Source organism: Martes martes (assembly GCF_963455335.1).
Source record: "Martes martes genome assembly, chromosome: 14".
Classification (NCBI taxonomy): Eukaryota; Metazoa; Chordata; class Mammalia; order Carnivora; family Mustelidae; genus Martes; species Martes martes.
Window position 1 is genome coordinate 59,703,044 of NC_137902.1, and position 72,089 is coordinate 59,775,132.

Sequence of the window (72,089 nt, forward strand, 5' to 3'; positions counted from 1 at the left end):
AGAAATCTTTAAATTTATGTTGAGCAGTTTTTTTGAGTTATATTGTTTAGTACTGTCTGCTTTTGAACTTTAGGTATTTGTGAACATATCATAAGGTTTCAAACTTAACTTGCTTCCTTTTTTAATATTATACTTTTAAGATTCATCACAGCTGACACATATGGCTGGTTGATTTGTTTTCACTGTGCATATGACTCACTGAATGAATGAATGAATATTCATTTACTCAATCTAATATTGATAACATTCAGGTTCTTTCCACTTTTTTTAGGTATCACAAAAAATGTTGCCATGAACATTCTTGTGCATGTCTTCTGTGCACCTATGCCAGAATGTCTATAGGTATCCGCCTAGAATTGAAATTGCTGGGTTGTACATACACACACATGCCCCTTAAAGGACTGGTACGAAATAACACTAGGTTCTTTACAAAATTCAAAAACAGAGACAGTTTTGCAGAGATGGAACTCTGCAGTGCCAAGAACTTAAAATGAACACATCCTCACTAGAAAATGGTATGTTCTAAGGGTGCTTTTTCTAGAATCCCAAGTATTTGCTCGGGCTGACACATTTCACATCTGAGGTTACTGATGTTACAATATCTCCTCTCATGGGTACTATTTCCCCCACCCATATGCATGTTTTAGACATGAAATGGAAGAAACAGTTGTTTCTCAAATAGCAAATCTTTAAGTCAAGCCCTTTTCTTTGTTTAAGCATAACATCATCAATTCATTATCAGCATTATCGTTGATATATACTCCATTAGTTTATAAAACCTAACCAACTATCAGTAGCTCAAGCACCATCAACATTTCCTTGACTGCTTTATGGTATGGATTGAGTGGGCTGTGTATTAATTCCAGTTGTGTTTTAATGATACTGAGAGACGTGCTCAGGCTTTTAAATTACTGCAGCAATGCAGCTGGAAAAATTGAAGCAATTTTACCTTGAACCAAGGTAAACAAATCATTTTCACACCCTGTTTTCAGCTTTCATTCCTTCAGAAAAATATAGGACAACAGTCTTTCTTTATGGCATATTAGAACATTAATTATTCTCTGGATAAAAAATAAGGAATAAAAAATAAAACAGGCAAGGTATTTTTAACTGGATTTGAACTTAGATAATTAACAGGCAAGAGACAATGTTTCTGCTCATAACAAATTTTTATTATGATTTCTTTTGTTGGGCAATGTGCAATACTTTAGTTTCTCTCATTCTCTGAATGGTTGCCATCTATTCCTAAGCTAAGAGAAAAATCTGTGAAACTTCCCCAAAATTATTTTCTTTGGACATGTGTTCATTGTAAAAAGAAAAAAAAAATCACATAAAAGCAATTCCACCTAAAAATAGCTATGCTATGTTGGCTTAGCTGAATTATAGCCAAGAGAAAATTTTAACAGAAGAACAGATGAGAACAATAGACATCATTCCAGACTCTCCAAAAGAGCTAGAGGACTATTCCTGTTATAAACTGTAAAAATGTTTATATGAATTTACAAATCTTTTCTCAAAAGGATACTACTGAAATAAGTCTAGGTTTTCTTTAAACATACCGTGGGACAAACTCTGAAGTCATTCCCTTGTTTACCAAAAGGACTTGACCCAATGGCTTGAAGTGAATGGAAGCCTCCTAAGGGGCAATGGCAATGAGGAGGCAGAAGGGATCATTGATGACAACTGTGCTAACTAAATAAGATAAATAAAACAAGATTATACGTTCCTTCTATATTAGAAATAAACCTGCCTGAATGTCACAGAAAATCTAAATAGTGATCTTATCTAAATTGATTTATATTTTCTCTCATGTAATGAGAACTGAAAAACATTTAATCTGCCACTGATAGGGTGATTGGAGAATGTGGTCAGTGACACGGTACTGTCAACACTTCTGTTCAGTCATCTTGAGATTGTGATTTCTATTCTCTGCCTTACCCCTTGTGGTTACATAATAGCTGCTTTATCACCACCAGCTCATCTTCATTTTAGGTAGGGATATGTGAAAGGACATGATAGTGAAACCCTTTTCCCTTGTAAAGAACTTTCCCAGGAGACTCTTCTCAATGACTTCCATTTTCATCGTACTTTTCATCATAACATTCATGTTCCCATCTTTTAAAAGAACTACTATGACGATTATTAAACAAGATATACTGAAAGTTGTTTTTAAGTCATATTGTTAAACAGACTTTTTAAATAATAATAATAGTAATATCAAAGAGGTTACTCCCTATGTTCTCCTCGAGGATTCTGATGGATTCCTGTCTCACGTTGAGGTCTTTTATCCATTTCGAATTTATCTTTGTGTACGGTGTAAGAGAATGGTCAAGTTTCATTCTTCTACAGAATCCTCGAGGAGAACATAGGGAGTAACCTCTTTGATATCAGCCATAGCAACTTCTTTCAAGATATGTCTCCAAAGGCGAAGGAAATAAAGGCAAAGATGAACTTCTGGGACTTCATCAAGATCAAAAGCTTCTGCACAGCAAAAGAAACAGTCATCAAAACAAAGAGGCAACCCACGGAATGGGAGAAGATATTTGCAAATGACAGTACAGATAAAAGGTTGATATCCAGGATCTATAAAGAACTCCTCAAACTCAACACACACAAAACAGATAATCATATTAAAAAATGGGCAGAAGATATGAACAGACACTTCTCCAATGAAGACATACAAATGGCTACCAGACACATGAAAAAATGTTCATCATCACTAGCCATCAGGGAGATTCAAATCAAAACCACATTGAGATACCACCTTACACCAGTTAGAATGGCCAAAATTAGCAAGACAGGAAACAACGTGTGTTGGAGAGGATGTGGAGAAAGGGGAACCCTCTTACACTGTTGGTGGGAATGCAAACTGGTGCAGCCACTTTGGAGAACAGTGTGGAGATTCCTCAGGAAATTAAAAATAGAGCTTCCCTATGACCCTGCAATTGCACTGCTGGGTATTTACCCCAAAGATACAGATGTAGTGAAAAGAAGGGCCATCTGTACCCCAATGTTTATAGCAGCAATGGCCACGGTCGCCAAACTGTGGAAAGAACCAAGATGCCCTTCAACAGATGAATTGATAAGGAAGATGTGGTCCATATACACTATGGAGTATTATGCCTCCATCAGAAAGGACGAATACCCAACCTTTGTAGCAACATGGACAGGACTGGAAGAGATTATGCTGAGTGAAGTAAGTCAAACAGAGAAAGTCAAGTATCATATGGTTTCACTTATTGGTGGAGCATAACAAATAATACAGAGGACAAGGGTAGATGGAGAGGAGAAGGGAGTTGAGGGAAATTGGAAGGGGAGGTGAACCATGAGAGACTATGGACTCTGAAAAACAACCTGAGGGTTTTGAAGGGGCGGGGTGGGAGGGTGGGGGAACCAGGTGGTGGGTATTAGGGAGGGCACAGATTGCATGGAGCACTGGGTGTGGTGAAAAAACTATGAATACTGTTACGCTGAAAATAAATAAAAAATTGGAAGAAAAAATAATAATAATAATAATAGTAATAATAATAATAAAACAGAAATAAACTCCTAGAAACAGAGAGTAGAAAGGGCTGAGCGTGGGGGGAAGTGGGGAGATATTGGCCAAAGAGTAAAAGCTTTTAGATATAAGATGGATAAATTTTAGGCATCTAATACACAGTATGGTTACTATAGTTAAAACAATACTGTATTGTATATATTTAAAAGTTGCTACAAGAGTAAATCTTAAATACATCACCATTAAAAAAAAAAACGTTATTGTGTGAGGTGATACAAGGTGTCAGCTAATGTGACAATTGAAATCATTTCACAATATTTAAGTGCATCAATCCAACCCATGGTGCGCCTTAAGTTTACACAGTATTATATGTCAAATATATTCCCAACAATGCAGGAGAAAGGAAAACTACTCAAAAAATAAGAAAACAGTTGTGATGATTAATTTTATTTGTCAACTTAGTAGGTGTTTTTTGGATGACAGTAGTGTTTAAATTGGTGAACTTTGGATTAAGCAGATTGTTTTCCCTAGTGTGGATGGGCCTCATCCAATCAGTTGAAGTCTAGCATGGAACAAAAAGGCCAACCTCCCAAGCATGAGGGAATTCTCTAGAAAACAAATTATTGACTTCGTCTGTTCCACTGGTTCTCCTAGATATCTAGGCTTCATATTTTGTACTCTCAACCTGTATAATCACATGATCCAATTCCTTAAAATAAATATCCTGTTTAGGCACACATCCTGTTTCTCTGGAGAACCTGGAGTAATATAATAATTATATGTCTGACCACACACAAGGGGCTTTATCTCCCTCTGTAAGCTTTTCCGTTTCTATGATTTTTTTCTTGCCCTTTGTTAGTATTTTATAGTCTTCTTCATATAGATTTTCTGATTTTCTTCTTTTTTAAAAAAGATTTTTAAAATTTACTTATTCATGAGAGACAGAGAGAGAGGCATAGGCAGAGGGAGAAGCAGTCTCCCCACTAACCAGGGAGCCTGATGAGGGACTTGATCCCAGGACCCTGGAATCATGACCTGAGCCAAAAGCAGAAACTTAGCTGACTGAACCACCTAAGTGCCTCTCTCCTTTTCTTCTTAAGTTCACTCCTAATACATTAAATTGTCTTGTTTCCAACCATCATAACCCCTAATTATTATTTCTAGTCATGAAGGCTGCTATTTTCAGCATATTAACTTTATACCTAGCCACATCACAAAATCGTCTTATTTTGTACTGTTATTTTTACTATAGTTATTTTTAGAATTTTAGACACACAATCGTATCACTGAAAACTAACGATAATTTTATCTCATTTTAAAAATGTTTATACATTATATTGCCTTCTCTTAATTGATTAGCTAGTACCCTCAGTAAAATATCCTTTTTTGTTCTTGACGCAAAAAGAAATATTTCCCAGGTGTGATATAATATTTTAAAATAACAAATAAAATAGTAAACCTCTGCAGGTTGAAGTCAGATTTATCTTCATATTTCTACCCTGCCAAAATCACCCTGGTGTCTACAAATATAATGGATATATAATAGGTACAAAATATCTAATTGTTAGGGAAATAAATGATAAAACCATGAGATCAATTTAGCAACCCCTTTCTACCATCACTCTTTATAATTGCATCTATATCCTCAAGGTATCTGACGGCCAGCTACATTGTTTCAAAGTGGAAAGAATTTCCTCTCTGTTCATTTCATGTTACAGTTTTATAGAAGAAGTCTCAAAAGAGTACCTCTTGTGCTCTATGATTAGAGAGTATTTCCAGTTAAATAGCTCTTTCTGTGTTCATGTTATTACTTAAACATTTGTCCAATGAACAGTAGAGGTATAGACTTCTCAATATCCTGCCACTATTCTCAGAATTACAAATTCCATCTTGTTCAACAACAAGTCACCCAATTGGCCTTATTGGTATCTCTGATTCTTTCCCTCCAAAGAACATATTCTTTCATCAGAGGGCCCAAACCCTTCATTGCAAGGAAATTACTATCAGATATACTACTATTTCATTTTCCATACTGGAAAGTGTACTGAACTGCTGTGTCCCTCCAATATTCCTATGTTGAAGCCCAATATGAGGGAATAGGATATGAGACCTTTGGAAAATAATTAGGTTTAGAGGAGGTCACTAGGGTGGAGCCCTTTATAAGAAGAGAAAGAAAAAATACCAGAGTTTCCTTTTCCCCCATGTGAAGACAAAGGAGATGGTAGCCATCAGCAATCCACAATCTGGAAAGAGGGCTTTCACCAAGAATTGAATCTACTGGTGTCTGGACGGGGAAATTCCCAGGCTCTGGAAATGTGAGAAAAAATTGTATATTATTTAAATCAACTAGTCTATGGTATTTTTTTTTAAAGATTTTATTTATTTGACAGAGATCACAAGTAGGCAGAGAGGCAGGCAGAGAGAGAGGGGGAAACATGATCCCCACTGAGCGCAGAGCCCGATGCGGGGCTCAATCCCAGGACCCTGAGACCATGACCTGAGCTGAAGGCAGAGGCTTTAACCCACTGAGCCACCCAGGCGCCCCTGGTCTAAGGTATTTTGATAACAGCAGCCAAAACTGACTAAGATGCATATGTTGTCAGCTTTTTCTGAAACCGAAGGTGAACTTAGACTAGGAAATCATGCATACAACATGTCATTTACTATATGACTGTTACACAGATGGCACACAGAGGCTCAGGGATGAAGTAAACTCCGCAAAATCAATCACACAGCAGGAAAGTTAAAGCCATGATTCCATACCCAGATCTGCCTGAATCCAAAGCACTTGCTCTTTCTAGTACACTGCATTCTTGTAAAAACTGGAAAACAGCCAGGAAGATAAATAATGTTGAAATTAAATTGTTTAAAATCAATTATAATGAAGCAAATTCTACGTTATCGTAGAAAACTAGCACATTTGAGCTACATGCCTATCTATAGAGTTTGGTACTAGGGAGGAGATTATTTTATCTTGAAGGAGGGAGAATACTTTAAGAAATATTTTGGGGGGGCACCTGGGTGGCTCAGTGGGTTAAAGCCTCTGCCTTTGGCTCAGGTCATGATCTCAGGGTCTTAGGATCGAGCCCCGCATCCGGCTCTCTGCTCAGCAGGGAGCCTGCTTCCCCCTCTCTCTCTGCCTGCCTCTCTGCCTACTTATGATCTCTGTCTGTCAAATAAATAAATAAATTAAAAAAAAAAAGAAATATTTTGGGAAGGGGCAGTTGGGTGGCTCAGTCGATTGAGCATCCAACTCTTGGTTTTGGCTTAGCTCATGATCTCAGGGTTGTGAGATCAAGCCCCATGTAATGTTCCTCAGTCATTGTGGAGTCTGCCTATCCCTCTTTCTCCCACCACTTGTGCTCTCTCTCTTTCTATTAAATAAATAAATAAATAAATAAATAAAATCTTAAAAAAGGAAATATTTTGGGAAATTTCAAATACATACAAATAGAGAATCCAGTAGGGTCCTTCATCTCAATGGACATGTCATTCAGTTCCAATAATTAGTATCCCATGGACAGTCATGCCTTATCTGTAATTCTTTTTTTTTTTTTTTTTTAATATTTTATTTGCTTACTTGAGAGGAAGAGTGAGAGAGAGAGATCATGAGCAGGGAGGAAGAGTTGAGGGAGTAGCAAACTCCCCGCTAAGCAGGGAGTCTGATCTGGGACTTGATCCCAGGACCCCAAGATCATGACCTTGGCCAAAGGCAGATGTTTAACTAACTGAGCCACTCAGGCATTCCTCATCCATACTTCTTTAACTATTCCTTCTCCTCCCTGACAAAGTATTATGTTTAAGTAGATCCTAGGCTTCCATTTCATTTGAACTATGAATAGTTCAATATTATCTCTAAAATATTAGACTTTAACAAAAACATAAAAATGATACCATGATCATATCTTAAAAAATAAACAAACAAACAAAAACCAAATAGTCATTGCTAACCTCAGCAATCAGTGAAGATTCAAGTTTCCCTGGCTGTCTGAAAAGTGGATTGTTTGAATCAGGATCTAAACAAGATCTTATCATTTTATTTGTCTTCTTTGAAGATTTTATTTATTTATTTGAGATAGAGCAAGAACAAGTGAGGAAAAAGAAAAGAAAGCAAGAGAGCACAAGCAGGGGGAGCAGCAGAGGGAGAGGGAGAAGCAGGCTTCCCTATTGAGCAGGGAGCCAGATTTGGGGCTCTATCCCAGGACCTTGGGATCATGACCTGAGCCTAAAGCAGACATAGCCAACTGAGCCACCCAGGCGATCCTAAATCTTTTTAATCTCATTTTTTACTTCCAACCTTTTTGATTTCCATGTATCTTTTTTGTTGTCCTTAAAGAAATCAGGTGTGTGGGGGGGTATGTGGTAACTGGGTAATGGACATTAAGAAGGGCATGTGAGGGGGACCTGGATGGCTTAGTGGGTTAAGTCTCTGCCTTCGGCTCAGGACATGATCTCAGGGTCCTCGGATCGAGCCCTGCATCAGGCTCTCTGCTCAGCGGGGATCCTGCTTCTCCCTTCTGTCTCTGCCTGCCTCTCTGCCTACTTGTGATCCCTCTTTCTCTGTCCAATAAGTAAATAAAATCTTTTAAAAAGAAAAAAAAAAAAGGAAGGGCATGTGATGTAATGAGCACTGGGTGTTATATAAACTGATAAATCACTGCACACGGCCTCTGAAACTAATACACTATATGTTAATTAATTGAATTTAAATTTAAAAAAATGAATAAAAAAAGAAACCGTGTTGTTGTCATTACATTATTTTGCAAAATTGTGATGTATTAATTCATTTTTATTAATTTATTATATGAAATTTCTCTGTAAGAAAGAAAATTTCTCCCTTAACTATTTGACTATCCTAAGATTACACACAACACAGAGAGGGTAAAATTTTGACTTTTTCTTCAGTAATTACTATTTTTCAGGAAAGTAACAAACGACTTTTTTTTCTGCAAACTATTATAAATAGTTTATATATAATATAGTTGAATGTCAATTTAAGTGTATTTGATATGATTCAGTCTAAGACTATTCTGTTCATTGTTTCCCAAATAGTCCTATTTTGGGCTAGTAGTAGTCTCTTTACTTTTTTTCTGGGTCCTTTTGAAATAACCTCAGTAGATTTTGATCTCTATCTTGCATTCTGATTCACCATATTCTAGGCTTATCTTGCATGCTTCCCCCATTCTTGGAATTATCCATTTTCCCAGAGATCCTTGTATTTTGGGGGTGAAGTAGCATTCAGATACCATATTCTGGCTTATGGTTGTTTTTTGCTACCATTTGTGTTTTTTTAGAGAAAATATGCCCTAAATTCATACTTACATCTCCAGATTAAATTTAGGAGTGTAGGATTTTGTATTTAATGTGTTTGATTTAGTTTACATCTATTTTCTCTAATGATGATAATGGTGCATTGAATTACTAAATTTATGATAAATATTACTGAAATAATTTATGGTTTTTAAATAATTTGAATATTTTAAATTTACTTATGTAAGAAGACATTAATATAATGAAAGATAAAATGTATTTAGTAAGAAGACATTAATACGGTGAAAGATAAAGACAAAATGAAAAACCATCAAAATCCTAGCAATAGTGCATCTTTGTGTGTGTGTGTGCGTGTGTGCATGTGTGCAAGTGTGATAATTAAAAACACTTATTTGGAAGTGCAAAGAATTTAAAAGAGCCAAGTAAATGTTTAAGAAAGAAAAAAAAATACTTCTTTTCAGTTATTTGTTCTTATAATAGCTCCTAGTAAGAAGTGTAAAAATTACTATATTTTAAAATTATTTGAAATATTCTTTTTCTGGGACAATCTGCCATCTTGATACACAGAATATTTAATTTATTTCACTTTGGTTTTATTTTTAAAAGTCAATTAAATTTTTGATATTTAATTTTTATATATGTATTTGACATTGTTTTCTTTTTTTTTAAGACTTTATTTTTTTATTTTACATAGAGAAAGAGAGCAAGAGGGATGCCTGGGTATCTCAGTCAGTTAAGCATCTGCCTTGGGCACAGGTCATGATCCCAGGGCTCTGGGATGGGGTCCCACATCTGGCTCCTTGCTCAGCGAGGATCCTTCTTCTCCCTCTGCCTGCCACTCCCACTGCTTGTGTGCTCTCTCTCTTCCTCTAACAAATACACAAAGAAAATCTTTAAAAACGAAAAAAAAAAAAAAAAAAGAGAGAGAGAGAGCGCGCACACAAAAGATGGAGGGACGAAAGAAGAAGGAGAAGCAGTCTCTGCTGAGCAGGGAGCCTGAAGTGGAATTCAATCTCAGGACCCTGGGATCATTACCTGAGCCAAAGGTAGAGGCTTAACTAATAGAGCCAGCCAGGCTCTTCTGTATTTGACTTTGAAGCTGTAAGTATTCTATATAGTTTTATCTATCCATACATATATATATTTATAAGTTATAAAGTCAAATTCACAAATTAAGGTATATTTAGAGAAATATAAGATCTCTGGCTTCTACTCTATTTTTTTCCTTTCTTATACAAATAAATAGTTAAGAAATTTTATTATTTCTTATATTTTAAAATATAAGCAATAGTAACACATGATAAAGAATTTTTTACATATATATATATTTAAATCTTACAGTATATCTTGGAGAATACTCCGTAAATTTCAAGAGTCCTGTATTTACAATGTTCTTTATCAGTGAACAGTTAGGCGACCTTTGGTCTCTATAATGGAGAGCCTTATGCAAAAGTCATTCCGTATTTTTGTAGGTATAACTATGGGAAAGATCTCCTGTTTGTGGGATCACAGTATCAAAGTTTAAGTGTATAGGAAATTTTACCAGGTATTCCCAAATTCACTTCCATAGGTGTTGTGTGATTTTGCATTTCTCACAGATGTTACAGTGTTTATTCTCCATAGCAACATAAATATGTTTTCAAATTTTGGGATTCCTGCCAATGTGATAGATGAGAAGTTATATCTCTGCATAGTTTAATTTGAAATTAGTTTCTTTTTAAGTAAAGTTGAGAATCTTTTATGTGATCAAGAGCCATTTCACATATTTATTTTTGATCACTCTGATTACATCTATATAAATTTTATACTTACAGTAAGTAGATAATAGGAAGTGATGAATGAATAAATTGATAGACAGGGAATAACCATTAAAAACAATTATTTTTCTCTAGTTATTTACTTTGCTCATGTTGCTCCAGTCTGTAATGCTTTCTTTTATGTCTTTCTTTCTTTTTTTTTTTTTTTTAATTTTAAGGTTTATTTATTTATTTGGGCATGAAGGAAGGGCAGAGGGAGAAGGAGAGAGAAACTCAAGCAAACTCTGCACTAAGCACAGCCAGTCCGAGGTTCATGACCCTCTCAGATCACGACCCTCTCAGAAACCAAAACTTGGAGGCTTAACTGACTGTGTCACCCAGGTACCCCTGTAAGCAGTGCATTTTTTTTTTTTACAGTTTCATAAAGTGCAAATTACCAATTCTTTTTTTTTATTTGAGTTTTAAGTCATAGTTATAAAATTTTCCTTATGTCAAAGTTATGTAATATTTAATCTGCATTTTCTTTAGTATTTGCATAGAGATCATGTATATCTAACAAATGACACACCATTTTTTTAAAAAATTGTTCATTATTTTAAGTATATAATCTGATGAATTTTGACAAATGTAGATGTTTACCCACCACTCCGCTTGGCATTTATAACCATTCCGTCATTCTGGAAAACTGTACTGTACCACTTTACGTTCAATCTCCACCCCGCTCCCCTGCAGGCAACCACCTGATGACATTTTATCTAGAATGATATTTTGGTATGCAACTATGGTGAGAATATCTGGCATTCTTTCAACATATTGCTGATGATGAACATTTCTGCTCCCAGCTAATCGTTGTGTAAGTAAAGCTTCAGTGAAATTCATGTAAAATATTTGTATGGAAAATATTGTCTCTCTCTCGGGAAAATACTAGAAGTGGAATTGGTAGCTCACATGATAAGTGTTCTAACTTTGCACAATCTGCCAAACTTCATTTCCAAAGTGTTTGTACCATTATGCAGCCTGAGCAAGCAATGTGTGAGAGTGTCATTTGTTCCACACCCTCACCAAGAGTTGATCAATCTTAAATTTAGCCAATTTTGTTTGGATCTTCTTCAAATTCTTTCAGTAATATTTTGCATTTCTTAGTGTAGGAATATTGAATACTCTAGTTTAAATTTGTTCCTAAGTATCTAATTATTATTATTAATTATTTTTAAATAATTGTATTTATTTCCGTATTTGTTGCTGGTACACAGAATTATCATTGAATTCTGTATATTAATCTTATATCTTAAGTCTCTCCTTAATTGACTTAATGTCCCATCACCAAAATCCATGAATTTCATCCCTAATGAAAACATCTCCTACATAGTTGTATCTCACAAGAGCAAAAGAGATCCAGAGAGGAATGTTTGGGTTAAAGGAAAATAATATTTAGGGCACTTTATTTATTTTTTCTTATTTTAGTATAGTTGAAACACAATGTTACATTAGTTTCACATATACAACATAATGATTCAACTTCTCTATACATTATGCTATGGCCACCACAAATGTAGCTACCATCTATCACCATATAACACTATTACAATATCACTGACCATATTCCTCATGCTGTGTCCTTTATTCTTGTGTCTTATTCATTTCATAACTAGAAATCCTGGAAAAGAACACAGGTGTTAATGTCTCTGACTGACCATAGCAACATTTTTCTAGATATGTCTCCTAAGGCAATAGAAACAAAAATAAAAAATAAACAATTGGAACTACATCAAAATAAAAAGTTTTTTACAGTGAGAGAAACCATCAACAAAACAAAAGGGCAACCTGCTGAATAGGAGACGATATTTGCAAATTACAGATCTGATGAAGCATTAATATCCCAAATAAGGAGCTTACACAATTCAAAACACACAAACAAAAAAAAATGATTAAAACATGAGCAGAGGACCTGATAGACATTTTTCCAAAGAAGACATACAAATAGCCAGTAGACACATGAAAAACTGCTCAACATCATTAATTATCAGGGAAATATAAATCAAAACCACAATGAGATATCTTATACCTATCAGCAAGGCCCAAACCCGAAGGACAAGAAATAACAGGTGTCGGTGAGGATATGGAGAAAAAAGAACCCTCCTGCCCTGTTGATAGGAATGTAAATTGGTACAGCCACTGTGAAAAACAGTAAGGAATTTTAAATAAGTAATTATTTCCATAAAAAATTCATCAATGAATTTTTTAAAAATTCATTTATTTTTTTTAATTTTTTTTAATTTTTTAAATGAAATTTTAAAAATTCATTTAAAAAATGATCAATAATATATCCATATTTTCAAAGAAGGACATGAATTGAAAACATTTTGTGAAAACATTTTGTGAAAAACAGTAAGGAATTTTAAATAAGTAATTATTTTAAATTAAATTTAAATTTAAATAAGTAAATTATTTTAAATTTATTTTAAATAAGTAATTATTTCCATAAAAAAATCATCAATGATTTTTTTAAAAATTCATTTAATTTTTTTAAATTTTTTATTTTTTTAAATTTTTTAAATGAATTTTTAAAAATTCATTTAAAAAATGATCAATAATATATCCATATTTTCAAAGAAGGACATGAATTGAAAACATTTTGACAAACATGAACTAAAAGAAACATTTGACACTATATAATAGGTGTATATTTTATTTATCAGTGTTAATGTGACACTGCATATTTTGGACCTAGTCTTAAATATCATTCTATTATTAAGAATATCTAAATAGCTCAAAAGTCTTAACAGTTCTAGAGTATACATTTTCATTGTCAAACAGATATATTTATTGGTAACTTCATTTTATTTTGATTTAGCTATTTTTTAAAGATTTTATTTATTTATTTGACAGAGAGAGAGGCAGCGAGAGAGGGAACACAAGCCAGGGGAGTGGGAGAGAGAGAAGCAGGCTACCCGCCTAGCATTGAGCCCTACTCGGACTTGATTCCAGGACCCTAGGATCATGACCTGAACTGAAGGCAGATGCTTAACGACTGAGCTACCCAGATGCCCGGGTAACTTCATTTTAAAAAATTATTTCATTTTGGTTAAGAACACTTAACATGAGTTCTACCCTCTTAACACACTTTTAAGTATGCAATTAAGTGATATTGACTGGAGGTATACTGTTGTACTGATGATCTCTAGAGTTTATCTTGCTATAACTGAAACTTTATAGCTTTTGATTAACCACTCCCCACTTCCCCTTCCCCCAGTCTCTGAGAACCATCATTCCACTCTGATTCTGTGAATTTGCTTATTGTAGATACCTCTTACAAGGGGAATTATGCATTATTTTTCTTTCTGTAAATGCCTTATATCACCTAGCATAATGTTTTCAAGATGCATCCCTGGCGTCACAAATAGTGGCTTCCTTTTTCTTTTCTTTCTTTCTTTCTTTTTTTTTTTTTCTTTTTTTGGCTGAATAATTTTCTATGTATGTGCTGAATTTTCTTTATCCATTCCAACTGTGAATAGTGTTATAGTGAATATGGAGTGCTACTACCTCTTTAAATTGTTTGAATAAATACCCAGAAGTAGGATTGTTGAATCATATGAGAGTTCTATCTTTTTTAAAAAAATTTTTTAGGACTCTCCATACTATTTTCAATAGTAGTTTTGCATTCTTACCAATAGTATACAGGGCTCCAATTTCTCTACATTCTTGTGTATACTTGTCTTTGTTTGTTTGTTTTTGATAATATCCATCCTAACAGGGTGAGGTGATATCTCGTTGTGGTTTTGATTTCCATTTCCTTGATTATTAGTGATGTTGAGAAAATTTTCATGTGCCTGTTGGTTTTCTTTGGAGAAATATCAATTCTAATCCCATGCTCATTTTAAAATCAGGTTATTAGGTTTATTCTGCCATTGAGTTGTTTATTTGGTAACTTAGCTTTTTTTTTCATGTTGTTCTTCTCATGTATGTGTGTGTGTGTATATATATATATATTTTTTTTTATAAAGTAATCATGTACACTGTTTTTATTTGCTGCTGTTGTTTATCAGTAAGATTCTTCCCAGTTTTCTTTCTTGGATTTTTACTCTCTAGAGAGAGATTGATCCATTTTTTAACCTCAGTCTTTTAGCAAATGCTTAAGTTTTATAAACCCTGGGTAAAGCATTGAAAACCTGCCTAAGGGATCACTGGGAATGCAGGTAGGATTTTTGAATTCTCTTAATGCTAAAGATTTTCTGTACTTTATCACCATGTAATGTGATGTTTTCTACAAGAAAATACGGTTTTTTAAATCATGTTTTAAAAAGATTACCAACTCAAGATTTGGAGAACATGCTGTGAATCCTTCAGTAAGTCACCTGGACATCTATAAAATAAAGAATTTGGACTGAATGAAATGAAAATTCATCTGTATAATTTTATGATTGTTTAACTTCTTTCAGAGTAGAAATTTAAAAGCTCCTCTTATCTTATTGTAATTAACAAAACAGTAGATTGCTATCACATCACTTGGGCAAAGTAACCAAGTCTTTCTTCTGCTTTTTAAATTCTTTTTCATTGGATAAATAAACTTGAAATTATAAAATGTGCTTATAATTAAAGGATCTTAGTCAATTCAAACACACACAAGTCCTAGTATATGACTAGGACTCAACTCAATTTATATGTGCTTTTAAATTGTTTGGTTTCATAGATATATTTATGATGCTCTATATTGATCTTTATTTTCCCAGTTCTGGGACTGAAATCTGCATCTATTACTGTTCACCCTTTTCCTGTTATTAACATCACATATGTCCCAGGCAAAACTGAAGATAATTTTATGTATAATGCACATCCAATAAATCATTATGTCTTAAAGATTCCACTACCTAAAAGCAAGTACCACCAATTTTTTATCTTTATTCAGTGAAATTTAAAATAATTATCATAGTGCAATCAGCTTGGATCTGTTAACATATACCTTTACAACTTTCTTCAAAACAGATTCCCATCATTTGCCAAACATATCTAATTTCTTTGCCTTAATGTGTCTTTCTCTCAACTCATAACCTGCCTGCCTGACTTTAGTTACATATTCTCATTTATACTCCATATATGTTTCATTGCTTTCTACCTTAAAACAGTTCACAAGGCAATGCTCACTTCCTAATACCACCTCCCTTTTTTTGGAAATCCATTAGGTAAAGACAATTTTCTCTCTTCAATAGTCTTTGATATTTTTTAAAAAGAATTTTATTTATGTGTTTATTTGACATAAAATAGAAAGAGGACAGGGGGAAAGGCAGAGGTAAGGGGAGAGAATCTCAAGCAGGTTCCCTGCCGAGAGCAGAACATATGCAGGGCTCAATTTCAGGACTCTGAGATCATGACCTGAACTGAAATCAAGAGTCAAAGGCTTGGAGTGCCTGGTGGCACAGTTGTTGGGCCTCTGACTCTTGGTTTTGTCTCAGGTCCTGACATTAAGCTCCATGTTGGGCTCTGTGCTAAGCCAAGAGTTGGCTTCAGATGCTCTCTCCCTCTGCCCCTCCCCTGGTGTCCTTTCTCTCTCTCTCAAATAAATAAACAAATCTTTAGAAAAAAAGAAAAAGAGTTGGAGGCTTAACTGACTGAGATATCGAAGCATTGCTCTTCTATAGTCTTTGGCATTTTGCTATTTATTTACTTGTTAATTTTTTTGTGTGATTTTTGACTTATGCTTGTTTTGTCCATTTGGAACAGAGACATGTGGAATTTTTTCCTCTACCTCTGTACTTTCATTATCTCACTTAATTTTCACAATGATATTGGAAAATCAGTCCCATTTTTATCATTTAAAAGATCGGGAAAATGAGGGAAAGTTAACTAAATTTGGAAAATTTACAAAATTGGGAAAGTTAACTAAATTATTAATGATGATTATTACTAGTAACTACAATGGCAGAAACTTAAAGTCAAGGTCTTGTGCATTCTGCATGTTGTTTCTGTTACTGTTATTTCCAACACTTTAAGTTTAATAGAGATTTTTTTTTCTAAATAAAATTTCTCAGGAAATGTGAACCACAGGAAAACTTCATGAACTGTGCCCTGAGGAGGTTTCATCAGTTCATCATTCTACCAGCATAATACTATGTCCTTTGGAAGATATAAGAACCACATTCTAAAAATTTAAATTTAACTGGGAATATTTGACAGAAACTGATAGAAATGAAACATATCACATCTATCCCTCAATCAAACTATTCTAATCCTTTCTTTTGCCAATGAATAAAGCCCATTAATAGAAAAATATTTTATTAATTTTATGGCAAAATATATACATCTAATCCTAATCAAAATAATTTAAACAATTTTCACAAATAAAAAGTATCAGCCAAACTTAAAGAAAAAGTTTATATTAGTAAAGAACCATTTGAGCATGAACATATAGTTTGTGCATAATATATGATATAATAACATTATGCCATAATCAACAATAAGGGAGAACAAGCTGACAGTGGGTGGTGGATAAGAGATATGAAAGAATCATTCTTAAGAAAGTGCAGTCTTGGGGCGCCTGGGTGGCTCAGTGGTTAAAGCCTCTGCCTTCGGCTCAGGTCGTGATCTCAGGGTCCTGGGATCGAGCCCTGTGTCGGGCTCTCTGCTCAGAAGGGAGCCTGCTTCCTCCCCCCTCTCTCTCTGCCTGCCTCTCTGCCTACTTGCGATCTCTGTCTGTCAAATAAATAAAATCTTAAAAAAAAAAAAAAAGAAAGAAAGTGCAGTCTTGGGGGTGCATAGGTGGCTCAGTCATTAAGCAGCTGCCTTCAGCTCAAGTCATGATCCCGGGGTCCTGGGATTGAGCCTCGCATCCTGCTCCCTGCTCAGTGGGAAGCCTGCTTTTCCCTCTCCTACTCCCCCTGCTTGTGTTCCTTCTCTCATTGTCTTTCTCTGTCAAATAAATAAATAAAATCTTTTTAAAACAGAAAGAAAGTGCAGTCTTGTGCTCTATTTTCATCATTTTTTCAATAATTAAGAACTTTTGTTTATACTTTACTTAAAATGTATTTTAAAAATACGTTTAGGGGTGTCTTAGTGGCTCACTCGGGTAAGCATCTACCTTTGGCTCAGGTCATGATTCCAGAGTCTTGGAATCAAGCCCTGCATCAGGCTTCCTCCTCAGTGGAGAGTCTGTTTCTCCATTTCCCCATGCTCATTATCTCTCTCTCTCTCAAGCAAATAAATATGATCTCTAAAAACACAAAAACAAAATAAAATATAAAAAATAAATCTAGCAAAAAAAAGGAAAAATAAAAGAACTTTAAGATATGTGAAAATGACCACATGTCTGAGACTGAATTTATAGAAGATATTTCCTGTTTATGCCTTATCCTTGATTGACTATGAAAAGTAAACTGTTGTGGATTTATCCAAACAGGGCTCGTAATTCAAATTTATTCAATTTTATATTCTCTGAGTAAAGAAGATCGTGTTAAAAATTGTGACTCTGTCTTTATCTGAATTTTTAATGTTGAAATATCATATTTTATAAATTATAGTATATTTTTGTATGCTATTGCATTTATTGTTATATATTTTTAAAAAGTGATTTCTTTTTGGAAACTTATACTCATTATGATGAAAAATTGTTAAGTTATTATATGAGGTAAGTCTTTTTAGAAATCGCTTTTCCATAAGAGACTCTTAACTAAGGAGAACAAACTGAAGATTGATGGAGGCAAGTGGGCGGGGGAATGGGCTAAATGGGTGATAGGTATTAAGGAGGGCACTTGTTATGATGAGCACTGGGTGTTATATGTAAGTCATGCATCACTAAATTCTACTCCTAAAACCAATATTGCACTATATGTTAACAACCAGAATTTAAACAAAAAAAAAAAAATTTTTTTAAATATTTTATTTATTTGACAGAGATCACAAGTAGGCAGAGAGGCAGGCAGAGAGAGAGAGGAAGGGAAACAGGCTCCCCGCTGAGCAGAGAGCCCAATGCGGGGTTCGATCCCAGGACCCTGAGATCATGACCTGAGCCGAAGGCAGAGGCTTTAACCCACTGAGCCACCCAGGCACCCCTAAACAAAAATTTGAAACCAAAAAATTATGTTTGTAAAAAATTAGAAGTTTATTATTATTATTATATGTTTTTAGGGATTATGTTAACAAAAGAAAAAATTATTTAAATATTTCTGGGTAGGGGCATCTGGGTGGCCCAGTCAGTTAAACTTCTGCCTTCTGCTCAGGTCATGATCTCAGGGTCCTGGGATGAAGTCCTGCATCTGGCTCCTTGCTCAGCAGGGAGACTTATCCCTCTCCTTCTGCCACTTCCCCTGCTTGTGCTCTCTCTTCTTCTGTCAAATAAATAAGCAAAATCTTTAAAAATAAATAAGTAAATATTTCTGGGTATACTTTCATTAATTCATATTACTTTAATATTTAGAAAAATTGTTTTCACTGGCAGGCTGCAGTGAAAGGATTCTATTACTTAAATGCCCCAAACATTTTAACATAGAAGTATTGTGAGGAGATTTTTGGCACAGTAAGGTGGTTATACTTGTGACATTCTCATAAGTAGTATGGAGACAACAATATTATCTTTCCATTCTTCTGTTTTACCTTAATTCTGAACCTTCTTCAAAAGTAAGATATAAATGACAGATAAATCATGAGTCAACTCACACTTTTCTTAAGAACTAACACGGATATTTGTGAATTCTAGAAAGAAACAGCAACCAAAAAACTTTAAAGCAATGTTTTAAATAAATTACTACCTACTCATTCACAAATTAAACTAAAGTTAATTTTATTGAAAAATGTGTCCCAATGATGATTCATTAAAAAATGTTTCATTAAAAACAAAAAAGAAAAAGGAGAGAGGCTCACACACCAAATAGGTTTAAAAACAAAAAATGAACAAACAAACAAAACCCCTCTCCTTTCCCCTTTTGTAGATCCTTGGTGCACTTTCTTATATTAAAAGTTACTGTGCTTTCTCCCCTGGAAAAACCTGTTACGATTTTTTAATTCAAAAGTCCTCCAATTCACCACAAAACTACCACAAACTGACCATAAAACTACCTAATAATATTGTACAAAAATACTATATTTTTCAAAAAAACCTTGGTTAATAAGAAGCTGGGGAAATGAGGATCTGCCTTTCCTTCAAGGAAAGCCCAATGAATAACATTGTTTACAGTATATTACTGGGTAATTTACACATTAAAATTTCAGAGTAATTTTTATCTATCACAACTGTAGAATGCTGATACTCCATCAGGACTCAAAACAGCACATTCAGACAGTGAGTTTTGTAAAAAAAAAGTTCTCTTGGAACATAGACACAAAAATTTGTGTATTTCCCACTGTAACTACAGAGATAAGCTAGTGTACTATGAACTATGTATTAGCTAGTGCTTTACAGAAAAAGTTTGCCCACTGCAGATCCTAAATTTTTAACAGTCAATTGACCGGAAGATAAGTTTATCATGATATTTTAAAAGTTAAGACACACAACTAAAGCATGGGCCATGCAAGCTCTGTAGGGTTGGGCCCAAAGATATTTTAATGTAGTCCTAATATATGACCCAGAAGAAAAGTTCTGAGACCTACCATGTTCTCCACTCTGAATCATAGATAATTACATATGGCTGTGGTAATTGTAAAATGGGAACTTTTCAGATGCAAGTATCATCAATTGTCCCCAGTGGCTATGAAACAATTCCCACAATGTAATTGTAAAATATCTAATTTAAACCGTAGTGGTGTTAATCTTACTAAGCAATCACATCATTCGTCCTGACCTTTTCGAATACAAATGTCATTTGTGCGGTTGTAGATCATGACAAATGAGATGTAATGTTAACTATATCGCTTATGTATCTTGGTATGAGATGGTTAGCCTTGTTCCCAAAGGTCACCATGTATTTTTTTTTAAATATGACATTTGTTTTTTCTTATGACATAAGTTTAAATAAATGTTTATTATGCCTATCTATCAAGAGACCAGTTATACTATAGCTTTTTAGCTTGTCAAATCAGATGGTATTTTTCTGGAAAAGAAACTGCACAGATTTCTAGGGGAGATGAGACAATGGATAAAAATATAAAGATAAGCTTCTAATATAAGAGTGGCCCCAAATGAGCTATGAAACATCTAATAAGAGGCCTTTTCTATATACAAACCATGCCACACACAACCAGGACAAGGTTATATATGTCAGATTTTTAAAAAAAATAAGTATTTCAAAAACCCTTTTCGACTTTTTCCGAACACAATAGCCTGACAAATTATATGCAAAAGCTTTTGTATTTCCTATCATGCACCACAGTTTTTGCTACTCTATAGAAATACTCTCAAATTATCATAACATCCATTTAAGAACAATATGAATAATACAGCACTTCTTGTGATTCAAATGGAATTAATAAAATTTAAAGTTCTTTTTCTGAGGTGGGATGTTATTTGTAGAGTCTTGGAGGACTCTCAAAGAGAAAATAAAACTGGATTTTTGTCCAGACTTTATGTAGTGCTAGATCACACACAACTTCCATCCAGAGTCTCAGTTTGCTTATCTAAAAAGGGGATAGAATATTAATCTTGTGTGCAACAGGGCTTGTTATGTAAAGATCAAAGGATACCTTCCAAGCAAATGTTATTCCCTGAAAAAAGTTTTTAAAAAGATCAAGATAAATTAGTGTACCTATACATTTTGTTTTCAAATGGATGACCGGATGATTGGTAGTCCTTTTCCTCCTGTTTTATTTGAGGTATACGTAATGAATAAAAACTGTGTACATTTCAGGTGTGTCCATGATGTTTTGATATAATGTTTGATATACATATATAATGTGAAATGATCACCACAATCAAGCTAATCAAATGTCCATCATTATTTCATATATATATATAAAGTTAACATTTTTCCCTTGGTGAGAACAATTAAGATTCATTCTCTTACTCTGCAAATTTCAAGAGTACAGTAGAATTTCAACCATAGTCACTATGCTGTGCTTTAGATCTCCAGAACTTATTTGCAGTGCACATCTGAACTTGTAATCTTTGACCAACATTTCTCTATTTTCCCCATGCCCACCCTTTCCAATGACTATTCTATTCTCTGTTTCTATGAGTGGGATAAAGACCTGAGTAAATGTTTTTCCAAAGAAGACATATTGATGGCCAGCAAGTGTATGAAAAGGTGCCTAGTATCACCAATCATCAGGGAAATGCAAATCAAACTAAGATGAGATATCACCTCACACCTGGGGAGGGTATGTGCTATGGCGCATGCTGTGAATTGTGTAAGACTGATGATTCACAGACCTGTACCCCTGAAACAAATAATACATTATATGTTAATAAAAAATGTGGACAAAAGAAAAAAAAAAGAATGGCTATTATCAAAAAGACAAAAAATGACAAGTGTTGCTGAGGCTGTGGAGAAAAGGGAACCCTTGTTCACTCTCCGTGGGAATGAAAACTGGTGTAGTCACTGTGGAAAACAATATGGAGGGGTCTCAAAAAATTAAAAATATAGCTACCATACGACACAGCAATCACACTTCTGGGTTTGTCTCTATCCAGGCTGCTATCACAAAATATCACACCCTGGATGACTTAAAAACAACAAATCTTTATCTCTCACCATCTTAGAAGCCAAAAGTCTCAGATCAGGATGCCAGTGTGAAAAGCCCCCTTCCAGGACTTCTCATTTTATCCTCAGTAGAATAGAAGGAGTTAAGGGTCTATGTGGGTTCTCTTTTAAAATGTCACTAACCATATTCATGAAGGCTCTACCCCTATGACCTAATCGCCTACCAAAGGCCCCACCCAACCCTGTCAATTTGAGGGGTTAGGATTTCAAGATATGACTCTGGGGAAGACACAAACATTCAGATCAAATGAAATCACTATCTCAGAAAAATATCTGCATGCTAATGTAGATTGTAGCATTATGAATTTATGATAACACTGATGAACCTAGAGGACAATGTAAGTAAAACAAGCCATTCACAGAACAAATACCATATAGTCTCATTTATATGTTGTTGGCTTTCCATGATGTCAAGATATAATTCCTAGGTGCTTCCTGGCATAAAAACAATGCACAAAATTTAAAAAAGCAAAATCCTTGGTCATCATGTTAATAATTTATGTTAAGCAGGTTTGAAGGCAGACACAGTTCAGGGGCTAAGTTTAGACGGCCTAAGTGGGTGTAGTCAGCAGCTTCTCAGGGAGGCAGCCAGTTGACAGGGAGCATAGGGACTCCCCGACATATATGATAAACTGAAATTTAAGGTCTTAAATCTGAGGTTTATATCCAAGGTGGTTAAGCAGAAAATTCCAACAGGGAAGATTACTTCAAAACAGTATTAGATAATCAGTAATTCAGAGCGAGTGTGGATCTAACAAAGAGGGGGGAAATAGTAGCTGTCCTCTCACTCTGAGTTTATTTCCATGTTGATCAGGAACAAAACAAGTTACCAAGTGACCATGTGGAGCAGCTGCATCACCAGGAGGATCAGAAGTAAACAGGCATTCCACCAGTGAAGATAATTACATTCACGTGTGTTCTCTATTTTACTGATTCCGTCAAAATATATCGACCTTAAACTTACTCTGAGCCAGATACTGATAATGTCCTAGGGATGTACATACAAATAAGATTACTGTTCTCCAAGAGTTTTCAGTTAAAAGAAGAGACAAGCCAGTATACCAAAAATACAAAACAAGGTGACAAATAGTATTCTGGAGTTCTGTAAGTAGGGGGAAAATGGATACCCAACACAGCCTTGGAAGTCAGGCCAGAGAACACACTGGCAGTATTACTAATACGGCCCACTGATTCAAAGCAAGAAATTCAGACTCTATTTTTTTTTTTTAGAGTATTTTATGCACGTATTTGTTCAGCCTAAACAGATGAACTATTTTTGAACAAATATGTTAATTACAGTGTGGTGCTTGCAACCCAGCTGCCTATACATACTAAAATAATAGTGTACGATTCGGGTTCCACTGTTTGGCGTATTCTCTATGTATTGAATGATCTTACCCCACGGTGCCAAAACCAATATGTAGGGCATTGGTCTGGTCTATAAAAAATGACATTCCAATTAACTTTCCAGGAAGACTGTCAACTCAGACCCCATCTTACAGATTAAGAGAGTTGGAAATGCCCATGGGATATGGTTGAAGGGGTTGAGGAAGATGGCAGTTCTCACTCCCTGGTTCTCCACACCTCCTTACTAGATGAGATCAATGGATTAAGCTTTGACCTTTTAGAGTTCTCTCTATATCCATTTATTTCAAAGGCATTCATGGAAAATTTTACCAAGTTTTCCCAGTGCCCTGCAAACCCACTTCAAAATATCATCTGTATGCCTAGACCCAACTGAGTGAGACCATCCAATTCTATATTAAAGATTTTGGCAGACCAAAGTCTCAACCTTGTGAGGACTCGGCGCACAGTGGAATATTAAATATCCCCTGCCAACTACTGTAGCTTTTGAGCCAGAATGATTTTTTGTTGCAAGTAGAATTGTAGAACACGTCCTCTTGCAGCATTTGCTGGTGCCTATCTTATATATGTTCCTGCCTCGTTGAGGTGCAATGTGCCAATTTTCCTCCTCTGTCAAACTGGGACTGTTTTCTCACTGACGGTGCTGCTGTCTTATTAAAATGTTTCCGTGGTTGGCTAGCCTCAGTTGCCAAGGTAACTGTCCTGATGTGTGTTGCCTTTAGGAGTTTATCATTAGATACCTGAAAACCTTGACTGCATGTAAATAATAAAAGCTATCAAGGTAATGCGCCTTTATATTTTCCAGAGACTCGAAAAATATGTGATGATGCTGAGCTTCTATTCATACTGTTAGTCAGTTATTATCAAAGGTTTTGATGGGATTATATCAATCTTTTGTACATTCTTAAAAGTTTTGGCTTATAAATAAGGAACCCAATTTAAAATATTTTATTCATTTATTTTATGTCAAATTTCATGCAAAAACAATTTGATGGAGCATTTGATATTGGTGAGGGCAATTCCAAAGGAATAGAATCAATGTGAAACTTTCTTAGACCTCTAAACTTTCTTCTCTTACTTTCTATTCTGTCTCTGACCCAGACTGCTGAGTCAACTAGTAATAGTAATAGTAATAGTAATAGCATCAACTAGTAATAGCATCAGGATTATTCCCTCTTCTCAAATTTCATCCTTCTCCACTCACCCCCAAAAACCAGAAGATATTTGACTTTGGAGTTCAGATATATTTTGGCTTATGACTTTGCTGTGCTTCACTATTCATTCATTCATTCATTCATTCATTCATTCATCTATCTTTTCTGAGCCTTGGTTTCCTTATCTATATAAAGTTAGATAAGGATTGATCATGAATGAAATAGTGATAATGAAATAACATAATTTAGTACAGTATCTGCCGCATTGTTGGTTTTAAAATAATTATATGTATTTTTTTTTTTTTTTTTTTTTAAAGATTTTTATTTATTTGACAGACAGATCACAAGTAGGCAGAGAGGCAGGCAGAGAGAGAAGGGAGGAAGCAGGCTCCCTGCCGAGCAGAGAGCCCGATGCGGGGCTCGATCCCAGGACGCTGGGATCATGACCTGAGCCGAAGGCAGCGGCTTTAACCACTGAGCCACCCAGGCGCCCCAAAATAATTATATGTATTATCAAAAGTAAATCATTTGTCTTTTCATAGGAAATTAATTTGATGTTTTCTTTCCATCTATGTTGGTAAAATGATTGATAATGAGGTCTATTAAAATGAGTCTAGGGAGACTTTCCCACCCTCTAAACACTGGCAAGAATTTCCAGTCTACCAAATTATGAGAATCCTTGCATTTTAGCATGCTTGTTCTGGGGGTAAGTCTTAGTGTTTTCAGAAGTGTCTAATGAAAAAAAGTCAACCCAGAGTGGGTCAGGCAATGCTTTATTTATTGTCTTACTGAAGCCTATACCCTGGGAGACAGTCTCAGATTGCTCTGAAGAACAGGGAATTATATATAAAAAATGGGAAAGGAGTATATGTACTTGTGAGCAGTTCTCCAGTTATTTCTGCATCCCAAAGGTATGATTTGTTGTAAAAATTGAGGCTTTTTGATTTTCACACAGACTTCAGAAAGACACTTAGGTCATCTTAATACATTATATTTCTATTGCATCTGATTATTCAAAAATATTGCCTCATGCCTCTGCTTAACTGGTTTTCTGGTTCTTGCTGTGTTTGATTTCTCCTTGAGGTCACTTGAAAAGGTCACACACCAAAGGCAGTGACATCAGTCACCTACTGTGATTTTAACGCCCAGGGGTCTCTTCAACTGCCACACACCCTCAGGCCAAGTATTGCACATTAAGCCATTGTTTGCTAACAATACTTTAATAGGAATTAGCATCACAAGTTGGAGAGCTTCTGCATACACTAACATGAGGTATTGGATGCAGGACATATATTAGAGATCAGCACCTGTGAAAGAAAAAGTGAGGGAGCACAATGGGGCAGAGGCAGAATTTTACCTCTGACGTAGGTTCCACAAAGTCCTGGTCAACCTGCAGGAGAGGCCTACTCGAGTCTTCTCTGTCAGAGTTATCCTATCTGGAGCTGAAATGACTGCATGGATACCCCAGCCTTCCCATTCTTCCAGGGTGGACTGACTGCCTAGGAAAAGTCACACCTCCTGGGACCACACTCCTGTGGCAAGGCAGCCCTTTCTTGAGGGAGGTCTGGGTGGCTCCATCTGTGTCTATCACAGGTAGATGAACTAGCTGTATTTGAAAAGAAGTGAACTGGACCCAGATTCTGTGAGACAATGACAGACACACTTTGCAGAGGGACTTGAAACAACAGATTCTGCTTTTGGTGAGTTACATTCCATGTGTGTGCTCCCTCCTCACCAGGGAAAACGAAACCATGAATTCACGCAAGAGGAATCATGAGGACAACAAGAGAAAAGAGAGAAACTCCAAAATGAAAAGATTAATCGAGCTGGTATCAGGTCAACAGGGCCATTGATTTTACTTAGAAAGCGACAACCAATTCTTTAATTATTTTATCTCCCCCTGTGTAAGTTGGGACTTATCTGATCAGACTTGCCCTTACATTCATATTCATACTCATCCCTTCATTTTATTTAACCTCATCACTTTCTTTTTTTTTTTTATTTTTTTATTTTTTTTAAAGATTTATTTTATTTATTTGACAGAGAGAGATCACAAGTAAGCAGAGAGGCAGGCAAAGAGAGAGAGGGAGGGAAGCAGGCTTCCTGCTGAGCAGAGAGCCCGATATGGGACTCGATCCCAGGACCCTGAGATCATGACCTGAGCCGAAGGCAGCGGCTTAACCCACTGAGCCACCCAGGCGCCCTAACCTCATCACTTTCAATCTTGCAAGGAAAAACAACAACAACAAAAAAAGTCTTTCTGTTGCCTTCTCTATTTAGTTTTCTAGAATTAGGGAAGTCAACATCCAAGTACACTGAGCACAACTAAAATGATTCCTCACTGTAGAGTTTGTGATAGGTGGGGAGGCCCTGCTTATGTTTCCCACAGCTTCCCACGAGGTTCCCCCAGCATTCTGAGGATGCTTATCTGACCCCACACAGAGTTACTTCTTTTAGCCTCTTCCTCTCCTTAAAGAAAAGGATGCACTAATATTTTCTCCACCCTGGCTCTCTTCTCCTTCTAAAAACTTTGTATAAGCTTATGCGATGGTGATGCAAAATGACTTAAAACATAGCATTAGGTATCAATAAACTCAAGGGAATGAAAAGCACACTACTATAAATTATATTGCCTTGATGGGTCATTATATAGGCATCAGCAAGCTTTAAAAAATCACAGTGGTTAGACAAAATAATTTGCATTGCCCAATATCTTGTAAAAACAGCTGAATATTTCATTCCACAAATTTCCTTCTCTGGTTATGCCTCAATGATTTTCACTTACTAAGTAGCATCACTGAGCCATGAAAACATTCTCCCCAGGCACACAAAGCTCACTAGAATTTTTGTTCACAAAATATTGATTTCATGATTAAACTTTCCGTTAGATAAAAACTCAAGGTCTGAGCTTTAGACTTTTCATACTGGGTTGCATTTATGGTTTGAAAATCCTTGAAAATTGTCTATTTCCATTAATAAAATATAGAGATAATGTTCTACATGGAGAAGATTAGATTTATTCCCAAATCCCCATTGCTCACAAGAGGCTAGTATTCTGTCAAATTTATGATTATATTTAAATACTTAAATTTTATTATGTGGGCCACAGGACATTATTTTTACACCTGTTAAGTAAGTCTGGGAGTTATCAGGAAATAGAATTGACACGTGGTTCTTAGGAGGATGCACACTGATATCTCTTGGACTACATTTTTTTTAAAGATTTTATTTATTTATTTGAGCAAGACCACAACCAGGGGGTGCAACAGGCAGAGAGAGAGACAGAGAGATAAGCAGGCTTTCCGCTGAGCAGGGAGACCAATGCAGGTCTTGATCCCAGGACCCTGAGATGGTTACCCCACCAGAAGGCTGACGCTTAACCACTGAGACACTCAGGTGCACCTCTTGGACTACTTTTGATTATTGTCTTTTCTCCCACAAACAAAGATGCTTACAAAGGGGTGGATTTTCTAAATTCAGTTTATAATGATCAAAAGAATTTAAGTGGTGATGTGAAGTACTTAAACAAACTATGATTAGGTTCTGCATATAGTTCCTCTACTAATCAGATACTTTGAAATACTTGATTTCCTTTCTAAGTTCCTCCATTATTTGGTTGACAAATTTTTGCAAACACTTAGGTGATTCTTAAAATTGCAATACATTAGGTCTTTAATAGAATGATTCAAAGTTCTCTTAAACACACCAATATCATTTTTAAATTTAGAAAGACTTCAATTTAAAATCTAAATTCTCAATATTATACATTTGAAATTGGAGTTACATATTGAAATCATTTTCCTAAAGGTCAATTTCCTAAATTGTCTTGAATAGTTAAAATCCAAATATTCAAGATTAGATTTCTTAAAATAAAATATTAACAATATAGAGTCAGTTCTATTTTCTATGACTCAAAACTTTCATATGTCATAAAATGCTTAGCACTAACACTACAACTATATAAGCCTATGTGACTTAAAGGGCTGCTTTCCTCAAACAATATTTTTGGAGCAATGCTTTTGCTTTCCCAAGTATTAAAGAATGGGAACTATTGGCTAAGATGAAGCTGAACCTTTGAACACTAAGGATACAGGGGAACTCTATTTATAGTTGTCAGTGACTCCATGACAAAAAGATGGAAGAGGTAATGTGAAGAAGCATTTCCCTTAGGTTTGGAACCTACATTTTAAGCCAGATTAAAGTATGTAACTGGTGCCTGACGGCTCTAGCTCTTGGTCAGAATATGGTTTTTGCTGCTCAAATGTAATTGATTTTCTCCTACAACTCTTAGGATACCCTGCTTCTTGTATGATACATCTTCTCTTAGAATCACATAATACCTTCAAACATGAAAATAATATCCAATTGAAATTTTTCTGTTTCTCATGAGTTCTTTTTATTGGGTATTATCAAAATTGGTTATTTTTAGCAAGGGCAGGTTCTTCATCTTCTAAAGAGATAGGATTATTCTAGGTTATTTCTAATGTTTATGATAGAATCTCAAAGTTGCAAAGTAGCTTCCAGTCTACTTACTCATTAGATAAAAAGAATAGCTTTTTAAAAAGAAATCTGTAGTATATTATGAACATTTATGTATGTTTAACTCTTTATTATCAGTGTCATTATCATTTACTCATAACGTCATTATGCCCAACTTTTTTTTATTAGGGTAACCATATAATCTTACCATCCAAACAGGGGAACTTCTGAGAGTAAATGAGGGAATTATTACTAATTAAGTAATCAGGACTGTCCTGGGAAAACTAGGACAACCTGACACCCATGTTATGCTCAACTACAGTCATCTGAAATGTTTAGAACATTTCCATTCACAAGGAATTATCTAGAGCACTACTTTTTACATTCTATGCTCCCTTACAGTTTTCTTTTTTTTTTTTTTTAAGATTTTATTTATTTTTTTGACAGAGATGAAGAGTAGGCAGAGAGGCAGGCAGAGAGAGAGAGGAGGAAGCAGGCTCCCTGCCAAGCAGAGAGCCCAATGCGGGACTTGATCCCAGGACCCTGAGATCATGACCTGAGCCGAAGGCAGAGGCTTAACCCACTGAACCTCCCAGGCGCCCTCCATTACAGATTTTTAGTCAGGTAAATTTGAATACCACCGTGGTATGTAAAAATGTTCAAATAAGGTCACACTGAATAAGTAGGAGATGGCAGACCTGGAACTCTGTACCTTGGCAACCCCTCAGAGGTATACCAGGAGTCCTGAGGCTCCACTATGGAAATATGATGCACCACAGGATTATTTGAAACTGCCTTAATGGAGAAGCAATAATGCTTATCAGACGTCCATGAGGTGCCAGATCATATACACGTAATTGGCTGGGAACAATAGAGCTGAGATTTAAATCCATGTCTAATTGATTGCAAAGTCTTATTCACATTCCTCTGAAGAAAGTGCATTGCATTTTTATATAATTCTTATTTTAGAAAGTTCCTCATGGTATCAGTCAGGTCGCTCTAGCTTATTCTGTACCAGTTGCAAAAAACCTCCAAAAAGGGAAAAAAAAATAAAAGGACCAACATTTCTTAAAACAGAAATGTTTGGGTGCCTGGGTGGCTCAGTGGGTTAAGCCTCTGCCTTCGGCTCAGGTCATGATCTCAGGGTCCTGCTTCTCCCTGCTTCTCCCTCTCTCTCTGCCTGCCTCTCTGCCTACTTGTGATCTCTGTCAAATAAATGAATAAAATCTTAAAAAAAAAAAAAATGAAAACAGAAATGTTTATTGTTCCCACTATAGATCCATTGCAGGATGACAAGGCACTGCTTACTGCATTCTCTGAAGTACATAGGTTGTAGGAATTCTATCTTAACATAAACTTCTATGATCCCGGGGGGAGGAGTCAAGATGGCGGAGAAGTAGCAGGCTGAGACGACATCGGGTAGCAGGAGATCAGCTAGATAGCTTATCTAACCATTGTGAACACCTATAAATCCAACGGGAAATCGAAGAGAAGAAGAGCAACAATCCCAGAAACAGAAAATCGATCACTTTCTGAAAGGTAGGACCTGCGGAGAAGTGAATCCAAAGCGACGGGAAGATAGACCCCGGGGGGAGGGGCCGGCACCCGGCAAGCGGCGGAGCGACGGAGCACAAAACCGGGACTTTTAAAAGTCGGCTCCACTGGGAGACATCGCTCCAGAGGCTAAACTGGGGGGAAACCCAGGCGGGGTCAGCATAACCCCAGGACCCGCGGGGTCACAGAAGGACTGGGGGTGTCTGAGTGCCGCAGAGCTCGCAGGTATTAGAGCGGGGAAGCCGGCTATAGCGACAAAGCCGAGGAGTGAGCTCTAAGCCCGGGGTTACCTTGTGCCGGTCGCAGGCTGGGTGGGCTCAGAGCGCGGCCGGAGGCCACGGAGACAAAAGCGACCCGGCGCTTTTCTCCAGCTCCAACAATTGACTGCTTTCATCGAGGCGCGACCGCAGGCCAGGGAGGCGGGGCGGTTGGGCGCTTTGCTCTGAGAGCGCACTGAGGAGCGGAACCCCAAGCTCTCGGCTCCTCCGGGCCGGAGACTGGGAGGCCGCCATCTTCATTCCCGTCCTCCGGAACTCTACGGAAAGCGCTCAGGGAACAAAAGCTCCCGAAAGCGAACCCGAGCGGATTACTTAGCCCGGCCCCTGGCAAGGGCGGTGCAATTCCGCCTGCGGCAAAGACACTTGAGAATCACTACAACAGGCCCCTCCCCCAGAAGATCAACAAGAAACCATCCAAAACCAACTTCAGTCACCAAGAACAGCGGAATTCCACAGCAGGAGAAAGCAAATCCTACCTGGACAAAATGACAAGGCGGAAAAACTCACCTCAAAAAAAAGAACAAGAGGCCGTACCGAAGGCTGGAGACCTAATCAATACAGACATAGGTAGCATGACAGATCTAGAGTTCAGAATGACAATTCTCAAGGTTCTAGCCGGGCTCGAAAAAGGCATAGAAGATATTAGAGAAACCCTCTCCGGAGAGATAAAAGCCCTTTCTGGAGAAATAAAAGAACTAAAATCTAACCAAGTTGAAATCAAAAAAGCTATTCATGAGGTGCAATCAAAAATGGAAGCTCTCACTGCCAGGATAAATGAGGCAGAAGAAAGAATTAGTGACATAGAAGACCAAATGACAGAGAATAAAGAAGCTGAGCAAAAGAGAGACAAACAACTACTGGAACACGAGGAGAGGATTCGAGAGATAAGTGACACCATAAGACGACGCAACATTAGAATAATTGGGATTCCAGAAGAAGAAGAAAGAGAGAGGGGAGCAGAAGGTATATTGGAGACAATTATTGGAGAGAATTTCCCTAATATGGCAAAGGGAACAAACATCAAAATCCAGGAGATGCTAAGAACGCCCCTCAAAATCAATAAAAATAGGTCCACACCTCGTCACCTGATAGTAAAATTTACAAGTCTTAGCGACAAAGAGAAAATCCTGAAAGCAGCCCGGGAAAAGAAGTCTGTAACATACAAGGGTAAAAACATTAGATTGGCAGCGGACCTATCCACAGAGACCTGGCAGGCCAGAAAGAACTGGCATGATATATTCAGAGCACTAAACGAGAAAAACATGCAGCCAAGAATACTATATCCGGCTAGGCTATCATTGAAAATAGAAGGAGAGATAAAGAGCTTCCAGGACAAACAAAAGCTGAAAGAATTTGCAAACACCAAACCAGCTCTACAGGAAATATTGAAAGGGGTCCTCTAAGCAAAGAGAGACACTAAAAGTAGTAGATCAGAAAGAAACAGAAACAATATACAGTAACAATCATCTTACAGGCAATACAATGGCACTAAATTCATATCTCTCAATAGTTACCCTGAATGTTAATGGGCTAAATGCCCCAATCAAAAGACACAGGGTATCAGAATGGATAAAAAAACAAAACCCATCCATATGCTGCCTACAAGAAACTCATTTTAGACCCGAAGACACCTCCAGATTTAAAATGAGGGGGTGGAAAACAATGTACCATGCTAATGGACATCAGAAGAAAGCTGGGGTGGCAATCCTTATATCAGATCAATTAGATTTTAAGCCAAAGACTATAATAAGAGATGAGGAAGGACACTATATCATACTCAAAGGGTCTGTCCAACAAGAAGATCTAACAATCTTAAATATCTATGCCCCTAACATGGGAGCAGCCAACTATATAAACCAATTAATAACAAAATCAAAGAAATACATCGACAGTAATACAATAATAGCAGGGGACTTTAACACTCCCCTCACTGAAATGGACAGATCATCTAAGCAAAAGATCAACAAGGAAATAAAGGCCTTAAATGACACACTGGACCAGATGGACATCACAGATATATTCAGAACATTCCATCCCAAAGCAACAGAATATACATTCTTCTCTAGTGCACATGGAACATTCTCCAGAATAGACCACATCCTGGGTCATAAATCAGGTCTCAATCGGTACCAAAAGATCGAGATCATTCCCTGCATATTTTCAGACCACAATGCTCTGAAGCTCGAACTCAATCACAAGAGGAAATTTGGAAAGAACGCAAATACATGGAGACTAAACAGCATCCTTCTAAAAAATGAATGGGTCAACCAGGAAATTAAAGAAGAATTGAAAAAATTCATGGAAACAAATGATAATGAAAACACAACAGTTCAAAATCTGTGGGACACAACAAAGGCAGTCCTGAGAGGAAAATATATAGCAGTGCAAGCCTTTCTCAAGAAACAAGAAAGGTCTCAAATACACAACCTAACCCTACACCTAAAGGAGCTGGAGAGAGAACAACAAAGAAAGCCTAAACCCAGCAGGAGAAGAGAAATCATAAAGATCAGAGCAGAAATCAATGAAATAGAAACTAAAAAAACAATAGAACAAATCAACAAAACTAGGAGCTGGTTCTTTGAAAGAATTAATAAGATTGATAAGCCCCTGGCCAGACTTATCAAAAAGAAAAGAGAAAGGACGCAAATAAATAAAATCATGAATGAAAGAGGAGAGATCACAACCAACACCAAAGAAATACAAACAATTATAAGAACATACTACGAGCAACTCTATGGCAACAAATTTGACAACCTGGAAGAAATGGATACATTTCTAGAGATGTATAAACTACCACAACTGAACCAGGAAGAAATAGATAACCTGAACAGACCCATAACCAGTAAGGAGATTGAAACAGTCATCAAAAATCTCCAAACAAACAAAAGTCCAGGACCAGACGGCTTCCCAGGGGAATTCTACCAAACATTTAAAGAAGAATTAATTCCTATTCTCCTGAAACTGTTCCAAAAAATAGAAATGGAAGGAAAACTTCCAAACTCATTCTATGAGGCCAGCATCACCTTGATCCCAAAACCAGACAAGGATCCCACCAAAAAAGAGAATTACAGACCAATATCCTTGATGAACACAGATGCGAAAATTCTCACCAAAATACTGGCCAATAGGATCCAACAGTACATTAAAAGGATTATTCACCACGACCAAGTGGGATTTATTCCAGGGCTGCAAGGTTGGTTCAACATCCGCAAATCCATCAATGTGATACAATACATTAATAAAAGAAAGAGTAAGAACCATATGATACTCTCAATAGATGCTGAAAAAGCGTTTGACAAAGTGCAGCATCCCTTCCTGATTAAAACTCTTCAAAGTGTAGGGATAGAAGGCACATACCTCAACATTATCAAAGCCATCTATGAAAAACCCACCGCAAATATCATTCTCAATGGAGAAAAACTGAAAGCTTTTCCGCTAAGGTCAGGAACACGGCAGGGATGTCCGTTATCACCACTGCTGTTCAATATAGTACTAGAAGTCCTAGCCTCAGCAATCAGACAACAAAAAGAAATTAAAGGCATCCAAATCGGCAAAGAAGAAGTCAAACTATCACTCTTTGCAGATGATATGATACTATATGTGGAAAACCCAAAAGGCTCCACTCCAAAACTGCTAGAACTTATACAGGAATTCAGTAAAGTGTCAGGATATAAAGTCAATGCACAGAAATCAGTCGCATTTCTTTACACTAACAACAAGACAGAAGAAAGAGAAATTGAGGAGTCAGTCCCATTTACAATCGTACCCAAAACCATAAGATACCTAGGAATAAATCTAACCAAAGAGGTAAAGAATCTATACTCAGAAAACTATAAAGTACTCATGAAAGAAATTGAGGAAGACACAAAGAAATGGAAAAATATTCCATGCTCATGGATTGGAAGAACAAATATTGTGAAAATGTCTATTTTACCTAAAGCAATCTACACATTTAATGCAATCCCTATCAAAATCCCATCCATTTTTTTTAAAGAAATAGAACAAATAATCCTAAAATTTATATGGAACCAGAAAAGACCTCGAATAGCCAAAGGAATATTGAAAAAGAAAGCCAAAGTCGGTGGTATCACAATTCCAGACTTCAAGCTCTATTACAAAGCTGTCATCATCAAGACAGTATGGTACTGGCACAAAAACAGACATATAGACCAATGGAACAGAATAGAGAGCCCAGAAATAGACCCTCAACTCTATGGTCAACTAATCTTCGACAAAGCAGGAAAGAATATCCAATGGAAAAAAGACAGCCTCTTCAACAAATGGTGCTGGGAAAATTGGACAGCCACATGCAGAAAAATGAAATTGGACTATTTCCTTACACCACACACGAAAATAGACTCAAAGTGGATGAAGGACCTCAATGTGCGAAAGGAATCTATCAAAATCCTTGAGGACAATGCAGGCAGCAACCTCTTTGACCTCCACCGCAGCAACTTCTTCCTAGGAACATCGCCAAAGGCAACAGAAGCAAGGGCAAAAATGAACTATTGGGATTTCATCAAGATCAAAAGCTTTTGCACAGCAAAGGAAACAGTTAACAAAACCAAAAGACAACTGACAGAATGGGAGAAGATATTTGCAAACGACATATCAGATAAAGGGCTCGTATCCAAAATCTATAAAGAGCTTATCAAACTCAATACCCAAAGAACAAATAATCCAGTCAAGAAATGGGCAGAGGACATGAACAGACATTTCTGCAAGGAAGACATCCAGATGGCCAACAGACACATGAAAAAATGCTCCACATCACTCGGCATCAGGGAAATACAAATCAAAACCACAATGAGATACCACCTCACACCAGTCAGAATGGCTAAAATTAACAAGTCAAGAAATGACAGATGCTGGCGAGGATGCGGAGAGAGGGGAACCCTCCTACACTGTTGGTGGGAATGCAAGCTGGTGCAACCACTCTGGAAAACAGTGTGGAGGTTCCTCAAAAAACTGAAAATAGAGCTACCCTACGACCCAGCAATTGCACTCCTGGGTATATATCCTAAAGATACAAACGTGGTGCTCCGAAGGGGCACGTGCACCCGAATGTTTATAGCAGCAATGTCCACAATAGCCAAACTGTGGAAAGCGCCTAGATGTCCATCAACAGATGAATGGATAAAGAAGATGTGGTATATATACACAATGGAATACTATGCAGCCATCAAAAGACATGAAATCTTGCCATTTGCGACGACGTGGATGGAACTAGAGGGTATCATGCTTAGCGAAATAAGTCAATCGGAGAAATATAACTATCATATGATCTCTTTGATATGAGGAAGTGGAGATGCAAGGTGGGGGGGTTTGGGGGGAGGTAGGAAAAGAAAAAATGAAAAGATGGGATTGGGAGGGAGACAAACCATAAAAGACTCAATCTCAAGAAACAGACTGAGGGTTGCGGGGGGGAAGGGGGATGGGAGAGGGTGGTGGGGAAATGGACATTGGGGAGGGTATGTGCTATGATGAGTGCTGTGAAATGTGTAAACCAGACGATTCACAGACCTGTACCCCTGGGGATAAAAATACATTATATGTTTATTAAAATAAAAAAAATTAAAAAAAAAAAAAAAAACTTCTATGATCCCAGAAGCAAGGAAGGAAAAAATGGTGAAATATTCATTACTTCTTAAAGTTTCTATATGAAAATAACAAATGTCTTTTTCTTTCACATTTAATTAGCCAGAACAAGTTATAGGGCCATATCTAAGTTAAACAGAATGAAGATTTATAACTCTTCCTTATGGAAGATGACCAAAAAAATACAGTCAGTTGACCATGATCTTCAACAAAATCTATATTTTTGAACTGGTCATTAATATTCCTTCTTCTTTGCTAAGGGATCCATCATATTGTGAGAGCCCTCATGTATTTCGATTTTTAAAGTGGTTGGATTCACTTTTTAATATCCATCTCAAATTTCTTCTTTTACAGATTAAGTATTTCCAGTGTTTCAACTGTTCTTGAAAAGGCATTGCATCCGGTGGTGCGTCTCAAACTTGAATGTGCTTCACATCTTCTGGAGCTATCAAAATGCAGATTCTGATTCAACAGGCCTGGATGTGGCCTGTAATATAATTGTTTGTTTGTCTTAAATAATGTCTTAACCCAGTTTTGAGGTCCTAGCTGGAAGCCAGTCAGTTCCCCTAATTAATTCCATACCCCAAACACTTGCATGAATGAGTTTTCGCAGTCTGGGTAATTATGCACTTGAGTTAACTGATCTAAGGCCAGGTATCAGACAACTAGGGAAAACCCTTATAGTCCAGAACCCGTACATTTATTCAAAGAAGCAAATCCACAAAGAGGCAAAGAAACCTAGCCACCCCACTCCACCCACCATACATAAGCTACACCCATACAGCATCAACTTTCTAGTACCCCATCTTCAGGTACAACCCCCAGTATGAACTGCCCAGCAGCCTTCCATCATTTGGAGCTGTAAGTAACAAAGTTCTGCCTTTCATCTATCCCAGTGTCAGTGTGTTGTGTCCTGACATCAAAAAAATTCCAATTTGTCTGTTGGTTCCCATGACTCTCTTTACCCAAATTTCCTTGGTGATGGAATATTTAAACTATTGGCTAAACTTAGAGGACTACAGACCAGCCCAGGTGAGGTCCTCACTTAGGACAGTAGGAATGATAGATCTTCTCAGCTGCACCTCTGGGGTCAACTTTCCAATATACTTCTGGTCACACCCTATGTTTGGCAGAGGCTTATTTCAGGAGCTTGTCACTTCCTCAGGACCAGTGGTGTGTTTTCGTTTTTAATTATTATTTAGGGAAGAATTTTGGTTTGTCCATGTGCTTCTGGTGACCCCTGTGGAAGAAGATATTGATCAGATTTCCTCACAGTACAGAAATGACGTTGGTTTTGTTGCTGTTTCTCAGGCGGCAGTGACCGTGGCTTATTTTCCGTGCTACGACACACCTTACTGTTGTCAACTAACTTCACGTTCCCCAGATTCCCAGGGGTATTGTGGATTGTACTATAAGTCAGTAGCCCAATGTTTGAACCAAAGTTGGGACTCTTGGACAAGGGAATGAATATTTCATCTCTGTACCCCCCCCCCCATACACTTGCCAAAGTTACCCAATTGCTTAAATATGAAAAAATTCTATCCAGTGTACTTGGGCTTTACTAAGTTCCACTCCATATCAATATTTGAATTGACTGAAACTTTGGACAAGGAGCTATGCTGTCCCAAGGAGAGGCAGCTAGAACTCTCTAAGTGTAGAACCCAGTCCCTGGGAGATGGACTGGGAAGTGTTGGAACAAGAGATTGCTGCCTATGAGGTGGGCTACCACTCTCCTCCCCTTTCCTGTAATCCACAGGAAGTCCACATTATGATTTACCAGACAGAAACAGAAACTAAAAACTGTGGCTTTAGGTTGCTAGAAGTTCAAAACAGGGAAAAAATGAGGGAAAGGGATTAAAGAATACCAAAATCCAGGACACAGAGGGAGGATACTGAGTGGCTTTTTGTGTTTCTACAACCTGGATTCTAGATTAACTTCCCCATTTGCTAAAAGGCACCAATGATAAAGTTTCCTGGTCTTAATTAGTATTGAGCCTTAAATTATAATTATACCTGAGGATCTCACTAAATTTAAATATGGTATCCTGTATAATCTGGGGAAAATAACTAAATACAAACTGGACAAAAAATAGCCATGCCTCATTTTAATTATAGCCTTGGCTAAGATTCCCATAGTCATAGTACCCTTTGCCCTGAAGTATCTCATATTAGACACAAACACTACGATATAGTGAGTAATAAGTTTAAATTAAATTAAGTCTTTGGCACTTACAAATTGGCTTGATAAAATGGGATCCCACAAGCCCCTAGGTAGAATAGTTAATATATCCCAAATAAATCAAAATGGGGTCTTCAGGGATCAAAATTTGTTATATAAGACCTAATCAATGAATGCATGATATCTCCACTACTTCTACATTTGACAGCGTAGTTTTGCCAGTTCTTAAACAAGGAAGGAATAAATGGCCTATGATGGTAAATTACCACAACCTTAATGCTGTGGTCATATCCATTGAGTCCCCAGAACCCAATATTATTAAAATTACCAAATCTATTCAATCAGTAGCCAGTAAATGTCTTACCATTATATATTGGACTTCTGTGTTCTAAGTTCTATTCCATGCTTACTTTAATAACCTCTCAGGAGCTGTTCACCTTCACCTCCAAAGGACACACACACCTTTACTAGCCTCCCTATAATGTACCTTGACAGCTGTGCCAATGCACACCATCTTTGCAGACAAGATCTTAACTGTATCCACTTTTCTTCCAGAGCACAGGTATGATCATCATCTCATTGATGATATCCTCCATTAAGGAGATTCATTTGGTACAATCATTAGAAACTTTGAGTTCTGAAAGCAATATACTCCTTATTTACAGATTTTACTTTGTTTCACTAATGGTTCTACTTACAAATCAGCCCACCATTGGAAAAAAAAAAAAAAAAAAGGCTCTAAAATCTTTCCAAATCCAAATCAAAAGGCACTTACATTAGTGCTCTCAGAGACTCCTTCACCATAAAAATCTTAGCAACTTTCTCTCATGCCTCCTGGAGTCTCTGGACAACCTACAATGGCCATAAATTGTCTGTGGGTTTCTGATGCAAAACAAAACAAAACAAAACAAAACCAAAACAAAAAACCAAAAAACAAACCCTGCCCTTTTGACACCATTAGAATAAAAATTGCTAGTCACAGACTGGGCTATCCTGAAAACAGGCCCTCACAAACCCTGAGACTATAACCTTCCACACCCAGCTATCTATCATTATTTCTTGGGTAATGAAAGCAGCATCTTCCAAGTTTGTCAAGGTTACTGAGGCCTCCTTAATATAGGACGGAGCCAAACCTGAAGCCTCTAGTATATTCCACCTATAAGAGAGAGAGGAGTGGCTTCCCCTGTCCTCAGTCTCTTGCCAGATATCATGGTCCAGGAGATCACTTCTCCTCTAGACAGCTTACCTACCTAGGAAGCCCCTTAGAACAAACTGAGTGAACAACAGTAAGTCCATACGCTTTGCCAGTGATATTGTCACCATCATAAATTATAGAGTTCAGTAGAATCTTGACTGATAGAGGATGGGACTCAATGTTCAGGACAACCAGCAAAAGTATTAAGATGGCCACATATGTACTTCTATGGAAAATATTTGTTCATTGTTTCCATAAAGCTATTAGGATCTAATTTAAGCTTCAGAAATTAAATTCTAGTCCCAGATTTTCCACCTTAATCTTTTCATTGTCAATTATGACCAATGAAACAGACTCTGGTTTCAAAAAATAAATTTGAAAATAAGTCTCCTATTTTTTCTACAGAATATAACATTTTTATTTTTACCATGATAGTTCTTACACATGTGATATTTACAGAAATCACTGAAAATAGTTTGTGAGAGATAACAAAGTAAAGAAAGTTCATTGGATTATATATACTCAGAGAGAACAATGGCTAATAATGCATTTCTTCTGTTCAGTACAATCTTGCCAAATTAATCAGGATTATGTGAAATACTACTTAACTTAAAGGACAAGATAATAGCCTGTCTTCTATAAGAGACTGTGTCTTAGAAACATATAGGAAAGATATTCAGTAGTTCAAAATATTAGATCATTCCTCTCCATGATAATTATAATCTATGGTTTATAAAAATCTGTCAGTATTATTAAAGTAGGTACTAACAATGTAAAGCCTTGTTTGCCAATTAATCTTTAATTACTTGTTCTTTATGGGCATAAATTAAGATCAATGGCTCATTATTTAATTGGAAAAAAGAAGATGTGATACTGGCATGTACATCTATGACAGCATATGCATTAAAATTTGAAGGATATATATCCCCCTGCTTAAGAACATCTCCTTGATTTGTCTATCAAATTATCAGAAGTTTATATTGATGATCACTGGACAAAGCTTTGAAGTCTTCTAAAAATATTGCTGCCAGAGCAGTATAATGTTTGAACCCATTCTTTAAAAACTATATCATATTATTGTTTTTCTTTTTGATGCATAGAATAGGAGATATAGGGTTGACAAGTCCTGATAAGATTGGAAGAACCTGACTTAGCTATTATTTCCATGGATATCTCTGTAGTGAGGAGTCTACAGTCACAGGTAGCATGAAGGGTAGGAAGAAAAATCGTCCAATAATGATTTGCCAGAGAATTTCATCGTATATATGTGTGCAATGTCAGGGGAGTAGTGGGAAAATATAAAATAACACAGTTTTATTTATTTTTCTTTATACCATGTGTTTTTTTTTTAAATTGAAGTATAGTTGGTATAAAATATTATATTATTTTAAGCATACAATAGAGTGATTCAACATTTGTATACATTATGAAATGCTCACCACAGTAAGTATAACCATTATGTCATCATACAGATTTATTATGATATTTAAAGATTTATTTATTTATTTGAGAGAGAGAGAAAGCACAGGGGAGGAGCAGAGGGAGAGAATCTTCAAGCAGACTTCCCACTGAGCATGGAGCCTGACACAGGGCTTGATCTCATGACCTGAGCAGAAACCAAGAATCAGGTCTTGAATCAACTAAGTCACGCAGGTGTCCCTGCAATATATTTTTTTTAAAAACAAGAAAAAAAAAGAACTTTTGCCTCTGGATACAAGTCTACTACTAGTCCTAAGAACAAGATACCTGTAAGACATAAATTGTCTTTCTGCCTGAATGCATTCTTTCAGTACAAAAATGAAACCAAAAGTTAATTCCTAGATAATTGAATAGTTCAATTCAAGTCTTGTTCTCAAATATAGGTATCTCTACAGTTAATATCCACAGAGCAGAATAAGAGAACCCCACTATTTTCTTTTGTAGTTTCAAGAAAAGACATTGATGGCCTATGTCACATTTACTTGAAACATAGAAACAAGTAGAGTAAATGATAGTGTCTTTTTTTTTTTTTTTTAGAATGCCTTGTTACTTGGCTTAGAATGACTATTGACTTGTTCTTACTGTACTAATAGTTTTTGTGTCTTGAAAAATTAATTCTCTGTGACAGAGAATGTTTAAAAAAATTGTGTGTTTTATTCATACATGTTTGTTCTATGAGTGAGGAACTTAACACTATTTTAGGACAAATTATTAGTTTGGAAAAATGTTATTTAATATTTAAGCTCTTCACAGTCACAAATACTCTTGATAAATATTGCTAGGTTTTTGTACATACAAAATTGGAGGCAAAAAGGAATCTGTATAAATTCATTGGTTCCTGACTTAGTAAAAATTTGGGAGAGTTGAGTGTTGCCAAATATTTAAAAAATTAAACCTTTTATCATGTATGTGAATAAAAATATACAAAATAATGTGTATGATTGCAAAGCATTTTATAAAATACAATTAAATGTAGAATTTAAAGTGTGCACTTAAGTAGTTAAATTCAGATCACTTTAGAGTTCAAAAGGCCCCTTTCTCATCTATTACCAGTTATCATCATACCATCATAATATATTTAAGCACCATTACCCTTCTGATGCAGATGGGATAAATAAGCCCACGTCGTATAGCTTAAAGTTGCAGAACTGGACTTGAATGCAGGTGTTTCCGGGTCATGTAACTTTTCTGAACTGCTTAGAGAATACAGTTAATGCGGCTGCTATCAGCATGTCCATTCTTTGTGCAGCATCTCTGTATTCATAGCATAGCAAAGAAACTGTCTTGAGAGCAATTGCAGAAACATCTTGTGAAAAATAAAGTAAAATAAGTGGCACATGTAGCAAATAAGGATGAGGACTGCCAGCAGCCCTCTACATTGGTCTCTTCCAAGAGAAGAATCCTGTCTATTTTGTGACGCAGTCATTTTTCCCCTTGTAACAAGGGTAATTGATGCACCATTGTTCAATATACCCATTCAAAGAGCAGACTGAGAACACTGATGTATTATATTTGAAGGACTAGTACTCTCCAGTTTGAAAAACCAAGACTTGTTACGTTGCGATGGTGGAAATCACTAAGGAACATAAAGAATTGGTTTGAACTTCTTTATTAGTATTTTTGTATAGTATTTGTTCTGTCAGAGGAAAGCCACAAAAGGCACATCTGTCTATTCCGCTAGCATGAAGTTGTAACATTTAATAGAAGTGAAAATGTATGTCACTTTTCCCAGATACAGCATAGAAAATTCTGACATTTCCTTATTCACAGAGTGGAAATAAACAATTACTTCGACTATGGAGTCCACTTAAAAAATTTGGACCCCATGATTATTTTCCTTTGTGGTATAACATAAAATTTATTCCATCCAGTCTTTATAAAATTAAAACTATCTTTCATGATAAATACCCAAATGGTTTTTCCTATTTATCTGAGTAACATCCCTATGTCTATTACACCTCAGTGTCTTATTACATTATTCTATTTATAGGCACTGAATATTTATTACAAACACTTCGTGTTTCTTTACATATGATATTAGTAAAGAAAAACAGATATAATGTGATTCCTGCTGAATTTTACCTTTATGTTACTGAGTTTAATCCCTACAACCTCTAATCTACAATTACCATTTTGAATCAAAATCTTCCACCTCCACGACATTATGCTGTATGGATTAATCTGTAATTTAAATAAGAAACCAACTGGTCATCTACCATATGACACTTTATCCTAGAAAGAACAATTCTTGTCTCACATTGAAATTTAAGTTGCTTAGAAATTGTGATGCCCACTCTTACCTCTTCTAGAAGCCACACATTAGTATATCCAAACTACGTAAATAGTATCCTAAACACAAACTGCAATTATTGACAGAAAAATATATATATAATTTCAGTGAATTATATTCATTATACCTCATTCCTAGCAAGTTGAACACAATTTCAAGTAAATATTTGTGTATAATTTGTATGGTAAAACTAAAAAAAACAAAAACAAAACAAAACAAAAAAAGAGTAAAGGAATGTTTTCTATGCACACAAGATTTCAAAATGAAAAGCCAAAGATACAGTTTGGCCGAGTTTGGAGTATAAAATCATGTATGTGGTATTTATGGTAATTAAAAAAAAAAAAAACACTTTCAGTGAAATTATTTCCTCAAAAGTTTGTTTATTCTGTACAAAATTGACTGCATGAAAATAAAACTTTGTTTTATATATAAGCAGGTCCTTTCAGCTGCACAAGTGATTTAGAAAATGTGATTTATGAAGCAAATTGAGTCACCCATTGTGATTAGAATATTAAAAAAAAAATCCACAAGTATTTTAATAAAGGATATTCATGGGCTCATTTAAGAGACAAATTTACAAGAACTTGTTGAGATGTGTTCACATAAATAATCTTCCTTTAAATCTATTAGTAAACCTTATGGGGCGCCTGGGTGGCTCAGTGGGTTAAAGCTGTTGCCTTTGGCTTGGGTCCTGATCCCAGCGTCGTGGGATCCAGCCCGGCATTGGGCTCTCTGCTCGGCAGGGAGCCTGCTTCCTCCCTTTTCTCTCTGCCTGCCTATCTGCCTACTTGTGATCTGTCTGTCAAATAAATAAATAAAATCTTAAAAAAAAAAATTCTTGGGGCACCTGGGTGGCTCAGTGGGTTAAAGCCTCTGCCTTCGGCTCAGGTCATGATCCCAGAGTCCTGGAATTGAGCCCCGCGTCCGGCTCTCTGCTCAGCGGGGAGCCTGGTTCCTCCTCTCTCTGCCTGCCTCTCTGCCTACTTGTGATCTGTCTGTCAAATAAAAAAAAAAAAAAAAAAAAATCTAAAAAAATAAAAATAAATAAAAAAATAAATAAATAAAAATTCTTAAATCTATTAGCAAAACTTAGCAAAGTATGAGACTAAGCTTTAATTAGGAATGGCCTGTGGATGTAGATTAGCTATATGCTGAGACCTGTGAATCCAATTATACATAGTCTGCCTAAATCAGCTTGACTATATAATGATTTGTTACAAATTTTTGGGTCAACTGTGTTTTGATTCACCCATTAATACATAAGCAATTAAAATAACTTGGTAATTGTTGCATATTTCCAAAATATAAAATGTTACTTTCTAGTAGTTTTGCTTAAAATGAACTTAAGTGTTAAATAAGTCAAGCTTAGGAAAATTGTTGAAACATTATGTCTTAAGCAAAACCAAAACAAAACACAATATTCAAGGAACTATTAATTTATGTTTCATAATGTTCCCTCCGTAGTCTCATTGTCATATCAACCCATAAGTTTTGGGCAATGGGGCAACTTTGGTTATTTAAAAAAATTATTTATTTATTTGAAAGAGAGAAGAGGGGCACCTGGGTGACTCAGTGGGTTAAGCCTCTGCCTTCGGCTCAGGTCATGATCTCAGGGTCCTGGGATCAAGCCCTGCATTGGGCCCTCTGCTTGGCAGGGAGCCTGCTTCCCCCTCTCTCTCTGCCTGCCTCTCTGCCTACTTGTGATCTCTGTCTCTCTGTCAAATAAATAAAATCTTAAAAAAAAAAAAAAAAAGAAGGAGCGAGAAAGAGAGAGAGAGAGAGATTGGGTGTGAGTGCAAGCAGGGGAGGGGAGGAAGGAGAGGGAGAGAAGCAGACTCCCTGCTGAGTGAGGAGCCAGACATGGGACTCCATCTTAGGACAATCAAGAGTCAGACACTTAACTGACTGAGCCACCCAGCTGCCCCAATTTGGGCCATTTTAATAGTAAAATTCTGACTGTTCTATTTTCTCCTTTTCATACTGATGGCGGGATCTTCTATTTCTCTTTAGGATGCAGAAAATATCAAGAAACCAATACCATCTCATTTATCTTTTCATCCTGTCAATGTAAAACTTAGCCCCTAACTCATTGTAGTAATTAAATATATTATTTCATGTTTTGAAAAACAGTAGATTTTTTAATAAACGATTTTTAAAATTTTATTTATTTATTTGACAGAGAAAGAGAGAGAGAACACAAGCAGGGGTAGCGGGAGGAAGAGGGAGAAGCAGACTCCTGGCTGAGCAAGAAGCCTGATACAGGACTTGATCCCAGGACCCCGGGATCATGACCTGAGCCTAAGGCAGACTCTCAACCGAATGAGCCACCCAGGTGCCCCCAAAAACAAAAGATTTTTTAACCAATTTTTAAAATAGTTGGAGTAAGTTGGTAGGAAATGTTTGCATAGAAATAACTTTTTGGATTTATGACTTAATAATGATTGTGGAAAGCAATTCAATGAGATATGTAGTATAGTAAAGTGCTATGAGCCCAGATTCTGAATCCTTTTTCCCAGGTGCAAATATTGGCTCTGCCACTTGTTGATCGTAAGTGCATTAGATAGTTCTTTTGCATCTCAGATTCCTTAAGTGAAATGAAAAACAGCAATAGTATATACCTGACAGAGTTCTTGTGAGAATACCTGAATTGATATATGTTAAACACTCATAGCAGTGCCTGCCTGCACATAGTCATTGCTTTGTGTTAACTATTATTATTATTACCCCAAAGTACAGTGGACAGTTCTATATTTTATCCAGGGTTCAATGTTGTGGTTTATCAAAGTTCTTTTTTTTTAAAGATTTTATTGATTTACTTGAGAGAGAGTGAGAGAGCATGAGAGAGGAGAAGTCAGAGGGAGAAGCAGACTTCCCGCTGTGCAGGGAACCTGATGTGGGACTCGATCCTGGGGCTCCAAGATCATCACCCGAGGCGAAGGCAGTTGCTTAACCAACTGAGCCACCCAGGCGCCCTATCAAAGTTCTTAATCCACTGTTACTTTTGGGATAAATGACTAAACATGATTTCTGAGATTCCGATTTTTGATCCTTTTATTTGTACTCCTAGCATTTGCTTTACATATTGGTGAAGTGGCAATTCTACTAGCAGTCTATTTCAGACATTTTGTATAGTAAGAGCTAATAAAATATATAAGACACTTTCCAAATAAAGAAATATGTGTCTTCCAGTAAATCAGTAGAGAATTGCATTTAAACGTGTGTAACATCATTCATCTGAGTATCCTAAAATTGCCTTATGGACAAGTATGATTCTATTTAAAAGCCAGAGAAAATGAGATCTGAAATTACTTTTTCAAAAGGTCAAAAGGCAGAGAGCTAGAAACAAAATTGAGGTTTCTAAATTTCCTACTAGAGCAGCCTAATCAGTAAGCCTACCTGAGTCTTCCCAAGTCATTCTAATGACCTAGATGGTGAACAGTTAATTTTCCACATGAGTGCATTAGACATAGGGGCACTTCACTCCTTCAGTCCCTCTGGCTCTTCACTGTCCTTCCTACACAGATTTCCAAAAAGCCTGTGCTTCTCTTTGATGAGAAACATTCTTGCAAAGCCTAAATAAGCTGAACAACTTCTGCTAGAATACGGTGGAGTCATCCAGGTTTTTGGACAGATGCATTCCTGGTTAGTAAAATTACTCAATAAATAGTTAATGAGCATTAATATGTACTGGTTGCTATGCCAGACAAAAAGAAAAAAAAATAGCAGGATGATATTTTCTTCATTAATCTCTTGTAGCAAACATCTCCAATGATAGACCTGTTTTGATGTGCCAAGGAGTTAGTAGCCTTGGGAAATCTCCACTGATAGCTTGTTATTATTGACCTTTTCTAAGAGCTCAACAAACGTTGGAGGTGGAATCTGCTGACTTGGCCCGGTATATAGAAACAGAGAGGTGATGGCATGTGTTTGCTTCTCACTACTCTAAGTTACCCTCCTTCATACAGGCGAACAACCCCAAATCTGTCCATCTCCTCTGGCGGGCATCTATGGTAGACCCGTCTTTCTTTGTACTGTCATCCCAAACAAGGTACTGGTATATCTTTTTTCCACTTACCTTAAAATTTTCCAAAATATTGTCTGTACTTGCTACATCGTCATACCCTTAGCTCCTTTGCAAGACCTTAGCTCCCCTCCTTCAAGCTAATACCAATACCACTTTTCCTGTCTCAAACTGATTTTGCATTGAATTTCCAAGTATTTTATACAATGTCTCCATTTTTTTGCAATCTTAAGCAAAGAGAAATTGGAACCTTCTAATCCAGAATCAGATGTATGCCAGTTTAAGAACTCTAGAAATCCAGAAATTTCACAATATTGAAGGTTGAGTTCATTGACCCTAGGTAACTTCTAGATGGACTAGAGGAGTGATGTACATTATAACCCCCCATGAAATTAGGTGCAAAAAATAATGTTTGTGTGTATACACATATATATACATATATAATATACATATATACATACGTATATAGCTAATAAACACATGCATATGACATTTTTTCAAGAAATATTTCACAGCTTTCCTCAGCTAGTCAATAAGAACTAAGACTTGAAGGAGTAAATTTTTTAAAAATTATAATGTAGATGGGGTGCCTCGGTGGCTCAGTGGGTTAAAACCTCTGCCTTCGGCTCAGGTCATGATCCCAGGGTCCTGGGATGGAGCCCCGCTTTGGAGCCTGCTTCCCTTCCTCTCTTTCTGCCTGCCTCTCTACCTATTTGTGATCTCTGTCTGTCAAATAAATAAATAAAATCTTAAAAAAATAAAAAATAAAAATTATAATGTAGAAATATAGGTAAATGGATATGGGAAGAGGAATTATCCAAATAAAGAGGAAAGACTTTTCAAAGTGCGAAGTATATAGTATTGAAAATACACTCAGGGTTAATCAGAAAAGTATTCACTAGAGAAGCTGGAAACATTTGCATGAGCGGGGAGGTGTGGCAGAGCATTCAAGGAAACCATTGCTATTTCATCACCAGCATAGAGGAAAGCTTTGAAAAAAGATGTACTTATGGGATAACAGTGCTAATAACTTCCATCTTTATGATGACTATACAACCAGTCCTGTGCAAAACATTTTATATGGGTTATTTAGTGCTCACTACACCTTTATGTACAAAGGTGCATTTCATTATCTCATTTACACGTAAGAAAACCAATGCTCAATCAGGGTAAGTAACTTGATAAGATCCTATAGCTAATAAGTGGCTGAGCCAAGATGTAAACCTTAGCCGCTGAACACTAACTGGTGCTTGCTGGGGCAAATGGTTGATTTTAAAATAAGAATAGAAATGAGATTCTGCAACTCATTAAAAAACAGTGAATTGAAGTACGAATACCTTTTTATTAATCTCTCTATCAAAGTTAGGCACAGTTTGCTAATAAGAGTCCACATTCTCAATGATTTCTTGGTCTGTTACTCATACAAAAACTTCCCTTTACAACTGACTTCAAATTTATGAAATTACCATTTAATAACCTATTTTAACCATTTTCCACTTTCAGATGTTGAAAAGAAATTCTTCAATAATGGAGATTCTTGCTAGCTATTGTCTGCTTTATCATGCAGTTGCTTTAAAAGATATTCTTATTAAAATGCCAATTAATGTTCTGATGAAAGATGAAAAAGGCTGCAATTCATTTTGAGCAAGAATAGATATTAGCACCTTTCACTTTGTGATTATGTACCTTGTCCTTACTAAATAATATAAAGCTCCTTTTTTTCCCTCTCATATTTAATGAAATGAATTGGAGACAAGTTGCTGACCTTTCAAAAAAGAATCTCCCTAGAACATGGAGTTAGAAAGCAAATTGAATAAGTAAGCAATTACTGGGGATTATTCTTTGGTTTGGACTTTGATCAATGAGAATGGAATGTGCAGTTGCCATAGATATAGAGGAGTTGAAATGAGAATTTGTACTTCTAGTGACTTTACAGGATGCTTGTGTGTTGGGTGAACTGTCAGACATATCAGAAGTCTTATCAGAAACTAAGAGACAAACCAGATGCTTGAATACCTCAATATGGAATACTTAAATGAATCTGTTCAAGATTCTGATGACATACTAATAAATTCAGAACAGAAAATCATAGGTAAATGTAATTTACCTCTTCATTGTAAATGTCTTCATTTTCTTTGTGATAAACAAACCGACAAGCAAACAAACAAAAACTCCCCAGAAATTTCACAGTAGAAGGTGACTTCATTTTATATGTCATTATTTTGTGGAAGCATCATGGCATTGATTAAAAGCACTCTCCTGCAGAAAACTATCTTGGGATCTTTCAAACCAGCCTGGTTCCATGCCCTGCAAATTTCAAGTTGCTTCTAGCTTTGCCTAGACTAAATACATGCACTAAGTTAACCAGAATTAATAGGCAAAATGATGGGATTTATATGCTTAAATATTTTTGCTGTAAAGAAAAAGAAAGCAAAGTTTATCTCTTTATTTGAATAGTTCATCTACATATACAGTCCATTATACTTGATGCTTTTTAAGAATATTAACATAACTGATGACCATGAAGATTATGATGCAAATATGGGTAGCTCTTGGTTTGCGAACTTGAGGGTTCCACAGGTGACATTCCACATTCTGACATTGACCCTTATACACAGAGGGGAAGGAAAGACTGAAGAAAGAGGCAGGATGCTCCAGAATGGCAGGTGGTAGTTTAAAAAAGCAAGAGAATTTACATCTTGGGCAGCGGCAAGAGGAGTACTTCTCCTCACCCACCACCAGCATCTTAAAAGCTTATATAAAGACCTTAACTAGGTTCAGTCACTTAAACCATCCAGATGGTCTCAACAGAACATTGCTCTCCTAAGACTGCATCCTTGAAAATAGCTCCAACTATGCAAACAGTGGGCAGAACATTTCATGGACAGGGGAGGGATGAGGACCTCCAATTGCTTGGGTCCAGTTTGCAAGTCAACCAATGGTCATATTGTCTTGATGACTTCCTCAACAACAGTGATAAAAGGATGTATATGGTGTTGATATTAAGTGCCAGATACTGCCTTAAGTTGTGAACTCAATACTTAATGGTATATGTTTAATTACCATGACAGACATATCTCTGAAGATGTTTTATAAGTTGTATAACCATATATAGAAAGGTAATATAGGTTTTTCTGGTTGCCTTGTAGTCTCTGAGTTGTATCTCCATAAATTTGTGAGTCAGTAAATGCAACTTAGAAACTTGAATTAAAATCAGAAAACTCATGCCTCAAATATGATTGCAAAATATGAATGATAACACCAAGGTGCATGCATCTCTTCAGAATGTCTAATATATATAACAAAGACTGTATGTCTTTGACAGGATGAGGTTACTGGATATTTATTTTTTCTATAAATACTTTATATTACATAAATAAGATATATTACATGATTTGTCTATTGATTTTTTAAAATCTACTATTCTTAACTGAATTATATAAGTGGTTCTCAATTGCATTAATATTCCATAGTACTCTATAAAACTTGAAATAATTGGAGAAATAGGTTTTAGATTTTTTTAACAAAGACATTGTGTCATATGTACTCAGGATTCTTAGCTTTCCATATTATAATGTGCTATAGAGATTTTTCCATGTTAGTACAAAAATGATCTAGCTTATGTTTCCTTTTTTAATTGAGATATAATTGACAAAAAATGTTACGTTGGTTTCAGGTGTACAACATAACAATTCATTATTGGTATATACTGCAAAATGATCACCACAGTAAGTCTAGTTAACACCTGTCACCACACATGATTTTAACTAGGGCATAGCAGTACAAAGGATCCCTGTATAATTCATTTAACCATTTCCCTGTTGTTGTTGTAGCCCATCCTGCAACAATCCTCTTTGCCACATCTCTTTCTATACCTTTAATTACTTTTGTAGTAGATACATGGTGGAATGAAAAAAATGATTTTTAATGTTTCACATAAATTTTAATTTAACCTATACTGTCAAATTATCCTGCACATAATTACATTAACTTGAAATCTCGAAAATAAGAGGAGCTTGGAGTTTATCATTCTTCCTATTTTACTAATCAAGTCAGTATAGCATATTATCTCATCATTATAAATGTCAATTGACAGGTTGAACACTTTTTCCTTAAAATTTTGAGACCTTTTTTTTTTTTTTTTTGTGGATTGTCTTTTCACATTTTGGCCATTTTTCTATTAGTTTCCTTCTTCTTAATCATTTATACAAATACTTTAAATAATTTAGAGGTTAGTTCTTTGTCTTCATATATGTTGGTAATATGTTTTCTAAATTTATTTGCATTTAATAATCTATGAATTATCCTGTCATGTTAATGTCTTAATATTTGAGATAATAAATGTATTTTTCTTTATATTTTTGTTTTATAGAGACCTCCAGCACCTTGATGCTATTAATTATCTTCTTATGTGTGATTTCTATTTTGTACATTTAGTTCCTTAATAAACTGGAAATTTATTTGTGAAAATATAAGGCAGAGTTGTAGCTATTTCTTTTATATAATTTTTCTATTTTCGACTGTTTATAGTATGTTTGTTTGATTTTAGGTTAGACCTATGCCATTATTATCCCATTTTTCCCCAAATGCTCAAATATTCTTAAATATTTTATATTTAAGGTAAATTGGTCAAATCTTTATAAAAATCTGGTGAGATTTTGACTGATAGCTTAAATTTAAGTAATAAATTTAAGAAGAATTTGGATGCTTTCAATTTTGAAACATTGCCATCAAAAAACAAAACAAAACCAAAGGCATATCTTTTTTTTTTTTTAAATTAAATTTTTTTATTTATTTTCAGCGTAACAGTATTCATTGTTTTTTCACCACACCCAGTGCTCCATGCAATCTGTGCCCTCCCTAATACCCACCACCTGGTTCCCCCAATCTCCCACCCCCGCCCCTTCAAAACCCTCAGGTTGTTTTTCAGAGTCCATAGTCTCTCATGGTTCACCTCCCTTTCCAATTTCCCTCAACTCCCTTCTCCTCAAAGGCATATCTTATTGTTATTTATGTCTTAACATATATTAGTAAACTTTCATATTTTTCTTTATGTAAATTTTGAACATCCAGATTTACTTTTAGAGTTTTAGAAATTACTCTGTTACTGTGAATATTAAATATTAAAATTTCTCCAGTAATTTTAAGTAGTGGCCATTTAAATGATTTAAATTATTTAAATCTATTTAAACTATTTAAAAAATGGTTTTTTAAAAATCATTTAATTAAAATGATTAATTTTGGGATATTCATCTTTTTTAAAAAAGATTTTATTTATTTATTTGAGAGAGAGACAGCTTGAGCGGGGTGGAGGTATGTAGAGGATCAGAGGGAGAGGGAGAAGCAGATTCCCCGCTGAGCAGTGAGCAGAGGTTCATGAGGTGAGGCTTGATCCCAGGACCCAAGGCAGGCCCCCATCCCAGGACCCTAGTATCATGACCTGAGTCAAAGGTAGACGCTTAACCAACTGAGCCACCCAGGCACACCTGGGATATTCATCCTGATGAATTTTCCTATCAGTTCTTGTTCAAAGAGACCTTGGTAAAATTCTTCCTTAATGACCTGAAGCCAAATTTACATTATTGCCTTTATACTTTATTGGCAAATTTTGTCTAGTCAATATTGTCTCTAGGTCAGCTACACTAAGGCCTGAGGGTAAATTTCTCAGTCAGATACATACCAGAGTCTGACATAAATGAATCCTTACAGCACTTGTCAAGAGGTCAAGAGAGATCTTCATCCTGAAATTATCCCATCTTGATGAAGAATTTTAAGCTGTAACTAAAAAAGTACAACAAAATTTCCTATTAATCTTCTCTTTAAAGAACAGCAAAGTAAGTGAATAAGAGTGAAATAACAATTGGATACCATTACTATTATCTACATCAGGAGATGTGATGAAAATATCTAGAACTCTGGAAGCAGATGTTGTGTGGATGGCAAAAAAAATCAAAAAACAAAAAAACAAAAAACAAAAACAAAAACAAAAACCCTGTCTTATTCTATTCCTCTAAAGTAGTAGTGAGTATAGGGCCAGTCACTTGCTTTTATAAATAAAGTTTTATTGTAACACAGTCATGCCCATTATTTACACATTGTCTATGCCTGTTTTCATGCTATAATAGAAGAGTTAAGTAGTTGCAAAAGAGACCTAATATGCTATGAAAATTAAAATATTTACACTTTGGCACTTTATTTATTAAAAAAATGTACATTTTTTTAAAAGATTTTATTTATTTATTTGACAGAGATCACAAGTAGGCAGAGAGGCAGGCAGAGAGAGAGAGGGGGAAGCAGGCTCCCCACCGAGCAGAGAGCCTGAGGTGGGGCTCGATCCCAGGACCCTGAGACCGTGACCTGAGCTGAAGGCAGAGGCCAAACCCACCGAGCTGCCCAGGTGCCCCAGAAATTTGTACATTCTTGATTTAAAGATTCAGAATCAAAATCTACTTAGATATTTGAAAAAAAAAACTCTACCTGCACAGTGGGTTAAACAGATACAAACTGATACAAACAGATATCACTGGAGTGATAACACCTGACTGTTGTGTATGTGATTTGATGAAGAAAATAAGGTGATAATAGAGTAACACTTTGTATTGTCCATAGGTTTCAAAGTATCCTAAAATTTCTACCTCATAGTTTGTTTTTGAATACCTAAATAATTAAAATTTATGTCTGTGCTAGGGGAGATGGCCCTGATTTTGACAACTACTATTTGAACTATTTGAATCAGTTCTAATAGTTTGGGGGTCTATCATGTTTCTGTTGTTGCTGCTTTTGTTTTTTTCCTAAGGAGGAAATCTTACTGCCCAACATAAAGAGATTTGATTTTTCAACTATACCACATTTCTTTCGTTCTTTCTCTCTTTTTTCTTTCTTTCTTATCTCTCTTTTCCTTCTTTCTTCCCTTCTTCATTCCCTCCCTTTCCTCCTTTTTTTCCTGTCTTCCTTCCTTCCTCCCTTCCAGCTTTTTTCTTTCCTTTCTTCCATATTTTTCTCCCTTTGGCATTGGCTAGGAAGTCTATTAAGATGTCAAGAGTAACAGTCATAGGGGCACATGGATGGCTCAGGTAGCTGGGCAGAACACTTGACAGTTAATTTCCACTCAGGTCATGATCTCAAGGTCATGGGATCCAGCGCTGTGATAGGCTCATTGCTCAACCAGCAGTCAGCCTGAGGATTCTCTCTCTCCCTTTTCCTCTCCCTCTGTCCCTCTCCCTGATCCTGTGTGTGCACTTTCTCTCTCTCAAATAAAAAAATAAATCTTTTTAAAGAAAGAATGGCAGTGATAGAAATATATGTATTCTGCACAGATACTTTTTAAACATGAAATAGAAGATCTTAGACATATTTTAATAAATTTGAATTCTAAATAAAATGTTACTGTGAATTTTTCAGTGTGGGGGTTCATAGAATCTATAATAAATCAGTCATAAATGGTATTTCTTACATTTCTATTTATTTCCATATTCATAATACTACCTTCAGAAGTTAAGGAACATCTCAGGAATATACAAATATTTAAAATAATGCAAGTTATTATGTAATGAAATGGTGTATATATACTATGATTTATTCAAGCAATGTAAATTAATACATATTTAATCTACTTGGTAATTTATCACATATATTATATCTCTCTAGATGATAGTTAATTATTTCTAATATGATAATATTTGGCATGATTATTTGTTATATTGATTTTAAAATCCAACATTTCAGATTATATTCAAATGTAAATTAGGTTTCATTATAAGTCAATACTAAGAAGTACTTTGGCTTCTTAGAAACCATAAGTTTGGGGTGCCTGGCTAGCTCAGTCAGCAAAGCACATGACTCTTGATTTCAGTGTTGTGAGTTCGAGACCTACCTTGGGTATACAGATTACTTAAAAATAAACATATAGGGCACTTGGGTGGCTCAGTCATTTAGTGGCTGCCTTTGGCTCAGGTCATGATACCAGGGTGCCAGCACAAGGCCTACATCAAGCTCCCTGCTCAGCGGGAAGCCTGCTTCTCTCTCTCCTGCTCCCCCTGCTTGTGTCCCCCCTCTCTCTGTGCCTCTTTCTGTCAAATAAATAAATTATATATATATATATATATATATATATATATATATATATATACCTGTAAGTTTAATACATCTGTGTAAGTAGCTCAAAAACTGTTAGGTACAGATGTGATAATCCTTCTGGTTCTTACAGTTCAGGAGTTATAATACTTAATAGGAATCTAATGCATACCTACCCACCCAATTTTGGTTTTCATAATTTCAGTTTATATTATATTGTTAACAGTGACCCAAAATGTTCATAGAGTTTCATTAGCCAGAATGGAACTTTTATTTTATCTATTTATTTTTAAAGTATTTAAATTCTAGTTATTTAACATTTAGTGTAATATTGGTTTCAGGAGTAGAATTTAGGAACTCATCACTTACATATTACACCCAGTGGTCATCTCAAGTGTTTTTCTTAATATCCATTCCCTGCCCACCTCCCCTCCATCAACCCTCAGTTTGTTCTCTGTAGTTAAGAGTCTGTTTCTTGGTTTGCCTCCCTCTCTTTTTTATCCCTGTTCCCCTATATTCATCTATTTTTTTTTTAATTCCACATATGACTGACTTACTTTGCTTAGCATATTACATTCTAGGTTCACCCACAACATTGCAAGTAGCAAGATTTCAATTTTTTTTTTGATGGCTGAGTAATATCCCATTGTGTGTATATGCCACATCTTCTTTGCCCATTCATCTGGATATATGGATAATCCTGCTATAAACATTAGTTTGCATGTGTCCCTTTGAATCAGCATTTTTATATTCTTTGGGTAAATACCTAGTAATGCAATTGCTGGCGCATAGAGTAGTTTTATTTTTAACTTGTTGAGGAACATCCATCCTATTTTCCACTGTAAATGCACTGGTTTGCTTTCCCACCGACAGTGCAAGAGGGTTCCTCTTTCCCCACAGTCTCACCAACACCTGTTGTTTCTTGTATTGTTCCTTTTAGCCATTCTCACAGATGAGAGGTGATGTCTGATTATGGTTTTTATCTGTGTTTTCCTGATGACCAGTGACATTGAGCATCTTTTCATGTGTCTGGTGGCCATCTATATGTCTACTTTGGAAAAATATCTATTCATGTTTTCTGCCCTTTTTTAAATTGGATTTTTTTGGGGGGGTGTTCAGTTTGAGAGATTCTTTATAGATCTTGGATATCAGCCCTTTATCTGTTATATCATTGGCAAATATCTTCACCCATGCTGTAGGTTGTCTTTTAGTTTTGTTGACAGTTTCTTTTGCTTTGCAGAAGCTTTTTATCTTGATGAGGTCCTAAAAGTTCATTTTTGCTTTTCTTTCCCTTTACTCTGGAGATGTAGCTAGTAAGAAATAGCTACAGCTGAGGTCAAAGTGGCTGCTACCTGTGTTCTTCTCTAAGATTTCAATGGTTTCCTGTCTCACATTTAGATCATTCATCCATTTTGAATTTATTTTTGTGTATGGTGTAAAAAAGTGGTTCAGTTTCATTCTTCTGCATGTGGCTATCCAGTTTTCCCAACACCATTTGTTGAAGAGACTGTCCTTTTCCCACTGGATATTCTTTCCTGCATTGTCAAAGATTAATTGACCATGTGGGCTCATTTCTGGGTTTTCTATTCTGTTTCATTGATCTGTGTCTATTTTTGTACCAGTACCAGACTATCTTGATGACTACAGATTTGTAATACAGCTTGAATTCCAGAATTGTTATGCTTCCAGCTTTGCTTTTCTTTTTCAAGATTCCTTAGCTATTCAGGGACATTTGGAGTTCCACACAAATTTTAGGACTGCTTGTTCTCATTCTGTGAAAAATGCTGGTGGTATTTTGGTAAGAATTACATTAAATATGTAGATTGCTTTGAGTAGTATAAACCTTTTAACAATGTTTGTTCTTCAATGCATGAGCATAATATGCTTTTCAGTTTCTTTGTTTCATCTTCAATTTCTTTCATAACTGTTCTAAAGTTTTCAGAGTACAGATCTTTCCCCTCTTTATTTAGGTTTATACCTAGGTATCCTATGATTTTTGGTGCAATTGTAAATGGAATTGATTCCTTAACTTCCCTTTTGTTGCTTCATCATAGATGTAGAGAAATGCAACACATTTCTGTACATTGAGTTTGTGTCCTGTGACTTTGTTGAATATGTGTATTAGTTCTAGCAATTTTTTGGTGGAGTCTTTTGGGTTTTCTACATAGATTATCATGTTGTCTCAGAATAGTTTAAGGCTGACTTCTTCCTTGGTGATTTAGATGCCCTTTATTTCTTTTTGTTGGTTGATTGCTAAGGCTAGGACTTTCAATAATATGTTAAATAACAGTGGTAAGTTTGGACATCCTGTCTTATTCTTGACTGTAGAGAAAAAAACTCTCTGTTTTCTCCATTGAGGGTGATATTAACTGTAGGTCTTTGTATATGGCCTTTATGATGTTATGTTCCCTCTATCCCTACTTTGTTGAAGATTTTATTCACTTATTTATTTATTTATCAAAAATGGATGCTGCATTTTGTCAAATGCTTTTTCTGCATCCATTGAGAGGATAATATTGTTCTTATTCTTTTTTTCATTAATGTAGTGTATCACATTGATTGATGTGAATATTGAACCACCCTTGCTGCCCAGGAATAAATACCAGTTGATCATGGTAAATGATTATTTTAATGCAGTGCTGTATTCAATTTGCTAGTATCTTGTTGACAATTTTTGCATCCACGTTCATCAGGAATATTGGCCTATAATTCTCCATTTTAAGTAGGGTCTTTGTCTGGTTTTGAAATCAAGGTCGTGTAGGTCTCATACAATGAATTTGGAAGTTTTCCTCCCATTTCTATTTTTTTGGGGGGAACTGAGAAGAATAGACATTAATTCTTCTTTAAACGTCTGATAGAGGGGTGCCTGGGAGGCTCAGTGGGTTAAAGCCTCTGCCTTTGGCTCAGGTCATGATCCCAGGGTCCTGGGATTGAGTTCCATATCAGGCTCTCTGCTCCATGGGGGCCCTGCTTCCTCCACTCTCCCTGCCTGCCTCTCTGCTTGCTTGTGATCTCAGTCTGTCAAATAAATAAATATATTTTTTTAATACAATAAAGTCTGGTAGAATCCCCCTGGGAAGACATATGGCCCTGGACCATTGTTTTTGGGTGATTTTTTTTTTTTTATTACTAATTCCATTTCTTTGCTGGTTATAGGTCTGTTCCAGTTTTCTATTTCTTCTTGCTTCAGTTTTGATAATATATATGTTTCTAGGAATTTATCTTTTCTTCCAGATTGCCCAGTTTGTTGGCATACAGTTTTTCCTAATAGTCTCTTACAACGGTTTGTATTTCTGTGGTATGGACTGTGCTCTCTCCTCTTTCATTCATGATTTTATTTATTTAGCTCCTTCTCTTTTCCTTCTGATAAGTCTGGCTGAGATTTAGCAATTTCATCAATTCTTTCAATGAACCAGTTCTTAGTTTTATTGATCCATTCTACTAGGGGTTTGTTTGTTTGTTTCTGTATCATTTATTTCTGTTCTAATCTTAAATATATATACATGAATTTCTTCTTTTTTCTTTTAGGAAACACACTTTTCTGAGTGAGTTGAGTAGGTCACCTAATTTTTATGCTTTTGATTAACTGAATTATCTCAATAAGAGGGCAAAATATCTTTTTTTTCCCAATTGCTTCATTCTGCTCTTTATTCAAACAGTATTTACAGTTTCCCAAAGGAAATCTAGGTACTTAAGTTAGTCTTTGCAATCTATTTTTTAATCATACATACTTTTGAATAGTGATTATTGTTATGTTTTCATGTTAATGAATTTAATAACTATGATAACATTTGAATGATTTTCAAATGGTGGAGTTCCATGTGTGAATTAACTTTTCACAGATAATAATGATAAAATCTGGACAAAATATTAAAACACATATTTGAAAGCATTGAAAAGTGAACAAAATCAGACAGAAACTAGAAGTGAGCTGACCATTTATGAAAAGGTGCTGCTTTACGTTATTTGCCTTTATATGCCTTAATGCTTTAAAATATATCCCAACATTTACAGTGTGAGGTGACTCAGAATAAAAAAAAAAAAAAAATCCACCTAACTAACAACTACTAAAATGGTGGCAAATTGAAGGTGGGGGAATCTAGGAAAGGACATACCCACAGAGTGAACTCCATAATGGATGAGTGCCTACATTGAACTCCCAGATTACCCCTGGGGGGATTATCCCTGTGATGAAAATCACAACTGAAATTCCGGAAGTAATGAAATTTTGTAGCTGCTATGCATCACATGATTGATGGATTTTGATGTTTAAATTCACAAAAGTTAATTGCACATTGGAAAAAAATTAAAAATTTCAGAGAAAGATAACAAAATGCAAAGTATCTAGAAAATATCATCCATAATGTCTAACATAAAGTCTAAGTCTACTGAAAAAACAAAGAAACTATGAAATAAAATCCATAGTCACAATAAAAAGAAATTCATAAAAATTGACACCAAGATGACTCAGGTGTTATTATTAGTAGAGAAGGACCTTAAACCAACTATAATATATGATGTAAAAGCATAAAAGAAAATAATGTTTTTAATGAATAAAGATATAGAAAACTAAACAGAGATGAAAATGGAAAAAAAGAAATCAGAAATTCTAGCACAGAAAATTATAATAACTGAAAGTTTGAAATCTGGTATTAGTTTAACAACATGTTGGAGAGGGCAGAAGGAAACATCAGTGAAATTAGAGATATAGAAATAGAAATTTTCCTACATGAAAAATAGAAAATTTAAAAAGTAAACTGGGAAGAAACATCAAGTGTTCTAAAATACAAGTGATTTTTATTCCAGATTGGGAGAAGATGAAAAATGGTGCAGAAAATATAATGACCTAACATTACTAACTTTGGCAAAACAAAGCAAACAAACAAACAAACAAGCACAAACACCTTATAAATCCAAGAATTTCTTGAAAATACAAATACGAGCAGGATTAAACAAAAAAAAATAAAACCAAGGCATGGAGGAAATGCTGAAAACTGAAGGTAAATAGAGTATTTTGGATATAGCAAGAAAAACACATTACAAGCATAGAATTAATAGTACAAATAAATACAGTATAAATAGTTGACTTCTCATCAGAAAAATAAAGGCTAGGAGACAATAGATTAACAATATTCAAGTGTGGAAATGGGAAAAATAAGGTTTCTCAAGCCATAATTCTATAACCAATAAAAATATCCTTCAGAAATTAAAGGAAATTATGTTCTTAGATAAACAAAAATGGAGAAGTTATCAACCAGCAAATATGCACTGCAGGGAATGCTAATCCTTCATTCTAATGATGAGACATCAGATAGAAACTCATATCTAAATTAAGAAATGAAAGAAAAGATCCCATTTGATGAGAAGGAAATAAATCTTCAAAGAATTAAGACATTTTGTTAGTGTAACTTGACAAAGGGTTGGCAGAGCTAGGATTTAATACCAGAACATAAATCACAGGACTTAAGCTTTTATCCATGAAGTCTCTGTCTTCCCTTCTTCCTATCACTTACCCTTATCCATTATTCATTTATATATGCAGCTCACACACACACACACACACACACAAAATGAATCAACTAATTGAAAATTAATGTATAATAGAAAATCAATTCAACTTTTTTTGTATGTCATTCAACACAAAGTGTAATTTCCTAGAAATTACAGTCCAGATGAATTACAATATTAGAATATAATCTCTTTGGGAACGTGTCTGGTTTTAGCAACATTTAGAGGCTGAAAATAGAAGCATGGACCAAGATTAAAAGCCATAAATTCTGCTCTCCTTAGCTATTGGCCTCAGTTTTCACATGACTTTTCCTAGGGACTTTGGTATATTCTAATATCTGAGAATCAAGTCCAGGGCAACAGGTCCAGGAGTAGAAGGTAGGGTAGTACAATTTTCTGATGGATGAGAGGGTATCCTTATCACTAATCATCACTAATCACAAATCATCATGATCTTTTTTATAAATTATTACCTCTAACACTTTTACTATTTTCTTAAGTTTTGTAACAACATATAATTTTGAGGAATGTGTTCAAGGGGCACAATCAAGGCCCAAGATCCTCCACCTGCTGCTCCATACATAAGAAAAAAATATCCATTTTCATTGAGCAAGTATAGCTAAGGATACAAACTGGATACAAATTTGAAACAAATAGGAGAAATAAAACACAGAGACAAAAATAAAAATAAAAATAAATACAAATGCAATCAACCCCGTCATTATGTTCATAGAAATTAAAAATAAATGCAGATAGAGTTTTTTACCTGAAAAAGGACACAGTTACTAGTTACTGGTTACAAATACATTCAAAAGCCACACAGTGTCACCTTCAAACCTGTTCTCCTTCTTTCCTTGTGTATCTGTCTTCTCAGAGTCAAGTTCTGCTGGTACTTTTTCTAGGTCGGTTTTCTGGAAACAGACTCTGAAATGGGCTTTAAGGTCAAGTGATTTATTAAGGAATTGCTCCAAGGGATGGCTAGTAAAGGGTGAAGAAGATAAAATGGAGAAAGGCAGACAGCTAAGCAAACAATCAGGTTTAGGCAAAGTTCCAGGCTCAGCTTGGATGAAATAACCACCTAGGCCACCAGACGCAATCCATGTATGTTTCCCAAGGCTGCAGTGACCCCATTGTTTTGTTTGGGAGGCAGTTGTATCCTTATTGGGAATATTCAGGTCTTCTTCAGAATCTTCTGTACAGGGAACCTCAACCATCTCTTATGTTAACTTTACAAACCTCTCATGGCATAAATTCAATTACATTTTTAAAAAGATTTATTTATCTATTTTAGTGAGATAGAGAAAGAAAGGGAGAGAGAATACAGTGGGGAGGAGCAGAGGAAGAGGGAGAGAGAAACTCAAGCGTACTCTGTACTAATCAAGGGAGCCCAAGGCAGGGCTGGATCTAACAACCTTGAGATCAGACCTGAGCTGAAACTAAGAGTCGGATGCTGAACTGACTGTGGCACTCAGGTGCCCCTCAATTACACTTTTTATAACAAAGTCCCTCTCCTTTCAGAGATGATAATATAAAGAGGAAGACATTTCTTCTCAACAAACAAATTAGTACAAAATTCACAAAAGCAAGAGAGTTTCCTGCTTAGCTAATTATGTGCTTGAAAAAGAAAGATCTATTATCATCAATCTAGCTTTATCCAAAATACTGGCAACTTACTTTTATTTTGTTTTGTATATCATAATTTAAAGTTTGTATTAATACACTGCCAATTTTTATGGATACATGTGAATAGAAATATTAATACATGTAAGTAAATAAAATCAATATAATTCACAAATTATAACCTGTCTCAAAAAATATGGAGAGAAATCCAGTATCCTTTGTTGACAGCAAAGTTATATTACAAAAAGTTATATTACAAATACTTAACTGGACACATTTGATGGCCTTTATTTGAAACAACTTCTTAATCTAAAATATACTTTTATCTTGGCTAAGGTTTAGAAAAGAGAGTATTAGTGATCAGTTTCTACTATTCAAGTCAAAATATATATTATAATAAGTCAAATTTCATTTCTTTGAGGAAAGTATTGGAAACTGATGGAGATTAGTGTGATGAGTTTAAAAGATTTTATGTTAATGAATTCATATAATGAATGATGTCAAGGATAGAGGAGTGTTATGATAGAACTAATATTTCTAAGAATAACGTAACTGAGTTGTGAGTCAAGATTAAACTCCATAGGGGTAGAAAAGAAGAAATACAGAGTAGGAGTCTCTTTATAGGTCATGTGAATGATCATGTAGTCCTAGATCAGGCAGAGACCTTAACCATGAGAAAAAGGGATGGCTTAGCTCTCTCATTATTTCATTTTTGCAAATCTTTTCTTTATGACTTATCTAGAAACTTTCTGTTGGAAGACAAAAGTACCATTTTCCAAGTTCTATGACTTCCAGGTATATGTCAGTAGGATAAGAGATATAGTGTTATTCTTGTAGCCTCACTTGGTCCACAGCCTGACACTGTATTGGTGTTCAATATATATGATTTTCGAATAAATGAATGAATAGCCAAATGGGAAAACTTGGAGCTGAGTGTGATTTCTTGTAATTTTATGCCAGTCTCTTAACTATTCTGAGTTTTTAATTTCTGATCTGTAAAAGGCAAAAAGAAAAATATCCATATCACAGACTTATTATAGAACAAGTAAAATAATTTTCTAAATGATCGAATAATTTAAAAATTTTAATGTTAGTCCTATCACTATAATATATTGGTTGTAAGAAATGTTATAATTGTAGGATTTTATATTTTAAAAGTTACTTAATTTAATATATCTTGAGAGTTGTTTATTCTTGGGTGCTATATATATTTATTTATAGAACAAAATACTGTGTCAGTGTAGGTGAGAAATAGAAATTAAACTTTAGAAATGTCACCATGTGAAAAAATTAACCCTTTTTATATACACAAAATATACTTTATTAGTCTTTTGCCTCATTTAAAATCTACATGAATTTTAGCTTTTCCATTTTAATCCTAGAAAAAGGCTTGATGGGTAACTGGAAGCAATAAATTGGATTTTTTAAGTTATTATTATTTTATTGTGATCTTTCACAAAGTCATTTAATATATCTGTATTTCATTTTTGTTAATTTTAAAAAAGAAAATAATGGTTACATTAACCATGGTTTAACAAAAAAGGAGTGATCTAACTGTATAGATTTTAGATTTTTTTTTTTTTTTCCCAGAGAGCAAAGTTTTATGTAGGCAACAACAAGGAGAACTGATGAAAAGTGAACTCTTGTCTCAAAAACAAAACAAAACAAAACAAAGCAAAACCTCAACAGGATTAGTGAGACACTCTGTTAGAACTTTCAAGACACCAACTAGCACACCATTTCTTAAGTGGAAAGTAATCAGAAACATTCTGGGTTCCTCCTGAAATAGAAGAAAAAAAAATCTTAAACATGATAAGGAAATATAAAAAGATCTAAGAAATTTGGGTCAAACTTAAATGTCACCAAATCTCTCCTATTTGCCAGGAACATAAAGGATGAAAATGTTCAGATTTTATTTAACTTAAAATAAAAATAACAATGCTTTGCCACTTGGAATCTTCACCATTTTACTCTCTATCATTTTAGGGAATAATAGAGTCTCAGCACTGGAAGGGGCATTAAGGTCATCTATTCCAGTGCTGCTTCCAATGCCTGAACCCCCTTTCTTGTACTTCACTCAAATGTTGGCATATTTTCCTACCTACTTCCCCACACAAATTATTTCAATTTGGAAAAACTTGACTGGATAGCTATTGCTTATACTGACCTACATTGGCTTCCTATAAATGTTTCACATCCTGGGTTTAAATGAAGCAAGACCAGAAGAAAGTGCAAGTACAGCTACACAGCATAATGGCATGTGGTGGGTCTGTATCCTTATGTCCCGTTGAGAAAGCAACACAAACACAATGAGAACACAAAAAAATGAAGAATCCCACAGAGGTAATTGCTCTCGGTGCTTTCTAAGTCCAACTATAAGAAGAGGCTTTGCAAACTGAAAAAAGGTCTTAGCAAGGAGACAAACATTTAGTATGATTCCAGCATATAGTCCATATGAAGCCAAGTTGAAGGAACACATCTCTCTCAACAGGTGATATATATTATTACTATTTTTTTTAAGATTTTATTTATTTATTTGACAGACAGAGATCACAAGTGAGCAGAGAGGCAGGCAGAGAGAGAGGGAGAAGCAGGCTCCCTGCGGAGCAGAGAGCCCGATGCGGGGCTCGATCCCAGGACCCTGGGAATCATGACCTGAGCCGAAGGCAGAGGCTTTAACCCACTGAGCCACCCAGGCACCCCAACAGGTGATATATAGATGGAAAATAAATGAATTTAGATAGAGACATAACAATCTCTATGCTTAAATTTCTATTGCTTTATCTTTACATCTACAATCATTCCAATATTAGAGGCATTGAGATCTTCCAAGAGAACAGACTGACATTGAAATGTTTTTTAAAAAATTGTCTCCTCTGGACTAGGTCTCTCTTAGTACATTCCCCCATCTTCCAGCTTCATGATATAGACCAAATATCAACTGATAAATTTGATTTCAGGAGCCAGAAGATTCAGAGATACTCATGAGAAAGCATGGTAATAGGTAAAAAATCACCAGGATCTGAACTCTAGGCCTCTAAAGAGAAAATGCTGTGCAGGTAGCAGTTATAGTTTTTGGAGAATTAGAGAAGATGCCAAATTGCTAAGGTAGAGACCTGTGCCAGGAGAAAAACAGGAAGCAAGGTTACCTACAAGCTGAATTGAGATACAGATTTCCTATTTACATGATTCATTGAGGGAAATCTCTCTGGGGAGAAGGATGTGGCAAGGCAGGGAAAATACTTAAGAAAGAGCATAGTCATAATTGGAAACTAGCCTCGACATGATGCAATGGGAACTCAGGAGTACAAATTGCCCCAGAGAGTTGGTCAGACCTGGAGGCAAAGAGGCTCAACTTTCTATCCCTGTGTCAGGCCATCATTAACTTAGGACTACCCTGATGGACACTGGGAGTTGGACTTATATCCCACAGAAAACATAGGACAGTTTTAGACAAAGTCAGAGGTATATTAGCTGCAGGAAGAATGGCATAGAGTCTCAAAGTGTTGGACTAGAAGTGCTCAAATATTTCCAGCTAAAACTCAGAGTTGATAGTTCAGTCCGCAGTGCTGGTGAGCAGGGCCCATCAGGAGTGAACATGTCTACATGTGTTCTTCAAATATGCACAATTTTGGAGAGATGTGAAACACTATGTGTGAAAGCCTGGCAATTTTGGAAATCTCTTAACCCTCATTATGTTTAATGAATATTTAAATATTTCTTTATTATTTTTAGAATTTCTTCCAACATGTTACCTGAAGATCCGATGATCACACATCTGTGAGAGATGTGTCTCTTTGATCTATGAATCTTTAAGATATGTCATATTGCTTAACTTTAATGCATTTGGCAGAATTCCAGGTTAATCGGGATCAAAATGAAATCATGTAGTACTGATTATTTTAAATTTTAGATTTTAAATTTAAAGTATAAGATTGAAAATATTAAATCTGGAAGAGGTCTTGAGGATTGCTATATCAAAATTAATTCAGTTGTAAGAATTATAACTGGCAGGGAGACAAATATAACTGCCTTAAAAAAATAAAAGTCAGCCATTGGTACAGAAGGAGGGTGGGTTTCACGTATAGTTTTTCAGAGAGGTCTGCTGTATCAGTAGGACTGTTTTTCTCTGATACTTTTGGCCTCACCCTTCTTCGTGCTTTGGTTTTCTTCTCAGGGCAACTTCTCTCTTGGTAACGTTAAAAGCAAGATAACAGGCTTCCAGTCACCAAACTGAGACTTAAGAGTTGTAGTTTTGGCTCTCCCAGAAATGAACTCTTGATCCAGTTGGTCAGAAATTGCCTGGTCAGCACTAGTTAGGTAATCTGCCTGAACTATACCATCCCCTAAAGGAAAGTAACTGCAACAATCAACCCAACTTTTGCCTAGACAGCTTTCTTGTTCCCACTTCTTTCTGCCTATGAAGGCCCTTCATTTTGCACAGCTCCCCAGAGCTCCTTTCTGTCTGCTAGATTAAATGCTGCCCAATTCATGAATCATTGAGTAAAGCCCCTTAGATCTCTAAAATTTACTCAGTTGAATTTTGGTTTTTTATAGCAGCAAACATGCCTGACACAATTCTAGGCCCTAATACATACATTATATTCTCCAGCAAATTGAGAATGTCTTTTCCCCTAAACTTTGAAGCAAACTATTATATTGCATAGTGACTCTAAAGTGTCTGGCTTGGGCCTCATGCTGATTTGTGTGGCTAGGAGAGATTGAATATAGTGATTGACTTGTAAAGGATACCATACCATGCCCCTTGAGTTGATAGCAGGGTCAACTCTCCCAGAACTATGCAGATTGTCAGAAATGGCTAAAACCACTGGGGAAAGCAAGGGGAAAAGCAGATATGAGAAGGCAAACAATTTTCTGCTATATTTTCTAGTATGCTCTTGTGTTTACGAATTGGGAGACAGAATCAAAGCAGAACTTAGACAATGAATAGGAATGAAAGACTCTTAATCCTCTGACTCTCAGGCTAGGTCTGTTTCCATCACACCAATTTTTTCACACTCCCTTATATAACTATTTCTTCTAAGACTTTCTAATAAAATCACAGGTAATTTTCAATGAGATTTATAAAATGATAGTAAAAAAATGCATTCTTAGCTGTATTGTGCTACTCATTTTCTTGCACTAATGACAGTTCTGTGTTGGAATCATCCTCCAACAGAGGTTTAAAGAATTGTAGACAATTGGGATTCATTGTCACAGAATCTAACTTAGGAGACTCAAGTTAGAGTATGAATGTTTATATTATTCCTAGCACTCTACAAATGATTACAGAGGTTGGAGTAAAAACTCCTGCTGTTTCTGTTTGAATATCATTACCACCAAGACACCTTAATAAAGTGATCACATTGATTTTCTGTCAAATTCTGGACTTGTTCCCTTAAGATGAGTGTTTTATTCAGCAATTATATATTCTCAAGTTTTGATTCAACTCACAGAGAACTGTGAGGGCATAGGGAAATTGTCATTGAAATTTTTTGTTAATGAAAATCACATTACTAACTTCAGGAAAGACATTCTTGGCCATTATTCAGTTACCAAAAATTCTCACTCTTCAAGACTGAAGTTAGAGGAAAATTATGCCTTTATGACAATGTTTCTCTAAAATAGAATGTGGGAGAGTGATTTATAAGATTACAGACTTGATTATAGACTTGAAAAAGAATTATTATACACTGGAAATTCCCTTTTTCTTGAATGTTTTGAAGGCAGAACAGTTAGAAATATCATGACACAATAAAACAAAATCAAAGCTTATCTTAAAATATATCACTGGTTTGGAAAAGTAATTAGATTCTGAAGTAAAGAGTATAGTTTGAGTGAGATTAAAGACTATAATAAATTGTTCATTGTTAGTTGTTTTGTTAACTTAATTCCCTTAGCATTAATCACTTTTTGCTTAAAATTAGTACAAAAAGGGATGTAAAATCTAACCATGAAGTTTGAACAAAATATTTCATGTTATACTCTAGGAACTAAAGAAGGGGAAAATCTGTCCTTATATGAGCACCACACTTGTCCACAAAAAAAAAAGCCAACTAATTTCTTTGATAAATTAAAAGATAAACACAAAAGTTTCTTTCACTTAACTGATAAAACTCTCTTTTGTTTTGGTTAGTAAACTGCTTTATATAAAGTTAAAAGAATTAAATCATCTGAAAATATTAAAATAAACTGAATAGTTTGTTAATAAATATTAATTTCATGACTGTGAAGGAAAATCACATTTTTTTAATCCACTGGGGACTCTTTATTAGACAAAAATTTCCATTGTTTTAATTGGATGATTTAACATAAGACAAAGGCAGCTATGCCTAAGCAAAGGTGTATTTTTGTCACCTATTTCCAGTCAGGGAAGAATTCCCAGTGACTTTTTGTTTGTTTGCTTGTCTTTTTGTACTTTTGCTGTTGTTTCAAGTTTTATTTAAATTCTAGTTAGTCAACATACAGTGTAATATCAGTTTCAGGTGTACAATATAGTGATTCAGCCCTTCCATACATCACCCTGTTCTCATCACAAATGACCTCCTTAATACCCATCACCCCATTTAACCCATCCCCCACCACCTCCCCTCCAGCAGCCATGTTTTTTTCTCTCTGGTTAAGAATCAGTTTTTTTGGTTTGCCTTCTCTATTTTCCCCACTATGTCCATCTGTTTTGTTTCTTAAATTCCAAATGTGAGTGAAATCATACAGTATTTGTGTTTCTCTGACTGACTGACTTCATTTAGCATAACACACTCTAGCTCTATTCATGACATTGCAAAATGGCAAGATTTCATTCTTTTTTATGGCTGAGTAATATCCCATTGTATATATATGCCACATCTTCTTCACTCATTCATCTGGATCTATGGATAATGCTGCTATAAACACGAGGCTTCATGTGTCCCTTTGAATCAGTATTTTTGTGTTCTTTGGGTAAAAGATTGAATTTCCCTGATGATGAGTGATGTTGAGTGTGTTTTCATGTGTCAGCCATCTGTATGACTTTTTTAGAAAAATGTCTATTCATGTCTTCTGACTGGAAAGTCAATTTTAAAAGACACTAACTAGAAGGAATTTCTTTCAAAAATTTTCTTAAGTATAAATCTAATTTGATGTCATGAGTGATTTCAAGAACTCACTATATAAGCAAACAAACAATTCTGTTTATCAGAAATTACACAGTAACAGCAAATTTATTCATGAACATGCACATCCTCAAAAAATTTTGGATAAATGAAAGCTCCTTTGTTTAGTTTTTAGTGTATTTAAATTTTTATGATAATTTTGAAGATTTAATAAATCATATTTTCTGCTGTATCTTTATCTAATTTAAATATTGCCTATTTATTTTTTCTTTTTAAAATTACAAGTAGTATATTAAAGGCTATAAATACAGTCAATTGATTAAGATGCTTCAAATTTTTCCATTTGTAGAGCTATTTATTCCATTAACAGACTTTACTAAAAGTAACATTGAGAAAAATTATATACATACATATGATATATCCACAGTTCAAAGAACATTTATCCCCTAAAAGTGGTAAGTGGAAAAACAAACAGAATCAGTGATACAAAACAGATCATTTGAAACAAATTTTAATATTTATAAAAGCTTTATATGAATAAAATGTAAAAATAAAACTCTGTGGCTAGGAAGTAGATTACTCAACATATTGAACTGAGAGAATTGGGTAGACATTTGATAATTAATATCAAATAATTAAGATTCCTATTTTACATCATGCATTTTACAAATCAAATAATGGGAAATTTAGGATGGAAAGAGAGTGTTTATGTAAACATTAATAAGTAAATTTTTCTAGGTGTTGGTAAAACAATGTAAGGCAAATAAAATAATCTGTTAATAAATAATAATTGTTAAAATAATAAAAGACAAAAGATATGCCTTCAAAAAATTTTAATACTTGGGCACTTTAAAGAAAATACACACTTTATTTTTTTTTAAGATTTTATTCATTTATTTAAGAGAGAGAAAGAGGGGCACCTGGGTGGCTCAGTGGGGTAAAGCCTCTGCCTTCGGCTCAGGTCATGATCCCAGGGTCCTGGGATCGAGCCCCACATCGGGCTCTCTGCTCAGCAGGGAGCCTGCTTCCTCCTCTCTCTGCCTGCCTCTCTGCCTACTTGCGATCTCTATCTGTCAAATAAATAAATAAAATCTTTAAATCAAATAAATAAATAAAATCTTTAATCTTAATTTTAAGAAATAAATTTAAATCTTTAAAATCTTTAAGAGGGAGAAGCAAGCTCCCTGCTGAGCAGAGCCTGATGTGGAACTCTGAGACCCTGAGACCCTGAGACCATGATCCATGCTAAAGGCAGATACTTAACCAACTGAGCCACCCAGATGCCCCAAAATATGCACTTTAAAGTAAAATTAAAGAGCAAGTTAAAAACAAATATTGATCTAAATATAATTGGTAAAATATTTAAGCCACATAAAAATTGTTAGGTAAATCATTATGTGTTCAATAGAAAAATGAACAAAGGCCCTGAAACATGTTCATAAGAAAAGATGCAAAACTGGCAATAAACTACATAATATGGCATCATTATTTATCATTTTCCTTGTGGTCTGGGAACCACTTTCTACTCATCACCAAACCTTCACTAAATAAATGTATTTGTATCCATGAGTTCAGTTATTACACAAATGGCCCTCATTTTTATATCTCCTGCTGAAATGTGTCCTTTATGCTTCAAATTATGCAGGAATATAAACAAGCAAATTTGAAAGTTGTTTTTTTTCCCCAAATACAATCAAATAAATTCTATTATGCTATCACTCACAAAACCTGTCCTCCTACTTATCTGTATGCATCTTATGATAACATCGAGAAAATACAGTCATCCTTGGATTCACAAGACACCCTGAATTCATAAGACATCCCCACCCTCACCAAACATACCTCCAAATATTTCCATTTTTTATGTCAAACATCTTCTTACTTTGTGTCCATGAAACCACAAAGGCTTCTTTCAATCTGTTTTTCCATTAAAACAAAACAAAACAAAAAGAAAAAAACACATTTTTTAAAGTCACTTCCGATATTGTAATTTTGTATTTAAATCCCTTCAATTGCTTCTCATTTTGATTCAAGAAAAGGAGTTAAATAATATCTAT